At 42.6% G+C, this 72,089-nt stretch overlaps 1 protein-coding gene across 4 annotated transcripts; it reads left to right on the forward strand.

The window, feature by feature from the left end:
• The first annotated feature begins 2,533 nt into the window (after positions 1-2,533).
• On the forward strand, positions 2,534-40,539 carry ppargc1a (peroxisome proliferator-activated receptor gamma, coactivator 1 alpha). Of its 4 annotated transcripts, none has more exons than XM_061710664.1 (13): positions 2,534-2,751; positions 5,395-5,574; positions 17,877-18,071; positions 19,695-19,820; positions 21,120-22,488; positions 23,399-23,444; positions 23,647-23,720; positions 27,749-28,982; positions 31,068-31,160; positions 32,126-32,246; positions 34,043-34,164; positions 34,505-34,656; positions 38,686-40,539. In XM_061710664.1, the coding sequence occupies exons 1-13, from the start codon at positions 2,704-2,706 to the stop codon at positions 38,787-38,789; spliced, it is 3,864 nt and encodes a 1,287-aa protein (XP_061566648.1). In that variant the 5' UTR covers positions 2,534-2,703; the 3' UTR covers positions 38,790-40,539. The 4 variants fall into 4 exon arrangements, with proteins under 4 accessions (XP_061566648.1, XP_061566650.1, XP_061566649.1 ...); XM_061710666.1 differs by having other exon boundaries at positions 21,120-21,495; XM_061710665.1 differs by having other exon boundaries at positions 17,880-18,071.
• Positions 40,540-72,089: the final 31,550 nt, after the last annotated feature.

Raw genomic sequence — 72,089 nt, forward strand, 5'->3', positions numbered from 1 at the left:
TGCTTTAAACATTAAGATCCTTGTAACACCCTGTAGCTCAGCACGTGAAACCCAACAGTTGTCAAATTTATAGCTTTATTTTGGACTCGGACGACCGCTCACGAGTAGTAAAATGTCACTTTTGATTTGCATATTCGCTAATAGCTCATTCTGAATCGTATTTACAGGGTTATGCTCAGCAGTTTTCCACATCCGAGGCCTGAGAGGGGGACTGAAAAAGTTGGGTCCATCCTCCAGTATAACAACGTGCTGTGCATGAAATGGGTGCGAACAAATTTTCACACTCCATCCCATAGATTCAGTCCCCTTGAGAGGTGATGTCTATACGAGTGGCTAAATGAAATCCCTGTGTGAAAGCAAGACCCCGGGCCATTTTTGGGAGCAGGATGATGGAACATGCGGTGATGTTGGCCCTGTAGCTCGCAGTGCTTTGGCCTCACTATGCTCTGATGTTGGAAGTGCTAAATATTCCCTATTTCTCACTCTGCACAGCCAGTCATTATCAGCTCTTTGCATCTGAAACAAAGCCGTGGCATTTCAAAGATACCTGTTCTTGAGTGGGATAGAAGAAACCCATTTTTCGACTACACCTCTTTAAACATAAATATCCAGCCTCCAGCAGGAAAGTGTTTTGCAGGAAAAAAAAAAAAAAGATGAAATACCATTCAAGGAAGGGAATCATAGCATTATATCTATATTTAGCTTCTGTTGTCTTAATTGGCATGAAAAGTACAATCAGATAAGCTGTCTGGCTGTGGCTCCACTGCATCTCCAGGAGAGAGATATTTCATTTCCATCATATGCACCCTGCCAAGATTTCCACGTCATTATGGGGAGATGAAGTCTCTATCTGCACTTACAGCTCTATACACACGGAGCCTCTAGACTTTTCCATCAAAGTATAAGTTCAACCTGCTGTTGTTGTGTGTTTCATCTCTGCCACAGCCACTAAACCAGCTACCGCCGAGCCCCATGCGGCGTCCGTGTTGCCCCTATATTGCTATCTGTGCGGTGCTGGTCCATCTGGGCTGTGTGAGGTCACTGCACACGCCACCTGCTCCGATCAGGTTTTGCCTTGGCGTCTCTGCCGCATCTTTGGGGCGTGCGGGGGGAGGCAGATGTATAGATTTAGCTGCACAAAAGCTCTGTGATATCCGTAAATATAACACACACACACACATTCACATGATGTCTAACGGTACGCCGTGAACGCACACTGAATAATTTACATTTCCAGTCCCAGAACCTTTTTATGGGTTTCCATGCAATTTTGTGTTTAATGAGACTTACTGTATGTGGTTCACTAATTTAGTGAGACAATTGCTCTTTGCATGCTCAGGTGGACTTAATAGGCTTACAAGACTAAAAATTGGATTAGGGTTAGTTTATTCCGTGGAGTGAATCTCTCATTACACAAATGCATTGTCAGAATTTAACTTGATTTGTTTTCATGAAAACAATGTTCACACAGCAAAAAGGACTGTCATTATTTTTTAACAAGCAGTATTTGTTCTTGCAGAGACGCTAACATTTAGCAATGAAAAGACAAATTGCTCCTGCAGTATACATTACCTGCCAGTGCCCCCAACAGAAAAACCACTGTGTTTGAAATGTCCACAAAGCTCCTGTTTTCATTTTCCTGAGGTAGTGTTGCCTATACACATCCTGTTGACACTGTATACATGGTTGATTCTGCCACCTGCCCTTTTTATTGTCTCTGAATAGACAAAGAAATGCTCCTCTGAAGGACTGAATTACCTTGTTTAATTTCCAAACACAGCAAACGAGCATTTTTAGGTCGCAGCCGTGGCTGAGGGGGTGAAACAAGAATGACTCAGGCGGTAGAAAATATCTCTTAGTGAAGATAAATTATGTTAACCGGAAATGTTGATGTGTCATAGAGCAGAGAATTCATTGAATTACAGACCTGAAACTGAGGTGATAAAGTGCATAACGTGCAAATTCATCAATAGTCCTGAAAGACAACAAGTTTGTCTCATTTTTGTCTAATTTGGGTTGACTCTAATTATTCCAACCAATCCTTTTAACAGAAATGGCTTTGTAAACTTTTTTCAGTCACTCTTTTGGGATCTGGAAAAGATTAAAAGCTTCAGTTCAACAAAATCATACAAAGCTCCATTAACTGCTACAGTACAAAAAAAAAACGCTGGGATGCAGTTTGGCAATTTGCGAGCATTTAACATTTGCCAAGGAAGCAAAATCATGATTTCCTCAGAGATTTATCTGGCATATAAGGTAGAAGTACTTAGGAATGAATGAAAGTTGACTCTGTACATGTTTTTTTTTCTATGTGAAAATCCACCAATCCGTGTGTGGAATGTTTTCTCTATGTATTAATGTGCATTATGTATACATGCGTTGACGATAAAGCGGTTTAAGTTGGACATTTTTTGCAGTGCACGGACTAGTGTGCGCAGGCAGACCCCGCCTGCCGGCCGCGTCACCGGGAGCAGCGTGGACGGAGTCACTCCCCTGCCTACTTTTAATAGCTTTGTCATGTGATGGAAAGCAGTTGTAAGACAGGTGCCCTCGGTTCATTCTCGGCGAGGGGCAGCAGTTGCCTGTGTGCGAGCGAGTGGGAAGCGTGTGTGGATATCTTTTCTACTTGATTTGTTTCCCCCCCTCCCCCCTTTTTTTTCTTTTTTTTTTTTTTTCTTTTTCGGACCGTCATTCAGTGGCTGGATGGCGTGGGACAGGTGTAACCAGGACTCGGTGTGGAGAGAATTAGAGGTGAGCGCATCTGAAAAAAAAAAAAAAAAATCCACTTCTTTCGTCTCTCTAGCCCCTCTGGAGTTTGTCTTTTTTTTCTTTCGCTTTTTTCCCTTTTTTTTTGGTGGTTCTTTTTGTGTGGACCGACGGACGGACAAGTGTGGGCTCTCTCCTCCTGCTGCTTCCACCGGTGCGTGTGCCGGGCAGTGCGCGCCTGGACGCGGCCGTGGATGCGAGGGATGTACACCCCGGAGATGTGTGCCAAGCGGAGGGAATGTGCGGACTATTGCTGCTCACATCACTTGTTAAAGGTGTAGTTGTTGTAATCCCCGTGCACGGGGCTCGGGAGCACCGTTTCCCTCGTAGGAGCTGCTCAGTCGGAGAGTTTTTTTTTTTGCTCGCAACCTGACGGGAATCTTCCCAGCGCGCTCCGGGTGCAGAGAGCCGAAATGACTGAAATGTCTGTAAGCCAGGTATCTCGCTGACGCTAATAACTCCTCTGCTGTGTCGTGTCGGGGTAGAGCATGATATTTTCAAAGGCAGGTGCAAATATTTCCACACATAGGCACCGCTATCTGGCATTGCGCAGGAGCATCCTAATCTTATCGACTGTGTGCCAACATCCCGGCCGGAGGCGCGCATGCAGGCTGGAGCGCGACGTCCAGCCAGTCGATCACTGGTGTTTGTTTGTGCGATTTTAATTTGACTCTTTTTTTATATATAAATATAATATATAAGTTCGCTTTGTCCAAGCATTTGCTCACTTTCGCTCTTTTCTTCTGTCTTATCTTCGCCATCCCGGTTGAAGTGCAGCCGCTGATAAGCGGAATGAGAGGGTGCATGTTGTCCGCCCAGCCTGTTAGAAGCGCAGCTCCACCTGGGGAGACGTCTGCATCCAGACACACTGATGCTCCCGACAGCTTTTACTCTCATGTGACTGCAGTCTGGCTGCACATTTGTGTTTATGTCTGCTATTTCATCAACTTCCATGTATTTATTCAAAAGTGCGTCTGTTTCTTTTAGTGATGTCGGGATTTTCTCGCCTTTCTGCTGTCCCCCCTTTTCCACTTTAATCCACGTGTGCTTTAAGAAGGGTTCCCTGTTTGAACAATATTAGGTGTTCAGGTTGAAAACAGGTCACGTATGGGGAGTCTCGAAGCTTATTTTCGATCAATTCTCTGAATCCTTTGCATGTTTACATTAAAAGCTGCTCTATTAACAAGAGAGCCACGACGAGGGCAGCAGTACTCCCTCTAATAATCATTCTAGCAGGTGCGTTTGTGTGCATAAATCTCTGGAGCTGTGGTGCATCCTGATTGTCTTACTGGCGGCGCTATTTCATTAGTTTTTCTAATTTCCAAGAAAATCATGTAGTAAATGAGCAAAGGACTTCCAGCCTCCGCATATCTGAACAGCTTTGTTACCATTTTGATACGTCGTGCCTTGTCTGCCTGGATCATGTCAAAGGGAAGCCTCACATGCAAGGAATCTGTCCCCTTCCCTGTTGCGCTTGCAACATAAAGGATTTGTCTCATCACAGTCCAAGTCATAGTCTATTCGTACTGGCAAATTTCTAACAAATGAACTGTGACACCTGCGTCTGGGGACTTTTTTTCCTTCTTGGCACAGCATCCTTCTCTCAGCTTTGCCACGAGACAAATCCGACTCTCAGCCCTCCTCAATCTGTGGACCAAATACCCCTCAGTTTCGCCCGAGGATATCAATCTTGCATCTTTCTTAAGGCCTCCCTGTGGCATTCTTACAAGGCCTGGAGCGTTGTCAACTACATTATGAGTGTGTAGCATCACAGAGCTCCTATAAAACTATTTTTCCATGATGTGCGTGCGGGCGTACATGTTTGGACTTTAGGGGTGTTTTTGCCTTTTAATGATGACTGATTATTAGAGCTTAAAGCTCTTGAAATCCACCTTTTTCTTTCTTTCGTGCATCTGTGTGAGGTTGCCCACAGAAGATGACCATACCTCATGCATGCATCTGCAAAAGCATTGAACCATGTGAACCTGTTGCCTCATGTTTCCCCTCATCAAGGCACCTCTCCAGATCCAGTCCACAACTCTACTTTGCAGCTAGGTCAGAGCTGATGATTTGTGTGTGTGTGTGTGTGCGGAGGAAGCAGGAGCAGCTGCTACAAACGGTACACATCGCTGGATTACAAAAATGTGGCTGGTGAATAACAAAATGTCAGCAGGCGGCATTTAGTATCCAGAAGGCCAGCACCGATCACAGTGTACACAGTGTAGCCTACTGGAGGTCGAGCAGAAGCTAAGTGGTTACAGATTGTACCTTTGCATGTTCTTCTGCAAAACCAGCTGACCTGCGGCCTTTCAAATAGTTGCATTGTTAATAATCAATGAGGTAATAGTTAGGTGAGTCAAAGATTAGTTGTAGCTTCTAGGACTTGTGTCGCATGAAGGCGGTTGAGATATTTCAGTGAAAGGATCAAATCGGCACATTTAGAAGTACATTTTGTATGTAATGCAAACGTCCGATTTTCCTGTTGCAGGTTAAGAAGACTTTTCACTCCTGTCACGATTCCCAATCAATGAATATGTTTCCCCTGCCGGCTCAAGTAACCGGCCGTTTGATCTGCATTATGAACTATGTTTGTGTCTGACCTGCGCTTGTTGTTTTATTTTTCTCCAGTGTGCTGCCTTGGTTGGTGAAGACCAGCCCCTCTGCCCAGACCTCCCCGAACTTGACCTCTCAGAGCTGGACGTCAGTGACTTAGATGCAGACGGATTCCTGGGGGGCCTCAAATGGTATAGTGACCAATCAGAGATCATTTCCACTCAGTATGGGAATGAAGCTTCAAATCTTTTTGAGGTAAGTGTAACTCGCGCAAATGTTTCGCATCGGTTTAAAAATATACTTTCTTCGGTTTATTTATAACCCGACAAGTTGCTGTTTGGTGTTGTGGAACATAGTTGCACCCATGGCGATATCAGCACTCCAAGGAATCAGGAGTGAGCTGGAATGAGAATACCCCCCCCCCCCAGCAAACACGACACGTTCTTGAATGAGACCCAAACAAATTGTACAACTGTTACCAGTTTACAAACACAATTTTACATTGCTCCGAAGTACAAAAGAGGAGATAAGGTGAAGCCCGATAAGCTCTGGAGGACCTTTGTCCCCTTGTTGGGCTGCTGGCTGTGACGGTAGGCAACCTTATCAAAGCTGAGCATTTACTTCAGCTTAAAGTCAGTAATGCGGCACAGATCTGAGGGAACTCTGGACATGGCAGCCGTGTTGCAAAATTCTTCTCAAAGGTCAGAGTGTAAAACTTTAATCTTTGCTCCCCTTTTCGGTTTCCCCCTTCTACCCCTCTCTGTCCGTCTGTCTCCATCTTTCTGCTCTCACCTGGTGGCAACCAAAGTCCAGAGAGGGTGATGATCTAACCGGGGCCATAACGCCATTGGTGGCTCAGTCCCCCAGTTCGTTATGAGCCTTTATCAGTGCCAGAGATAGACGAGAAAGACGGAGATCGAATGCTTTAGCGCAGTCTGAGGAGGCAGAGCATGTACTTGCCTCTGGCCCTGTCATGGGCTGAGATTTCCAGGGTCTGTGTTGTGTGTGTGTTTGTCCTCAGTGAACTCGCAACAGTTGATAACAACCCAAATTCTTTCCACGTTTGGACTCCTCCTTACACCCCCTTTTTTCAGCATCTCTTCCTATCACCACACATTCTACCTATTGTGGACCACCTCAAATACACACACACATGCAGAACAAGGGGGGCCTTAAGTACTCGCTGGTGTGACCATGGCTCCTCTGTCGTCTGAGAGTGATATGGCTTTCAGCCACCGAGTGGCTCTGGGGACGGATAAAAATACCGCGGAGAATGTATGCATGTACTTGTATGTGTCTGTCATTTTAAAACACAGTGGAGGTTCTCACCCACTGAGGATCCTGACGGGTGAACTCGCTTTGAGCACGGCGCTGTGTGTGACTCGCGCGATGTGATGAAGCCCGTATATCTACAGTATGTGGCTGCGCGTGCACGTGCTTCTGCACACCAGGGCACGTGTTGGCCTCCACACAAATGCTGTATATTGCAGTAAGCGGCTGATGTTTTCACACGCTCAACAAGCCAGAAGCTATTGTGTCATGTTGAGAGCATGGAGAGACTTTTAATTAAGCTGTGAAAACTGCTATATATATTATCCAGACCAATATTTTGTTTAGTTTTTTTTTTTTCATTCCCTCCCAACTTTGGAAAGTTACTAGTCACCATTTGAAGTTCTCAGTTCATCATACAGCCGAACCCGGCTAATCCTACTTAATCTGACAGAGGAAAGTTTGCTGCTTGGCAAGAATCAGAGGTCTCGGGCTGCAGCTGTACTTCATGCATCCCCCAGACTGGCCTCCGAACAGAAAGGCATCCGCTCGAAAGTTGATGATTAGAGAAAGCGTTAATAACTTGCCAGATTTGGAGCCTGCAAGTGTATTCTCTGTTTTTCTTGCATTTTTTCCTTCCTGTCTAGAATTCTACCTGTATTTAGCAGTTTCAGCAGGTAGCAGATTATCACGGCTGTTTTGAGTCACATGTTTAACAGCTGGATGCAGCTGTCACGCTTGAGGCCCCTCTTTTGAATGTCCCCCATCGTACCATTTACTGTGCGGACGTTTGAACCCTCATTCGCCGGTTCAGTAAGTCAACTGCTGAAATGCTTTACAGCTCTGACAGAAAGACACCTGCTGTTTCCTTTGTACTTGGCATTTTATTTGGGGTTACAGTTTTGTGTGACACGTTAGCAAATTAATGACTTGGTCATAAGGCACAGGGAGGCCTGAAAATATTAACTTCCCACCTCTTTACTGACTGTTAGCCTGACATGGGAAGCCGTCAACACTTTGTGTAAGCATCGTGCGTTCGTATGAATGGATGTCACCTTATGTTGCTATTTGTGTACCTGTGTGTTCTCTTCCATATGCAGCATACGAGCTTAAATCAAAAGCTTACCCCTGGCTGGCCTTTAGCTCCATTCCTGTCTCTGTCCCATCTGTCCCTGACACAAAATGGGAATAAGGGGACACCACACCAAAGCTCCGTCTTTGCCGTCTTTTAGCAAACACACTCACACATAGAAGCTATTGCCGTCGGCCCAGCGTGTTTGACACCTCTTCAAAACAGGCCGACTGTGAAAGTCCGCAGTCTATTTTGGGCTGCAGTTGTTAAGGGGAAGTTAGTCCGTCGAGTTCCCTGTGTACTGCCAAAGATAACAGCATAGAGGTGTGATCCAATGTCTTTTTAACTGCAGGTCTCCTCTCACATTTCACGTGGAGTTTCAACCGTTTGAGTGATGGAAATGCGTCTCCTTGGTTTTGGCTTTTTCGGATTCCTCCGTGGACGCCCCGATGGCGGTCATGCGGGGACGTGTCACGGCCACATTGCACATACACAGATGAAGGCATTTACAGCTGCTGTTGGCTGTGAGTCAGCATACGTGATTTTTGAAAGAAAATTGGCACTCGCTTTGCCTTTCGGCATGTTAATGTTGCTTTGCCTCGTCCTTTTGTGAGACGCACTGAGGATAGATGGACAGGATGAAGACACAGACAATGAGCAGGTAGAGGAGAGTGAAAGAAAGGGGAGGCACAGCGGAGAGAAAAGGCCAGCGAATGACAAGACAGACAAACAGACTGACAGGAATGGGGGACAGATGGGTAGTGAAACAGACCATCACATAGACAAGGACAAGCTTGGACTGGAGCCAGCCCAAACCAAAGCCCATGGATTGGAAGTAAAAGGTTGTAGGCTTAGTAGGTAGTAAAATAAGATGTTGACGCTTAAAGCATTATTCTCATATTGGACATGCCGTGAGTGCATGCATGTGAGTGCACATATGTGTCTTCATTTACAAAAACCCAACAGGATGTCGAATGTGTTGGCATCAACCTTCAAAAGGCATTACTATGCTTTGTCTTGCTTGTTTTGTGCCTTATTGGACAGATGCTCGGGCGCTTATTCTTAAGCAAAGGCAGATTGGATTGATTGGATTGCGTTTTGCTGGCTTTGATGAAATATGCCGGTGAAAAATGTTTTCCTTAAGCATTCTGCCTTTCCGCGCAAACACATGTAAGCATAGATTAGCTCGCACACTTGTTGGCAATATGCTGTAGTTCCTGTGAGCTGAGACAGGAGCGAGTGGAAAGTCACACACCCTTCGAGAGGGATCGTCATGCACACACTCACACACGCACACGCAAAACAGCCTAAACCCTTATTGTCCCTGCTCCCACTCCCTGCTGAATGTCGCTTGCGTTCATTTTGCAAATTTATGCTGACATTTGAGAGTACACCACCCGCACCAGTTCACTGCTCCAGCAAAGGGTGTATGAATTATCATGCTCTGCTGTATAATATGATTTTCACAAGTGAGTCTTATTAGAAGACACAATGCTTTCCTCATTTCAAGTTCCCCTTCAGTTTTACTGTGCTGATACATTGTTTGCACTATCTGATTTTTAAAAAAAAAAGAAGAAAAAAAAATCTCCATTACTGTCAAAGCACACTATCAGACAGCAGCGCTGTTTCAAGATCCACAAATGAGAGGGCATGTAGACAAATAGGCGCAGATGTATGGTAGAGAGATGCAGACATAGGCTGTCCAAGCTTGTGTCATCTTGGAGCGTCTGTCAGATCCACTCCACAACAAGAGCTCTCAACCTGCTGTGGGCACTCTTCTATTTCCCTCTCTCTCTCTCTCTCTCCTTCTCTCTGTCTTCCCACTCCCAAGGCAAAGCATGTGTTGTTGGCTGATGGGGAAGTTGGAGCAGCAGCAGCTAAACAAATATATTCTGGCCCACAACAGTCGCTTCTGGAACGAACAGCTGGAAGGGAAAAAGGGATGTTGGGGGGGAAGAAGAAAAAAAAAAAGGATAGTAAGCAGAGGGGTGGATGTGGCCAGAAAAGAAAAAAAAAGAAGTTCCTCTGGGGAATTTTTGGAAAAAGAGCAAGGGAACATCTTTTGGTGTGGTGGTGGCTGCCTGGCTGCCCGTGTAGCTCACTTGCACACATGGTCGAACCCTAGTCCCACCGGACCACTGCTGCTGATTGAGGTATGGATTGGTGTTGCTGCCCCAGCTGATCCCATGCCCCCAGTGGATACCCATCTCTCTTGTCACCCCGGAGTGCAAACACATGATTCCCTGAAAGCTTTGATGCTCCTTTCCCAATGCATGGTGGGATAAAAAAAAAATGAAAAAAAAAAATGCACAAAGCGCAGGTTAATACAACTGAAAGATAAAATGCACTGATAAAAGACTGACAGAGGGAGATCTACAAAGAATAGAGTGCAAGCAATATCTAGTTGTTGGAAAAGGGTATGAATCTCAGAGCAGTAAAATTATACAGAGAGAGAGGGTGTAGAGAGGCTTTTAGTCAGAGAGTGCCATGATTCATAGCGAGGCACAGTCGGTCTTGGACGACAGGCTGGTTCGCTTCTCCAGCGAAAGCCGATCAATCCCAGGTGTGTGTGGATTCCATGCCAGTAGAGGGAGTTGCCTTGGCCAGTCCTCCTGCTCTGGGAACCTGCCATCTCCTGTCAGTGTCTGCAAGTTTTTCCTACGGCTTCCAGAGAAGTTTTATTGATTCTTAATGATAATTAATAATTCATTGCAACATTGAGGTCTATTACCCAAACCTGCCAAATTAGAAAACAAAGGAGAGCAGAAGCACTGGAAGAACTTTAAGTGGAAGTTAATCCCAGACCGTTTGGGTCAAGGGTGGCTGCTGTGATCATCACTTGACTGGTGGAGTTGGGCTTTTTTTTTTACCCCGACTATAATGATGCTTTTCGTACAGAAAGTTGTGCATCCGGTCATGTCTTGTCTGAATTCCCCCTTATGCTGGAAGAACGAGTTCCCCTGGTTTTTGAGTCAGTTTTGAGCCTTGTCATCGCAATTCTAACTAAGCTTTATATTGAGCGCCGCATGCCTATGGCTCCGGCTTATCCGCCCCCTCTCCTGAAGCACAGGCCTCAAATAGTTCAAGAGGCTCTCTTAGGCTCTGCTGCAGCATGAGTGACTTCATGCATGGATGAGTCACTTACTGCCCAATCATGAGCTTTCTGAGTTTAAAGTGAAAGCTTTAACAGACATTTTGTTGCTGTAAATAGAAAACATTTCCTTTCCATAAAAAAAAACAACAACAACACACACACACTTATGTATGAAAATGAGTTGAGGAAAAGTCAGCATTAAAGGAATGCCAGTGTGACAGATGTAAGTGGGACCGGGCTGGGTCTCGTAAATCCATAATGTGAAATAATCCTGATACTGAAAGTGTTCATTGCAGGAGAATCGTGGCACGTGTGTGTTGTGAAGCCGTGAAGTGAACTTTCTGCGATAAATCTGCCGCCTCCGACATGATAGCGCTGTTGAACTCAGGAAGTCAAGAGCTCTAAAATTGTCTGGTTGTTGATCAGCTCTTTCCCGAGGACCATTCTCAGGCGATGCTCGGGCTAGCCAAACCTCTTTTCATGTTGAAGGAGGCTTTGTTGTATTATAAGTTGAGGCTCAGAATGGAAGGGATTATCAGTGTTTGATGCTTGTCATCAAGTGGTCAGCTGCAATTGATCATTTTGCGTTTGGCAGGCATTTCCCTGTGCAGCAGAGAGCGCAGGTGTGCCGGGTAGGCCTGGCTATATGGAAGCTGGAAAAGGCGATGCCTTTCCACACTAAAGGCAACATATCAGTATTCCACGGAGAATAGATCTAAGATTACAATGAAATTCAGTTCAACATTCAATGTTGCTGCTACAAAGAAAGACTCTGCAAGCTTTCATGTCCCGCCTCATCCTTTCCCATAGTAGCCCTGCCTCATGTCGATGAGCCGGGATTGCATCGACTTATGTGTACAGTTCCTTTGATGTGTTTTTCATTTTCTTACTTGTAAAGATATGTGCTCCCCCATGTCGTTACCACTCTCAAAACAAGCTTGTGAAGTCCTCTGTGTTCAGCCAAAGCTACCTCGTGAGCATCCCATAAACATATGGCACTTGGAAGTTTTTTGCACGGAAAATGAGGGGGGCTTCAGATAAAATGCTCACTGTGTCACGACACGAATAAGAAGCGTGCACACCGTGGCAGCTGTCCTCTCGCTGGTTCCAGAGGCAAACAAGGCCCCCACACACAGAGAAGTAATGGGTTTTATTAGTAATCAGCAAATTGCCTCTATTGCAATGGGTAAGTGGTGAAGCTTGTGAGGCTGCGATAAGATCGTTTTCCTTCAGTTGTTTCTCTGTCGCACCATGCGTGGCATTGAGTGCAAATTGAATAGGCTTACCTTTTTGTTTGTTTGTTTCGCTGCGGAATGAAATTGACTGTATTTCCCCTTAAAATAAATAAATAAATTTAAAAAAATCTGCCCTTCCAATTACAGCACATTTGTGTTCTCGGTTCCCCCGCTATGTGTGCGAACCGCAGCATGTTTAATAAGACAGTGATATAGAAAGACACCTTTGTGTGTCTATTGTTTGAAACACTGTACACCCCAATATCTTGTCCACTCTATCCTGCCTGCTCTTGCTTTGGCGTCGTTCCGACAAAGACATTACTTTGACAAATGAACCGCCACAAACCGTCAATGGGCTTGGCAGGGCCCGAAAGGTCAGCAGCCGCTCTGTACAGGTGTCCTTGCGTGTACGTGTGTGTGTGCGGAGGCCGCGTCGCTAGCAGATAATAACAAGAAATCCTGGTCCATTCTGCTCTCGTCACATACCTATGTAAATGTCAGAACCAGAGTGACCGGCCCTTTTTCTGTGTGTAATTGTTTTATGGATAGCTGCACTTGACTGCTGATGACAGACTTTCATTCTAGCTGCGAAGTGTGGCAGCGAGATGGACAGCGGAAAATGTCTTTTTGCTTCCCCCACCCCCCCCTTTTTTTTCTGTCTCTCTCTCTGCACTCAATCTGTCACCTTCTCTGTGTTCCTTCAACACATTATCAGCAGTGTAACAGTGGGTTCAAAGGCCCCTTGCTTAGAAGTGCACATTCAGAGCTGCCGACTTAAGCAAATAGCTATTTGCATGCCATTAGGAGAAAAAAAAGCAAAGGGAAGCACCATTCTTCATCCCTGCGCTGCATCTAGCTGAATTTTCCTTATTTGAGCCTCCCAACCCTTTTTTTTTTTTTTTTACCCCCTCCTACTCCTGCTGCGACCGTCAGAGCAATCACAGCAATCAGTGTTTCCTCGCGCCAAGCCGATTGGGAAGTGGCTGCCAAAACAAAAGAGTGAGTGTCCAGTCATCATTGTGGCGTGTGATTCGGTGGTGTTAGCAAATGGCTGCTTGGACAGTCTGTTAAACGGCTGCAAGTGCAGAGCAACTGCAGCTTTGGGGCAGGTCTGTGGATGGGGAGACACCAGAGCCATCTGTGATGTTTTGAAAAGTCCACATGCATGTTGAGCTTTGTTCTGACAGAAGTTTCGCTTAATATTTATATGGCTTCCCAAGCCATTTGCAAGTTTGCATTTCGTTGCAGTTTCTTGCTTATGTGGAAAGGCACATGAGTTCAGCCCCAAAGTTGGACAGGGGGGCTTTCTGACGGCCTCAGCAGATGAGTGACAGAGGTCAGACGGTTGGTTTAAGGAGCAGGGTTACTGGTTAAAGGATTTTTTTTTCTCCCAGACAAAAGTAGAAAGTCAACATCTCTTGAGTGGGTGTCTCAATTGGATCTGGCCTGTGTCAGCAAGTGTAAGAACGGTTCTCTTTCTCTCTTTGGCTCACTCTTACATCATTTTCCTCTCACTTTTCCCCTGTTAACTCATCTGATAGTGTTGTAACAGTCTCAAATGGTTCCCGAGAGATCTCTGCACCCACGCGTCTCCTAGTTGTTCATTGATGGGCCGAACCGCTTCCTCTCCGATTTTCTAACGGACGCAGACTTGGAGCCGGACTGTAAAGAGGCAACTTCAACGGCAGCGCTTCTTCGTTTACTCATATTTCTGCATGAACCGATGTACAAAATACTGATTTCCTGCCTGATGATGGAATTATCCAGACACGTTGGCATTGCATATAAACAGGACGTGGAAGCCTGCAATCAGCTGCCTGCTGTGTACACTTCAAGCCATAATATCAAACTAGATGCTAAGCCCAGAATATGAAAATTGAAGTGTGAATCTGAACTGCAGACGATCGATGCGAGACAGCCAGCCCCCTCCGTCGATAAGGGTGTACACCAATGGCTACCAGCGCTGTGATTGTTGTGTCAAGAATATGTAAATGCCGACCACAGGATCATTTCCTGGGGAAATAATTTCAGAATAACGAGATGCTCTATTGACTCGGTAGTCATATGGAAAATGACAAGAGCCCTCAGTTCACTGCTCCACCGTGTGGGCCATTCACAGTCCTGACCACAATGGAGGTTTAACATTTAGCGCCGTGATTTGGAACAGAATGTGCGCCGCCTTACACACAGAGGAACTTAACAGCGTTATGTATGGTTTCGAGGCTCTGTATAGGCCATAATCACCCTTTCTCCATCTCAGTAAGCTCATGCTAAATGACCAGACGTCTCTGGTGGCTGCCATGATTTGTCTCTCCGTCGTGCCCCACGTCGTACCTCACCCTCGCCGCCTCTGTCTCCTCCCTCCTTCCCTTCCACCATATGCTGTGCCTGTGTGACCGGCCGACGTGTCAGGCCTGACTAACGCCTTAACGGCAAGGTTGACTTTGATTTATTTCCTCTGAAATCTGGGGGCTGAGGGTAATAACACAGAATGACATTATTTGTTTATCAAATCCAAGGCTGCTTTTCTTGGCAGAGTCGAGATGTGATGACTTGATACCACCACCCCCTTTGCGATGCACGGATACCACCCCCTCTCCATCACCGCTTCTGATTGCACTATTATTAGAAGGTCTGGCAAGTTGCTTAACCTCATTCAGGGGAATGCCTTTGTAATGGAGAAGAGCAAGGAGCAGTGGAAATGAAATGACAATTAAGATCAAGCGAGGCAAAGTCATTTTGAGGGTGCAGATTTAACCCCAGCACACAAATGTGTGGCCAAATGAGCAGAAAAGACACACTGAGAACAAACAGCGCTTTAAATACCAGATGACCCATTTAATGAGAGCCGCTGTATTTTCCCACATCCCGCCTGTCCGTGGCATGTTCTGCCTCTCCCTTAATAACAACAACGAGGCTTTTAAGTCAGTTAAAACGTCATCTTTTATTATCGTTTCGCAAAACATTTGTTACGTTTCAGCATGTTAATAAGGAAATAATAGAGCTGTGTTACATTTGATCTCCAAGAAATTGGCTCAGGAGCTTGGAATCCTCAAGATTCCAATTAGTAGATCTAATTTGACTGTTTGCCTCAGTGTTCAGAAGTGGGTGTTTGTTTAAAGCATCACCTTCGCCTTCTGTTATCAGCTCAGAGAATGGTATCTCTTTGCACACAATGCAGTGCTGGAGAACCCAATAAAATAGTAAAAAGGCAAGGACATTCTCAAAGACTGGCTGATAACAAAAGAGCCTAAGCTAATAATGAACGACTGGGGTTGGCTTTCCTTTCTCGGATGCGGTGAAGCCTGGGTGAAGGAGACGGGGAGGGAACCTCTGCCAGCTCTTGCCAGCGTGTTTTATGGCTAATTGAGGCATTTGGAGGAAAACTGCTGCAAAAAAAGCACCCTTTAGGATCGGAGCTGGGTTAATATATAGTGATCCCACAATTAGCACAGGATTGTTAAGATCTCTTTAATTCTGTGAGGTCCATTAAGTGGGATGGTCAAGAAAGTGCTTCCATAGAGACTTTTTTTTTTCTCCTCTACTCTCTTTGTTCTTCTCGTCTTCTTTTGCTCTCGGCAGCTGCTGTAGTAATCAATATGAGCGGACATGGCTGTCAGCAGGTTACCAGTTTATTCAGGCACCCGCGTGCCGTAGAGGTTCTGTTTACAAACCAACAAGCAGCAAGTGAGGTTAGGTTCGGGGAGTTGATTGACTTTGGTGCAGAAACTCTGGGCGACGCGGCCCTTAAGCTGGCTTGGAAAAGCTCGCCCTCCGGGGACAGAGGTATTAGATCATTTTTCTCTCCTGGGTGGAAATTATCACCAAGGTTTGCTCTTCACCTCCATTTCTCAAATCCCCACTTGGCCTATGAGCACCTTCACCGGAGCCGCAGTAGTGATTGCTGCCTGACCGTGAGGATTGAACATTTTACAGAGTATCCTTTGAGTTATCCTTTGAGGAGATATTATTATTTGGTGAAGACTTTTGAACCAAAACAGAAATCACCACATTTAAGCTTGCCACACTCCCAAACTGTTCCAGTCTAAACTTTCTTTCCTTTTTTTTTTTTAAATAGCTGCCATCAAAGAGTGGCATCAATTCCAATTTGCACCAAATGTAGATTTATAGGTTTAAGGAGGATGGGAGAGGTTGATAAAGCCGTGACTAAGAGCAGCATTGATTGGATGGTTGATGAGCATGAACCTAAACAGATGGCTGGCTCATTAAAGACTCATTTGTGATCATCTAAAATGATCCTAAATTTAAATTTCTCACGCTAGGTTGCGTATTTGGGCTAAGCCAAAGCTTCAGCTTTTATCAGTAATAAATACCAACCTGCTTAGTGCTCAGGTAATGATTTGGGGGGCTTAGAAAGTGGTGAGTGTTTCAACAGCACGAGGTTCCAGCACAGTGGATTTTGAAGCTCCTTGCAAGTAATTAAACAGCACGCCACCTCTTACAGAGCAATTTCCTGCAAGGCATTCAGTTGCCAATACAGCACCCGGTCTGCATTGTCTTATCTAAGTGAAATATGTCCTTTTTTAATCATTTTTAATAATGACCGACTGTTTATGTTGTTAGGAGAAAATCTACTTAATGAGCATTAGATGAACACTTTCCGCACTTGCTAACTAATCTGCGTGGTCTGTAAATGAAGACGGGGACAGGGAAGAATTAAAATGGCTGCTGTGTCATTGGTGAATCCAACATTTCTCAGAAAGTGCCATCCATGGTTGGTGAGCAGTTGTGCAAAACCAGCAGGGAAGACAGACACAAGAAGGTGTGCCTGAGGGATTCAGAGTCTTCTGTGCTTGTGGCGTCTGTATCCGAGAAGTTGGTCCATGCCCCGTCACTGAGCGATGATAATCCTACCGTGTGCATAAAGGGATTTGTTCTTGTTGGACTGGCCACCGAACATCTCACGGTGAAAACACTGTTTATCTTTCCGCTCCCTTCAAGTCCCTCAGGCTTTTTATGGCCCCGAACTTGTGCTTTGTTTTGAGTTGTCGATGCAAAAAGGCACACGTTCAAACACGGAAACGGCCACCTGTCATGGATGAGCCTCCCATCTCACTTTTCATACATTCTCTTTTCTTGTTCTGTTTTTTTTTTTTTCCCTTTCTGCACACATGCACAGCTTTTATCTTCCGTAAAACTTCCCATCTCGCATCTCTCCCTCGATAGCCGCCTCTGTATATTCATTGCTTTTTGTCTCTCACACAGTTATAATCTCATCCGTAAAATAGCCTGCTGCAGCGAGCAACGCAGCTGAGTGGCAACGCCGGGCTTTATCATCAAATGTTCATGGCAACTTCCTGCCCCGGATATCAGCTGTCAGGCCAACATTTTAGATATATCACATTTATCCAGCATTAGTGGGTCATGATTCTCCTTATCTGAGAATTACTCGCAAACATCTTGTTGACAATCCAATTGCCTCACAATTCTGTGGATGAAAAGTGAGGAGAGAAAACTTCTGCATGTTTTTTTTTTTTTTTTTTTTCCTGTATCCTGAAGCTCCTCCATAGCACAGCCCACCCCAACTCGTTCAGTCTTCCTTGCTACTTGTCATTCCTGGTAATGGGTTTCTTGTTGGCAATATTATTTTGGTCCAGTAAGCTGTATGCTTAAAATATGAGTGACAGGCTTGACTCATGCACATGAGGAGAATTTTCTTTCTCTGAAGCCTGTCAGACGAGAGTGGACTCCGTGCTGCACAAGAAAATTGAGCAAAACCCTTCCTGCTATATTAACAGTGGACTTCTGCATGCAGCCAAACACCCGCTTTACCTCTCTGAAAGAAAGATATATGCAACCTCTCTTAACTAAAATGCCCTATTTTTGCCATCTTTCTCTCTTTTTGTCCCTTTTCCCCCCTCCTAAGAAGATAGATGAAGAAAATGAGGCCAACTTGCTGGCAGTGCTTACAGAGACCCTGGACAGCATCCCGGTGGATGAGGACGGATTGCCTTCGTTTGAGGCCCTGGCAGACGGGGACGTGACCAATGCCAGTGACCGGAGCTGTCCCTCCTCTCCTGACGGCTCACCGCGCACCCCAGAGCCCGAAGAGCCGTCACTGGTAACACCAAACCCTTTCCGTTAAATAATATAGTCACCCAGTCCCTGGGTTTTCAGAAGTGGTCATTTGCCTGTTAGACTTCTGTGATTGGCCAGGCCCGACATCATGTTACATACAGGCATCAGGCACAAGCAGAGACACTGAGCTGAGTAAAGGGGACATAAGGGCGTATTTGCTTCTCAATACTGAAGTAGGGCTGTTCGATTAATCGATTTTAAATCGTAATCGCGATTATGTAATTGGAACGATGTTAAAATGTGAAAATCGTAAAATCGATTTTTAAATTTTATTTATTTATTTTTTTTTTAAAACCTTGTCTGCACACATATTAATGATTGATACCATATTAATGATTGATGGAAATACCTCTCAATACCTGCGACAAGTGCCCTATTGGAGAGGCTCTTTAGTGTAGGAGGGGGCGTTGTAACATGCCACCGGGCATCCCTCAAGCCAGAGCGGTAGACTGGCTCGTGTTCCTTGCAAAAAACTTGCAAATGTGAATAGCAAATGTAATGACTGACATTACACACCTCTACCTCCTTCATGGGTTGCATTATTATTTAGCATGAAAAGACCCAGTTTAGTTTAATTAGAAAATGTCTTGTTTTATTTAATTGGAAATATAACTTACTGTATGTTTGCAAGTGCTGATTTGCTGATTTTTTTTTTCAGAGATAAAACTTTATATTTTATTATATTTAAAAAAAAAAAAATTCAACTTATTTTACAGAGTTTTGCACTTTATTCATTCATTTTTGGTTTAATAAGAGCAAAGTTTGCACTTAAAGCCCAATGGGGCAAATGTTCAATAAAAAAACAGCATATTTGAAATCATTTCTTTGCCTTTTGTCAATTCACAAAATAATCGTAATCGAAAATCGTATTTTGAGAGAAAAAAATCGAGATTTTATTTTTGGGCAAAATCGAACAGCCCTATACTGAACACATGAAGTCCTAATGTGGCCTCAGTTCAATGATGTGAACAAGGCCGTGGGGGCAGCTGTGATTGACATATTGCCACAGACCTGCAAAGAACCCACTACCTAATGAAAGTAAGGAATAACAGAAATGCCTCTTAAATTATATCCTCTCAGTTGGTCTCAACTAATCCCCATGTGCCCAAGTAATCTTTTCTCTTTTTTTTGGGCGGGTGGTTGGGGTGATTAAAGCCAGCCCTCTCATTGTGAAGTCAGCATATACTTTTGCAGTTATTTGTACTCATGACCAGACCATCTGGACATTCCTCCAGCTCTAGGGCTTTCACCTAAAATGTTATGTTTTTTTATGTTATAGTCCATTTTATTTCATGCTGGTCCCTTCCAAATGACCTTTAGCGAAAGGCTTCAGTTTATTTATGCAATCACATTACCAGAGGATGGTTATGTGTACCCAAAAACACCTGTGCAATAAAAAGAAGAAAAAAACTTTTCTTTCCACTTTGTATACTATAAACTGCTAAGACTTTGTCTTTTCTTTTCAATGTGCGATCAAGTTTACTTTTACCTTTTGCCTAGTCTGCCTATTGCACATTTATAAATCACAGATTGTATAATAGAAAAGATTTGCCTAACGGTCCCCCCTCCCGTCAACGTTTCTGTTTCTGTTCGGGTCCATTTGCAGCTGAAGAAGCTCCTTCTGGCGCCCGCAAACTCCCAGCTCAGCTATAATCAATACACAGGTGGCAAGGCACAGAACCATGCAGCCAGCAGCAACCACCGGATCAGACCACCACCTGCCATCGTCAAGGTAGGCACACACACACACACACATTGCAGACACAAAACACACCAATTGCCTCGCTATTTAATTCAGTCCTGTGCACAAAAATACGTCTTTCAATTTGTTTGTCTCTCTGAATCGCCTCATGTTGCGTCTTGTTTCTTTCTCTCCCTCCTTCTGAGTTGCATCTCTCTCTCTCTCTCTTTTTTTTCTTTTTTGGTGGCCGCCTTTCAACAATGTAAGACTACAGCTTTAGCAGTCTACTGTCCCAGGGGTCGTCTTGTAATGAAAACAGGCTGATTGCTGTTGGGCTTTCTTGGCGAGGCATCAGCACCATTGTCTCATTAGCTCCAACACTTATCCGACTTGGTGTGGTGCCTGTTGGGGGTGGGGGGGAGGTGGTGGTGGGGGCACTCTTGCAACAAGATTGATGCCTTGAGACAAGAAGATCAAAATATCTGTCTTGACATTCCCATTAAATGCCCCAAAAAGAGTAATTTTCCCTCTCTCAACAGGGGTGGGGTTGATTAAGATGTTATTTCGATCAGTGAGAGTATCAAAAGTTTTAGAATGTGAAAGGTAAATAAAATATTCTGATTCACTTTACGTCAGTTTTCCTTTCATACCAGAATGCAGCAGCGCGTATTTTCACTGCCATATACAATGTATAGCATTTGTTTGCTCTTGCTGGGCAATAACATCTGTAATTTCCGTTTTTTATGCCTTTTTTTTTATTATTTATTTATTTACAAATAATAAAAAAAAACACAAATACAGATAATAATCGAGGTTTGTAAAATGGGACTCCCCAGAAGCTACTGTAGCTTATGAATAAGGGGCCTTACCAAGTGCTCAAATCTGCTCCGTGTGAAAAGCATCAGGATGTGCTCATAATGTGTGGTAAACACAACACAGACATATTTGTACTATGTTTGCACATACAGTGCGCCAACGTTCCTCACTAAGTCTATTTTCATACCGTGCCTTTGAGTCATCCGTTTCTGGAGCAGAGTGAATAAGGACTCCCAGAGGACGCGGTGTGCGTACAGAGTGGCGCGGTGCTGCTCGGGGAGCCACGCAATTAAGATGATGGGCGGACGGCACTCCCACCATTGCCTCCTAGACACTTGGACACAAACTTATCTGTGGCTGTTTGAGTCACTCTCTGAGCCCCGCTGTGGAGACATCTCCTTTGATTTCCGTTTCATGTTTAGTGATTAATGTTTTATCACATTTGGACCTGCTATACCGTAGTGAGAGTGAATAAAACGTTTAATTCAGTCATACTTAGCAACTGTCTCTCTCTCTGTCTTACTTTTTGTGCAGTCGGAGAGCCCCTGGAATGGCAAAGCAAGAGGGGGCTCCAGCCAACAGAACCGCCCGGTGAGGCGGCCATGCACTGAGCTGCTGAAGTACCTGACGGCCACCGATGACATCCTGCTCCACACCAAAGCCAGTGAACCCAAGGGTGCCTGGGGGGGTGCCAGTAGCAGGGACAAGAGTGGCCTGGGTCTGGGTGCCTCTTCCTCCTCCTCCTCGCCGTCCTCGTCATCCACCTCCTCGTTCTCCTCCCTGTCATCCAGCTCTTCTTCCTCTTCCTCCACAACCTCCAAAAAGAAGTCAGCTGTGCCATCTCAACAACAGCAGCAGCAGCAACAGCCGCAGCCGCCGCCGCCGCCGCCGCAGCAGCATCACCAGCGAGGTGAGAGCCGGGCTGCAGGCGAGTGTAGTATGCCTGGTGTTGGGGCTGGGAAGTGGCAGCGTTGCGCTCACGATCACGGGGTTGAGGATTCGGAGAGTGCCTCTATCCCTGTTGGCCACAGAACCTACACCTGCGGCCATGCCCGCCCCAAACTGGAGCATGGGCCGCCCAGTGAAGAAGGAAGGCCGCCGGGCGATGTGGGCCGGCTGGCTGCCGCTAGGTTTATTAGGTATATGCATTCTTATTCCCTCCCTCCCCGAGAGGGGAGTCATAGCTGTGAGCATTGCCGAGAGGCTGCGGGCGCTACTCAGGCTAGCGAGGGCGTTGGCAGGCGAGGCCAGAGTTACTTCAGCAGTGCCAGCCGCGCACCACACAGGCACATCACAGTAACGATAAAGAAAAGAGACGAGAGAGAGAGGCCGGGGCACCCTTTACTTAGCCAGCTGCTCACCTCCAAACAGAGGCCCGCTCAATTCCGGGCCCACGTACCCCAACCCACCGCTACCCGTTTACCCAGCTCTAAGAGCAAATCAGCAGCTAGGCGTCGTGAGAGCGCAGCCCAGGTTTCCTCAAAGGTGGAAGATAAGACTGTCAGAGAGGCCACTGAGCACAAAAAGCGGGGAGTGAGTCTGGCTGAAGACTCGCACGCAGGGCTCCTTCTGTCCCCCCTCAGCCTAGACCTAGAGAGCTGGGTCAGCCACCTAGATCCCGGGCTAGACATGGGTTTGGGACTGGAGCTGGGGTGGCCAAGCCAGGGCGGCTATGGGGAGGATGTTGACCATGTTGTCGATGATGATGGTGTTGTTGATGATGATGATAATGACCATGTCAAGGGCAGCCCTGCAGCGGTGCTCAAACAGGGCCCGCCGAGCCCGCTCATCCCAGATACTAGCTTTGCAGAGCCCACCCCTCCCTGCATCATAGAAGGGCCAGGGCACCCACACAGGCAGGCACTCAGCGAGCACCCCGATGACCAGGGCCACCCGTTGTTAGGTAATCATGACTGCATCCCCCCAATGGCCTTATCTCTGCTCTTTCTTCTCCTTCTGCTCTAACCACTTCCGAGTTTGATTTCTTAACTAACCCGTATCCTAATTTGAATCTAACTGTCCTCTTGAGGACATAAACACCAATGACTGCAAACAGCCTGCTCGCCAATGCTTTTTGCTAGTCCCAGAAGCTTTTTTTTGTTTTTCCAAATTCAACGAGAATGAAACTTTAAAAAAATAAATAAATAAAGGAGGGTGTGGGGGGTGAAAGGGCAGCGCCTTGTCTTGCTACTTTGGACGTTGATTCTGGAACCTTTGGCTGATTGAGCTGATTGTGCTGACCGTGTACAGTTAGACTCAGAGCCCGGGTGCTACCATCGTGCTACTAAAGCCACATTCTCTTAGCCCAAGCACAAGTTGGCCAGAGCCTCGGGCAACTGCACAAGCTTCCTTGACTCTCCTTTCTTCCTTCTTTTTTTCCCCCCCCTCCCTCTTCTGCTGTTGGTGCATGCAATTATAACGTTGTGTAGCAGGGGTCTCACCCTCTGTCATATGTGGTGTTTGTGGCGTTGTCTCTTTGTGTTTTTAATTCATGATGATCTTTTTGTTGTCTTGGGCGTGTTTTATCTGTGTCAATACACTTCTGAAACCATCACTTCATCCTGCCTCACAGACTTAACAATATATCCTAAGAGAGTAAATTGTAAAAAAATGGGGTCAATTAAAAAAATCTGTACTTTGTATAATAGTGTCCTTAGAAACACTTTCTAACCAAGGATGTTTTTTTTTTGTAGTAATACTTGCATTTTTTGAGCCAATTTGAGATTAAATGTTGCAGAATGTGGACCTTTTCTCTTCTGCCGTGATTGTCATACCTAGATCAATAATTACCCATGCTCCTTTGTGTTCTGCAGCCAAACCAACCACCTTGCCACTTCCTTTGACCCCAGAGTCTCCAAAGTAAGTGTGAGAAGTTTTTCCACATTATTCTAGGCAAAAGAGCAAACACAAACTACTGCAAAAAGACAAAGCCAAAGAAAACTATATAGACTAGAATCCAAGTGGAGGCATTTGTGTGACTCATTTCCATTTCTAAGATCACGAAAACATACGGAACATTTCACATGAGAATTCAAACCCTGTCATTTTTTTTGTCTTCCAGTGACCACAAGGGATCACCGTTTGAGAACAAAACCATTGAACGCACATTAAGTGTGGAGATTGCTGGAACCCCAGGTGAGCACACTATTCCTGACTTATATGTGTTACCAGTTATGGATTAGATTAGGACTAGAAGATCACTTTTATCTGCCTGAGTATTGATTAGCCTTCCCAGTTTCTCTGGGTTTATTAGTTAACCCCCCCCCCCATTACTCCCTGATCTTTTTACTGAAGAGGTAATATGCCCCAGATCCTAATGCTCTCTGATTGACATCTTACTTAGCCTATACATCATGGGGAAATTGAAATGACAGTGATACTACTCTAATTGGTTTGGCTTTATAATTTAATCTTTCCTGTATGATCTCCGTCTACCTGGAAATGCTAGTCATGCAGACAGTTGATCAGTTGACCGGGGAGCATTTTCCAACATCAGGGACTCTTTCCCAAATGGTACAATGATAGCGATATCTCTGCATAATCACTGACATCATACTTTTGTTATAATGACTATGAAGAAAGCATGTCCTGCAAGAGCTTTAAGACAAAAGTGAAGACATTTCCCAAGCTAAAGCTTAAATATTGGGACTCTCTGCTTCCTCTGATTCTTTGCAAGTTGGGTTAGTAGATAGTAATTACCACACATTTACTTGAAAATAATCATCTGAGCTCAATAAAAACGAAATGAGTGCCCTTTAGCCCGTAATACTGGCCCTTTTGGGTTATTAATTTACCAGCAAGGGAAATGACCCTTGTATTAAGTTAATTTCTGTCCTTTGCACCTTTTACTTGTGCGAGGAACAAACCCCAACAGGTATACAGGTATCCCTGCTTTGGTTAGAGTGCCCTTTAACCCTTTCAGCAAGCTTTTGAGGTCAAATGGGATGTTGAGGCCTAAACGGAGAAAGGGAGCAGTATTCCTCAAACTCTGGCGCAATCAAGCACGGTTAATATTTCCTCCCGTTCCACCGCGCGTGGGCAAAACTGTTGACCTGTAGGCAAATCTGCGTGTTTGTTCTTTTCCATCTCGTCCATTTTTACGAGCGCCCTCAAATAAAGCCCTTCACCAGACTTCTCTGCGCCGGGGCAAATTTACGATTGAATATTAGCAGGAGTCATTAGTCAGAATGCTCTGCGTTGCTGAGCACCAGTCATGGTTAGAGATTAGCTTTTAAGAATCACATGAGTATGAGACAGCTGGATACAGATAAAATGAAATAAATGTGAGTAGAGATAATGGTGGCATTACAGATAACCAGATGAATGTTAGTGGATTGGGTAGTTCCACCTTTATGGCCACCTTTATTGCAATTTATGGCGGGACACGCACAATGCTGGAATTTTCTTTGAACCGCTGCCAGTAATATTATTTTATGCCTTTATGATGAATTGTAGTAGAAGTTTGATTTATTTGTGAGCACCTGTACATTTTGTGCCCAGACAAGGTATAGCTACTACTGGGAAAAAAAAAGCATGTTTGTTGCCAATACTGTGGTTCGACCCTTCTTAAAGAGGTACAGCAAAGGCTACAAGAGGCAGTGAAGCCCCCTTGGGATGCGACTGTTGAGGCCTAATCTCTGCCAAGCTAATAGATTTACCCTGTGCTGCTGTGTTGTCTTTAATTACTGTATCTCATGACACTGAGGTGGTCTGTGTGTTGCTATTTGCATAGCTTACTGCCGGATAAACTCTTTAAGCCTTGAGTTGTTATTCACTCCATGGTTTCCTCACGATTTATAGCCGAACGAAGAAAAAAAAAAAAAAAGGAAAGTAAAACCCCACTCGTTCTTCTTGTTTTGCTCACTTCTTCCATTGTTTCCTCGTGAGTGTTACTATGATTGCTGTTTTGTGCCTGCGGATCACAAACACCAATCACCTTCAGTGGCAAGTTTAACTGAGAGGCACATATTTATCTAACTCTGATTTATTTCACCCTCATTGCTAATGGCTCCTAGTTTATGATCCCATACACAAATTGTTTTGGACAGATGGCGCTTCATTGGTGAAACAGAAGTTTTTCAGACATTGTCTAACATCCGCTGTCCCTGTCTCCTTTTTTTTTTAATTGCCATTATGCCGTATACAGTCCCACTGTCAGCTGTGGGGTAAAGAAGAGAGGGAATGAAGGAAAGGAGGGATGAAGGGGGTGGGAGCTTGCAGCCCCTACTTACACATGTATTATAGATAATAAGTACGATGATAAAGCATTGGCTCACACATCCCAAACACAGCCAGTGATTTCAGAAACTTACACATTTATGTGCTGGGCTGTTGCAACGTCTTTGGCAAGCTGTCTCTGTGGTGCGCACTCCAACACTGGATTTGATACTAATAGCTGTCATTTGGTGCAATTCACTGGCAAGGGGAAGAATGATGTGCGTTATAAGAATGGCAGAGAAGAAGAGAAGCGCGTAGGTGTTTAAAAGTGCCGGAGTTTGACTCCAGTGAGAGACTGTTAGTGACAAGTGTGCCTCTGTGTGTGGGCACATTTGTTCTGTGTAAGTCAGAAATGGGGAAAGAAGAAGCGTGGCAGAAAAAGGGGGGAAATGGAGATTGATCCGGTGGAGATGGCAGACAAAGGAGAGAAGGGGGTGAAGCTCGGGACTCAGCTCAAGAAAGGAGGAGACTTAGGGAGAGGAGGTTAGGGAGAATGAGAGTAATGGTGGCGGCTGTTCATGTGAGTGCATTAACAATGCTATAAAGTGGGCTCATCTCAGGACTTCCCATATAACTGCCATCTGTCTGGTTATAAATCTGTAGGAAGCTGGGGAGGAGATGGAGGGATGGGGGCACGAGTAGTGGGGATGCCATCTGAGAAGAATGTCAGCCTAATCACCAGTCGTGACATAACAGGCACCTTACTACGGCAATGTCACCAGGCAAGCCTCAATGTATCTGTAGTAGATCTAAAGACCGTCTGCAACAGCGTTAGAGTAAATACAGGATAGGGCTGGGCGATATGGACCAAAAGTCATATCTCGATATTTTCTAGCTAAATGGCGATACTCGATATATATCTCGATATTTTTTCTGTGCCATAATTGGGGTTTCCCCCAAAGCATTATAGCATAGCATCTCTGTTAGCTTCATTTTTTTCTGAGGCAAACCCTTAAAAAAACAGTCAGTTTTAATACAAAGCCTTGTGCCAAATGTCACACAGGTACCTTTATTAACAGAGGTCTGCACAATATCAAAATGTATAAAACAAATGAAATAAAAATAAACTGCCTGCAAATATAGAATAAAAATGCTTCTTGAATAAAATATAACAAATATCCCTTTCCTGCATAACAATTAAATTAAAATACACTGTGCAATTAATACAATGTAGACAGTAACAGGCAGACTTTTCCACTGAGGTTGACAGTTGTGCAAATAACAAAACATTTGTGCAAATCTTAAATAAAACATTCAAGTCAATTTGTCACAAAATAAGCTATATCAAAATCATTAAAAAAAAAAAAAAATTAAATCGATATAAACGATATTGTCTCGTACCATATCGTGTTTGAAAATATATCGATATATAAATCTCGATATATCGCCCAGCCCTAATACAGGATCATCTGGAGACAAGGACATCATGTCGGTGATTGTTGTGTTCGGCTGGTCAATAAAGCCTCAAAAACAAGTCCGTCCCAGAAAAGCATTTGTATGGTCCGGGCAGAGATACGATACTTTTACTTAATTTTTCTTTTCTTTTTTTCCCCCCATTAGATGCATTATCGTTGTCCCCTTGCAAGCCTGTGTGCAGTTTTTTTTTTTTTTTTTTTCCTTTTCAAAATGGGCATTTTCAAGGTCAGAAAGAAGGAGAAGTCGCCTGTATTACAGCACAGTTATATTAAGTTACACCGAGCATTACATTAATCTGTCAACATTGCAATAAAATAAGATTAAGCCCGGTGAAAGTGAATATTTTAATCAGGCATGTATCTGTGTCCACTATCTATAAACTGACCTGGGAGTTTATTGATGAGTGAGGGGAGAAAGGAGAGGGGATGGGAGGGGGTGGGGGGGGGGTTTACATGTGGAGGGACGCATTATGATTCTATTTCCATTTTATTGCTCACACCCAACCTCTGTGTCTCCCTCCCCCCGTGCAGGTCTGACACCACCTACCACGCCCCCACACAAAGCCAGTCAAGAGAATCCTTTCAAAGCATCTCTCAAAACCAAGTTGTCCTCATGTTCCTCCTCGGCCTTGACATGCAAAAGAGCCAGGCTGAGTGAGTCAGGCGCCGGAACTGTGGCCCTGGCCCCAGGCGCCTCACCCGGGGGCCCCGCCAGGAAGGGGCCCGAACAGACTGAGCTTTATGCGCAGCTGAGCAAGGCGTCCACCGCCCTCCCTTCCTCCGTCACTCAATATGCAGTAGGAGGTGGCCTTGAGGAGCATCGCAGCACTGGCAAGAACAAGAAGGCCACTTCCTGTGGCAACAGTGACCACGACTATTGCCAGGCATCGGCGAATGCAAAGACGGATGGGGGCACAGCAACTGTTACCATGACTACAGCTGTGGACATGACATTTACCCCAGGTGTCGCTGCTGCTGCTCCCGTGCCCAGTTCTGGCAAAGTGGAGAACGAGCATGTCGAATATAAGGACTCTGCCATGCCATCATCCTTTTCATCATCATCTCCTCCTCCATCATCAACTTCACCTGGCCCTTTGGCTAAGGAGCAGAATTTAGTCTCTGTGGACAGAGAAACGGGCCGCGACAGGGGCTTAAGGGAGAAAACCCTTACGCAAAGCATTCAGATCCCCACAGAAGGGGCCATTACTGTAAGGGACCAACTACAACTTTCTGCCAGCAGCCGGAAGCCCCTGTGCGACCAGGAAATCCGAGCAGAGCTCAACAAGCACTTTGGTCCCCCTCTGAAAGCCCTCTACAGCCAGGGTGGCCAGGACAGAGAGCCCAGCAGCAAACTGAACACGGCTACAGCCCCCAAGTCCTTTGGGGAGGGAGAAAATGACTATTATTCCCAGAGGCTGCCTGGCTCCAGTTACCTACAAGCAGGGTTTCTGCCCTTCCACGACGAGCTGGAGCTGGGCGAGGGCCGTGAAAGTCGCTTCGTCTATCCTTGGGACGGCACCCCCCTGGACCTACTCTTTGACTGCTCTCCGCACTCGCCCTCCAGTTCCCCACCATCCAGCTGCTCCCCTTCACGAGGGTCCGTCTCCCCGCCTTCCTCCCTCCTCCTGTCACCCAGCAGGCCTTTCTGTTGGGCCAGCAGTGGATCCCGCTCCCGCTCTCGCTCCCACTCTGGCTCCCGCAGCTCCTCGTCACGATGTCGCAGGCGCTCTCTCTCCAGTTCACCCGACAGACGCCTCTCCTCCTGGTAAATTGTCCCTCTGTTCTTATCCTTGCTACTCTGTCTTTTAAGGGAACCAAACCTGAAAGCGTCCTTTTTTTTGTTCAACCAATGCTTGTTGAGCATTAGAAACTACTGTTTTGAAGTCAAATGTATTGGCATGAGTCTAGTTTTTGCACATTTTTATGAAGTTGATGTAGGGCTGGGCGATATGGACCAAAAGTCATATCTCAATATTTTCTAGCTGAATGGCGATACTCGATATATATCTCGATATTTTTTCCGTGCCATAATTGGGGTTTCCCCCAAAGCATTATAGCATAGCATCTCTGTTAGCTTCATTTTTTCTGAGGCAAACCCTTAAAAAACAGTCAGTTTTAATACAAAGCCTCGTGCCAAATGTCACACAGGTACCTTTATTAACAGAGGTCTGCACAATATCAAAATGTATAAAACAAATGAAATAAAAATAAACTGCCTGCATATATAGAATAAAAATGCTTCTTGAATAAAATAAAACAAATATCCCTTTCCTGCATAACAATTAAATTAAAATACACTGTACAATTAATACAATGTAGACAGTAACAGGCAGACTTTTCCACTGAGGTTGATAGTTGTGCAAATAACAAAGCATTTGTGCAAATCTCAAATAAAACATTCAAGTCAATTTGTCACAAAATAAGCTATATCAAAAATTTTTTTTTTTTTTTTTTTTTTTTTTTAAATCGATATAAACGATATTGTCTCGTACCATATCGCGTTTGAAAATATATCGATATATATTAAAATCTCGATATATCGCCCAGCCCTAAGTTGATGGTACTCCTATGCTGAGAAATGAAGCTGCTAAAGCAGCCATCACCGAGATCTGAACAGACAATGGGGATAAAAATTGCCTCAAAAGGTAAAATGTACCTAAACCAACACATAAAAAAAGGGGAGAAACAAAACATTAAAGGTGCCAGAGGCCCTGGACTTCAGAGCAGCATGAATTTTCATCTCTAGGCGGGAAGTTTTATTTGAGTGTCTCTCCAACGCTGCCTCTTCACTCATGCCTGTATTTTTGTTTGATGCCGAGGCTATTGTTTTAAGCGGCAGCTGTTGTTTTTGCTGTGTGACAAACCCTCTTCTTTTACATCCCCAGAGATAAAAGCCAAATCCAGGCAGTGGGAATGTAGTCTCAAAACCCCTCTCAAAAAAAGAACCCTGTCATCGTTGCCCTATGTGGAAACTACATCTCCCATGGTTCCCTTTGATCAGAGCCAAGGGAGATTTTTTTTTTTTGGTCAATGAACAGAGGCAGACACTAGTTACTGAGAGTAATGTGAATGAATTCACTTTGTCAGTAGAAGTTCATTGAGCGCCTCACAGTGTAGCACGCCGCTGCAGTGATTCACTGTGTTTGCATGATTATTGAAAGGTCAGTTCACTCCACAGATCCAATAGAATCCCCTTATTCTGTTCGGGCCTCTTTTTATTCCCCTTAACTTTACATCAACTTGCTCACAAATTATACAGTTGTGGTCTCAGGGTATTCAATCAAAATCTGACACTGACAAGCTTTCTGACAATAATAGATATGGTTTGGAGTTTTTCCAGTAAGAGAAGGGAGTCATGCAAGAAAAGAAAAAAGGAATTTCAGCTGAATAATTTGAAGAAGGGTTGGTTCCCTGTTTTTAGTTTCACAGCGTTCAGTCCTCGATCTCTCTAAACTAGCATTCCTTTGCTTCACTGAGCTTCCCAAACTTCCCTCTCTCCATTATTCAGCTCTTCCTTCTTCAGCAGCACTTCAATAATTAAGCATTAGAAGCTGAGGAAAAGTGCAGAACTACAAGCTCTATAGTCAGGCCACCGGGGCTTAAACCACTGACCACTTTTTTTATTCAACTTAAATAGCAGCCGTATGTATTTGGCACCTGAGGTTAAAAAAAACAAAAGTTAAGCGATAAGTTATGCCCATTTACTGTTATCGTACCTGAGGACAAACTTGGGGGAAGACACGATGCTAAAAGTTCAAAGAGTTAGTTGCATCCCTCTAAAATCAATATGTACAACACTCCAGTGTGTTCATAAAGCATTTCATTTATTTTTTGTTTGTCTTTCCCTCAGGTCTCGTCACAGCACAGATTTGAATGTTTTTCGCTCCAGAACCCACAAGAGCCCCCACCCTCAGTCTCGATCTCCTCTCAGCCGCAGGCCAAGGTGATTGTTTTAAATTAATTATTTAACCTCCTGTTTATTATGCGTTGTTAACCTTTGTTTTGTGGCATGCTCCAGGTAAGGACAAATGCTTGTTCTATCTACGCACCTGACAAAATGTTCAAGATTTATTATGTTGTAAATAAAGGGATAAGTAAGTGAAATGAGACTAAATAAGGACAGTGGAGGGAAGTTTTCTCCTGTCAGCAGGCGGAAAGTATTTGATTTCTCTGTCGTTGCCTTTTCACCGACAGACTGCTGCAGTGTCCTATCCACACAGGGACTTTGAAAAACATACAGGGGAACTGTGTTTAACTGATCCTGATCCTTTATGTTGCAAGTGACAGGATTTAAAAAAAAGCATAACGCTGCATATTTGTACTAAACTTCCAAATTGATGCTCCCAGCTTGATAATGACACATATTCAACTTGGTGCATCTGTAGTTTTCCATGAGCCACTGCAGAGGGACTATTTCATATGCAGAGAGGTACTGGCACAGACTGACAGCATCTCATTGCTCCGAGCTGATTTGGCACCCACGTGCCTAATGACACCCGACAAGCCCGAGAGTCTCTCATCAGTGGAAAACTTAACGGACACGTCTTGTACTAGTCTGGGGTGGGGGGAAAAGTAGCACTTTCCTTCTTGATGAAGCCCTAACTAAGCAGAAAGTAATGACATGTGAAGTTGTGCTGACAGTTGCAGCTGCCTGGCTCCCCGGCCGCGCTGCTTGCCGGCACTCCCGCGGGCTCGTCCTGCAGGCTTTGTAATCATAGCAATGGCGAATAGACATCTTATTAACACGTCCATCTTCTTCGCTTTACAACCAACTTCTCATTCATCCCCGGACCGGTCCCGTGGTGGATACTGGCAATTGTTCTTCATAAACTTCAACGGGATTGGTGCATTCCAGGGAAGGGGGGGAGGACGTTGATTGATGTCATATATTTATCTTCTCCTCCACAGGTATGACAGCTACGAGGAGTACCAGCACGAGAGGCTGAAGAGGGAGGAGTACCGGCTGGATTATGAGAAGCGGGAGTTTGAAAGAGCCGTTCAGAGAGAAAAGCAAAAGCAAAAAGCAATAGTGAGTCGATGACGCCACTGCAGTCGCTGTTATTTTTTTTTTTTTTCTCTCTTTGATGCTTGACTTGACTTTCCGCACCATCCCTGAAAAAAAGAGCACATGTAATCAGTGCTGGGGCACAACCCACAGACACCTCCCACAGACACACACATTTAGGATGAGGAGCCTGCAGCCTGTGCAACATGCCAGAGTGTCTCTCTGCTGAAACGAATACATACAAAGTGAGTTCCTGAATGATTCAGGCTACAGGCCCTTCCTCTTTATCTCTGCGTTGTGTATTTTTAACATCTCTGTCGTCTGGAAACACTGTCGACTCTTATTAATCACACCACAGGGGTAAAATGTTAAAAAAAAAAAAGTGGGAAATTCTAACTGGCAGAAGAAGAGGAGAGGACGAAAAAGGAAACGGGCATTGATTCGGCTGAGATCCTTCCCCTTTTCTTCTGTATCTATTTCAACATTTGGGCCCGATTCAGTGAATATCACATTTCTCCCTCATCTCCACTCTCTTTGTCTCAGAGCGAAATGACTCACATTTCCAGTGGGGCAACGCGGCTACCGCACGTTTTGATACGCTCACATTAGATGACGCAAACGCGGCTCGACGCGCACACATTTTCTAGAGACGATGGGTCTAAAATTACGAGCAGTCGAGCTCAAGCTGTCAAACAAGGTTTGGGAGGCCGGGGATGTGCAAGTGTCTCTCTGCGTCTGGCTCACTCGCTTGTTTTCTGCACCGTTCTCGCTCTCGTTCACACGTACACAAGCAGCCCTCGGGGTGCCATCAAGAAAAGCCCACCTATTTATCATTTGTCAGCAACAAAATCCCTAATTCAGCAAATGCTTTATTTTAGACTCATAGTGCGTAAGCATGAAAGAGAGTGGAAAAAGCACAGCTGTAATCAGTGGTTAATTTGTATTGGTCTCTGGTGCAGTATAAGCCGCGTGGGCAAAGGTGAACTTTGAGTTTAGCACAAGGCAACTGATTTACATATATGTGCTCGCTTTTTTTTTTTTTTTTTTTTTTTTCAGAACAGCTTTGAAAATTGCAGAAGAACATCAGTGGATAGCAATAAATAAATAATACCAGTGATAGACTATAGCCCCAGGACTCAACTGTATTATATGATTAGCAGATGCAATTAAACTACTCAAAAGCTATAATTGCTGCCTGGTGCAGTTTATTTCTAAATTATTCCAACATGACCCGCGCATCCTCCGAGGTCCACAGAAGTCTGTGTTTCTCTGCCTCGTGGCTCTGAGCTGCTGCTTATAGTTCTGCCTGTCTCTTGATTACAAATCTTCTTTCAATACTAACAAACCAGTCATTTAGCAAACAAAAAGAAAAATCTCTCTTCTGGGAATCCAACGCTTGAAGAAAAAGGAGTAAGGCTTATGTAGAACTGAGACAACTCAAAAGCTTTTATTTTTTAGGCTTCACAAAAAGAAAAAAGGCAGCCCCAAACTTCCCACACGGCATCATTTGATAAAAATCGCTCTGCCTCTCGTTGACGAGTCGAGGAAAGAAGAAGGAATTGTAGTGTCAAGGTAGATTGAAAGAGCTTTCAAAAGCAACTCGGGCAGATAAGAGGAAGTAAGTTGAACCAATCACAGAGGAACCAAATAAAGACAGGCACGGAGGAGGGGCAACAACACGGGGCCCCCGGAGTCAGCAGCAGTATTTGCAGGAGCGATCAATTCATTAAAGCCCGGTGAAGTCAGAAAGGGGGAAAAGGAAAAGCAGCCTCCCCGTTTTAACCTGGCCGCCCGGTTCTGTGTGTCCTCTCTACGAGCAGGAGGAGAGACGGGTGGTGTACGTGGGGCGACTGAGGTCAGACTGCACTCGGACGGAGTTGAAGCGCCGCTTCGAAATCTTTGGAGAAATTGAAGAATGTGCAGTAAACTTGAGGGATGATGGGTAAGATCATCGGATTTTCTCTGCATGTGGGTTTTACGTCTCTATCGGGGTGTGACATTATTGTTGAGATAACCTGTGACATTTATTTTTTATAACTCCTTTTTGGACAAAAAGATATAGATTCTGCTGTAACTGCTGGTAATTTCTGCTAGTGACAAAGAAAGCTTTTGCACTCTCTCCCTTACTACTTCTCCGCCCACGGAGCCCCAAAGATACACCTTCATTGATTCTCTTTTGCATATAAATAGCGCCATCGTTGTCTAAGTCGAGGCGCTCTGTTGAGTCATTGTTACCCCACAGCAACACTCTCTCTGACGTGTCATTTTCTATTCCTGACCAGGGACAATTTTGGCTTCATCACGTACCGCTACACTTGTGACGCCTTCGCTGCCCTTGAGAACGGACACACCTTACGCAGGTTAAACGAGCCTCAGTTCGAGCTGTGCTACGGAGGACAAAAGCAGTTCTGCAAATCGCATTACACAGACCTGGGTAAGTGCAGCTTTGCTGTTCTCCCCATCAGCCCCCTGCAGGCGGCCACGCTGTATATTTGTGTTCCTTGACGACTGTTGGCAGAAAGAAAGAAAAAAAAAAAGTGGCGGGGGGTAAATAAGACAACAAAAAAGCCTTGAGTGATGTTTCCAGATCAAAATATAGCCATCTCTGTGCTGATAACGGTTCGTACGGCTCCGGGATGTCTTCACAAGGCATTTGTGGCTCAGGACTGTAAAGCGGGGCCAGAGGTTGGTCTGTGAACATGCTGAGAATAGAGCTCCATTCCCTCCCTGCTCGTATCTGCGCTATCTCCACACAAAAAACAGGCAAACTCCATCACTGGCGTGGTTTTGAGATGTATGTTTCTGCTTTACTGATGTGAAAAGAGAGTCATGAGGCAGCAGGGTACCTGTGTGTGTATACGGTAGTTTGTTTTTCATGTGCTGATAGGTAGTGGGCACACGTATGTGGGGGTCCCACAAATAGGCCTTTTTAGATGTGAGGTGTTTAAAATCAGAGGCCTCCTACATCTGTTGCTTTTGCATCACTGTTCATCGTGGCTTAAAGTCCTAATGGAGTCTTAGTTTCCGTGTAACCTTTCATCGTAATGCCATAAGAACGTATGTTAGCGAGCCAAGAGTGCAGTGGATGTGTGAAGACGGCGTAGGCGTATGGACGCTTTAGAAATAACACTTTTCTATCTATTTAACCTTATTTAGCATTAAGCAAATTGTAGTTGCACCACTATAAAAGCATCCTTCTGGTTCAAATGTGACAATAAAAACAAGGTGATACATGTAATTATCATTGGTAAAATCCTGGAGGAGAAACATTTGAGCAGCAGTTTTAAAAATAATAATCAATTTTATTTATAAAGCGCTTTTAAAAGATCTCAAAGACGCTTTTGTTTCTTATTTTCTCCAATAACTCAATTTGTCGGGTTAAAAGCGACAGAGATATGTTTTTCTGTTTTCAGTCTGATGACATGACAGACCCGGTCAGCTGGTACCAGATTAATGAAAACCAGCATGTTTCTGAAAGATACATGTATCCAGAAGTAGGAGGAATAATGACTAGTGAGATAACGTGGGGGAAATAAAAATAAAAGGACGAGGTACTTCCTCCAGGAAGTCACTACCTGCTGGATGCTGCTGCCTACAAACCTCCTGCTTTTAGCAGGAGAGCAGAGGTTGTGGCATGATCCATCCAAGCCACTCCCAAGGCTAAACATGCTTCCCCTCTATATTGGTCAGATACCTTACACGGAAATCTAACTGGAATGGATACAGCAGAAAGCTGAATGATGCATTTGATAAATAATGCAAGCAATCTGCGAAATCAGGGCTTTTACTTCAGGCAAGATGCTCTGCTTTTATCATACGGAGAAAGGCGTGTCTCGGTGCTTTCTTTTCATCGCTTCGTTGCACTAAGACTTGACCCATGCTTTTAGTTGTTGTGCAGCCACAAAAGATCATCTCTTTCAGCTGATGATGACATGGAAGACGAGATATTGAGTCGTGCATTTTTTCCCACTAAGCTGTGAGGTCAAGAATCACAAACTGCAGCTTACAGAGGGTCAATGGGCTACTTAAAGGAAAAGGAGCACTTTTGTCCCAAAAACATAAAAAATGAAGCTGCCCCTGCACATTTTCAAACCTCATGCGTAAAGCCATTAGCCTTTTAAAAGGGTACATGACAGAGAAACAGTTGCAAATCCTAAAGCCTTGAGGATAGACATTATACTGAGATTGACTAATCAGTCTACTGAAATAGAAAGGCCTCTCTCAACTGCCTCTTTGTCAGGAACGGGCTATTTTGGTCGCCCCTTTATTGATAGCATAGGATAAAGAGATTGAGAGGAGCATTTTCTAATAGCGTGGTATCCAAACCTCTTCTCATCCTTTTTTTTTTTTTTTCTTTCCAGGACACTGTCCATTAGTTTTTAGTAGAGCACCTGGGTATTTTTCATCCCTCAAGGTGTGCGGCGAGACACGATCCAGCCCTCAGCCATTGCATTAGATCACAACTGGCGTCTCCTGGCTGCCATGGTCATTCCCATTTCTCAAAGGTCGTGGAGTGTGCTGCTGGGCCCAGTAGGGGCCCCATTTGTGAAGCTGTCTGTTGGCGCAGATAAGACACTCTTCATGTATTATCAGGTTGATCAAGAAAAAAAACAGGACACATGAGAGATGGATAGACTCTAGGATGCAGTTTAATATCGGCCTGCCTCTTTACTCTCACGCTGCATCTGAAATTCCATACTCACAACTCCCCATACTCTGTTTTTTTTCTAGCTACGTCATACCTGTGAGTGAGTAGACGGTGCTATGCGTCTTTCCAGATGCTTCAAGATAGCTTGTATTACATGCCACGCGTTACCAGCGGGAAGCATGCCTGTCGGTTTACACATCAAGACATGACAGGAATTCATCTGCTCCTCCCCAGGTCCTAAAAATAAGTAGACACAAACTCAGATGAACTAACACCACCATGATTTTATTAGTGGTATAAAAACTAAACCAAAAATGCACAAGCAGAATGCAGTGGAGTTGCTTTCATGGGTGGGATCATTGTACCATTGCATGATCCAGTTTATCTCATGATCCAGTTATCTCAAACTCTCGCTCAGATGTCTGCTCATTTGACTCCTGCGTATTGTTGTATATATGGGGGAATTGATTGTTGATTTAAATGGCTGCAAGGTGCCCAAAGTCCTGTGGCTGCAATAGAAACGTAAATCTTCATCCCTCCACCGCTGGGCCTGACAGTTAGATGAGCCGTTTATGCTTATATGCCGTTTTGTTTAGTTTAGTTTTTTTAATCAAACATAGTGCATTATGGCCAAACATCTCTACTTTGGTTTTGTTGATCCAAAAGTCAGTTCCAGAAATGAGTTTTGTTATTGTTTTTTTGGTATGAAACTGTGCAAACATCAGCTGTGCTTTTCACTAGGAACCTGGTAACTTTGACATGATTTAACTATACTATAAAAACTCATTTCTAAGAAAGTGAGATGTCCTTGTTTCAGGAAAATGTGAATACTATTTGTGACTGTTTTGGTGGTTTGAAGAGTTCCAGTAAGGATAATTGGGGAGTGGTAGTGTAAGGCCCAGGCTCAAGCTGAGCAAGGCCTTAACCTTAATTGCTGGTGTGTTTGTTCTCTCAGATGTATGTCGCTTTGGATAAAAGCGTCTGCTAAAATAACAGTTATAATAACGTAATAATAATAATTGTAGTTAAATAAGACAATTTTGACTGGATTTATTGAATATTAGGCTTATTTCTACAGGGACTTTTTTGCAGTGTAAGCTAACTGAGCTCTGTAGAGACTTAGATGAAGTCCTTTGCTGTTCTGCCATTTGTCTGAACGTTGCACAGTCTGACCATGGGGTGGATTTCCTGGGATCAAATCCTTTTAAGAATGCATTACAGGAAAGTGAAGTATTAGACTTTGACTGGGACATTGTTCTGGGAATCCCGAGCACACTGCTCCCCAACCAAAGAGTTCCACATATTTTTAACATGTGGAATATACAATTTCAGTGGAAACACTTCTTCATGTAAATTTTGTGCTACAGTATGTTTCTGCTTCAGCATGCAGTTATTTATTGACACATCTTTTTCTTATTCAGCGGTTATTGATTGACATGACATGATCTTGCACATAACCATTCACCCTTAAAGCCTGACAGGGTATACATCAGGTCGTGCATTAATCTGTAACCTGCGCAGAGTTTTCCGTTAACTAGTTATGATTTTGTGGAAACTCGGTACCCTCACGCTTAATGCACTGCCAAAGGACAAATAAGAATATACCACTCTGAGAACTCACGTGTAACTGCACCGAGCTATTAGAGCAGCACTCGGGCTGCAGATCACGGAGCAATAACCAAGGCAGAATATTCTGCGTGCTCCGACCATAAAGTCCTCTGAGAATACCAAGGTGAACCTTGTGTTTTATGTGCTTTTTTCAAAAGAAACACCGTCCTGCTCAACATTAATCACAATCCTACTTGTCCCCTCCAGACTCCCATTCGGACGACTTTGATCCAGCCTCCACGAAAAGCAAGTATGACTCTCTGGATTTTGATAGTTTGCTGAGAGAGGCCCAGTGCAGCCTGAGAAGGTAACCAGTTCAGTGGCCCGCTGTCTGTCACAAAGAGGGACTCCGTATACCTCACTGTTGTTTCTCGCTCCTTTCAAGACGAGACTACCAGAAGTTCTACACTCTGTCATAGAGTATGTAAGAATAAGTCTATAGACCTATATCATTATAAATTAATATATTAAAAATAAAGTTTACATGAACATAGCTGCTGAAGAGCTGCGAAGAGACATTGCATTCTGGGATCCCTCAGAATCTGGTGCACATCTTCGTTGCACTCTACTGCTGTGCAACCATCAGTGAAAGAAGAAGGAGAAGAAGAAGAAACTTTTATGATTTTGTGTTTCTCCAAGCACTACAATACCCATGATTCTTTTGGGAGCGGAAAAAAAGAGAGAGAAAAAAAAAGAAAAAAAAACAGCTTGTTCAGCCAGATTTGTTTTCCTTTGCTGTTGATTTCCTTTTCCTTTGAAATCTGGTGTTTGGATCTGGTGTTGTTACAATTAAAGAGTGTAGGGAATTGTATCTTGGAGGTTAAATTCTCGAGGTAACATTGCTGTCTACATTTTGAGGAGAAATGTAGCTGTGTATTTACAAATACTATAAAAAGGAATATTTTTTATTTTATGTACATATCAAAGTTCTTTATTTGTTACAGCTATGCACTGTAAAACACAGCCTTTTTTAAAACGAAGAGAAAAATTTCTTAATTCAGAATGTCAATCTGTAGTAATTACAATACTGTAAAACATATTGTACACCTACATGATGTTTAGAGGACATGATATGATTGTAGAAAAGAAAAAAAAAAGACATGTCTGACTGCTCATTTTGCTGGAGCATGTGAACAAATGTCCTTTTTTTAAGTTATGTTGTTCGGGGAAAAGAGAAGTCAACCATTTTAAAGTTTCTTAATCAGTGTTTTTCCTTATACAGCCAGTGTAAAATGCATTTTTAACATGTTTTTCATGATTGTAAAAAAGGGTTACCCCACTTTTCCCATTTTGCAATGAATAAGTAATGCATGTATATATGTATGTATGTATATATATATAAATATATATTTATATATATATATATATGTATATATACATATATACATGCACCTAGATTGATTTCACATTGCTTTTTATGTTGATTACTGTCAGTGAGAGAGAAAACCGCATTCAATCAGTCCAAACATATTTATCTATTTATTGTAATATTTTTAATATTCGAATCAGAAATATTTATGGACTCCATTATCCATGGCGTACCTCATGAAATGTATGATATTTATGTTATGTCTTTTGATTTGTGTTATTTATCTTGCAATCACTAGACAGGGTGTACAATAAAAGGTTTTTGGTGGGGATAGTGCTAACCTTCTATGCCTTCCGAAACAATCCCAACATTCAGCTACTCCGTCCGGCTGTCAGACCCTCATCCCTTCGATACTTTGTCTCCGCCGTCCGTCAGTTGTTTTTTTTTTTTTGTTGTTTTTGTTCCATCTGAACGCAGAACATGAAGCAATAAAATGATTTCGCAGGAGTTTCAGTTGCACCACTGTATAGACACGTTGTCCTCACTCCACTCATGCTTGATTATGTGAATGCCAAACAAAAGTTTACAATTTCCTTTTTCCTGAATTTTTTAAAGATCTTGTATTTGATGTACAAAACAAATACCATTAATATTATTCAGAAAAATTACAAGATGATTAATGATAATGACAATATTAATATAAATGGAAGAAAAACTATATAATAAGCAATAAATTATTTTTCAGAGTTGTATTTTAGCTCCTACTGTTGTGTGATTTTTGGACTTGACCCATTACCCAGTCGCTGCTAGTTCGGATTCTTCCATTCCGGTATCCTGGCAATTGATCACCATACGACCTGTGCGGTAAACACTTGAATGTCCCCCACTTCCCGCCCCCGCTCTTCCCTTTAAGATGTAGCTGAGTCTGTGTAAATGTTGTGCGCGCATTACTTTGTGGCATCTGTGCAAACGTGACTGGCTCTTTAGTCCATCCTGTTTGTCCAAATGTGTCGAGTTGAAACTGTCTGTTGTGTAGTGCATGGCTTTTACAGGATGGCAGTCAGCGCACCCTAAACCACTTTGGATATCTGCCTCTCAGCCGTCTTAACTGGCAGGTTTTAAATGACAGTCTATTAGCTTAAGGAAAACTACTGAACAATGTATCGCACGCTGCACCCACCCACCCACACACACACACACACACATACACACACACCCAGTCCAGATATCACAGCGCCGTCAACGTGACATAAAAGGTAACCTTGCGGTTTCTGGTTCAATTAATATCCCGTTTCTAGCTCGAGCCAAGTAATGAGAGAACCGGCCTCCATCACAGGAAGGAGAAAATCTTTTGTATAAAAGCTTTGCTGATCACAGACTTTCTTTCATGGAATATGACTGTGGAGACAAGAAAAACCTCATTTTTATGATGCAAGGAGGCACGAATTGGCTGAGGGGGAGGATTAAAAGAAAAAAAACTTTTACCTGTGTATTAAGACATTTTTTTTCCTTTCTTTTTTAATTTTCCTTTTTCTTTTTTCCTTTTCTGCTGTCTGTATAGCGTTTGGGTAATGGTGTCGTGTCCCATTTGATAGATGTGGCTTTAATCATTGTAATAAAAAAAAAAAATTGCTTTGTAAATTGCCTAGAGTAGCAATATATTATAACACCTCCTGGTTCAAATTTCAACTGTGGCAGACTTTTTAATAATATGACCCATTGAGTACTTTGCCACTGCTTAAACGTTTGTTGGGTAATCATGTTTCCTTTTGGAAGGACAAATTGTATATTGGCAAATGTGTGTGTGTGTGTGTGTTTGTGTGTGTGTGATTTTAGGCAGGTATGTGTGCGTTTCTGAATGTGTGTGTGTGTGTGTGTGCGTGTGTGTGTGTGTGTGTTGGGGGAGGTGGGTGGGGCTGGGGGAGGGGCTGGGAAGGGTGGCTGTCGCTCTGGGTTGTTACCTGTTTGTGTCCTTTCCACGTTGCCTTCTGCCAAGTCCTTACCAATGCCTTTGTGGTTCTACCTATTGTACTACTTTCTTGTGAATTTTATTTTTTATGTGCAATTGTCATCAGCCTCACCATGCCAATAAAGGGAAATGTGTTTGAAAAAAACCAAGTGCCGCCTGTTGTTCAGTTCTGTACGCTGAAGTGATTAATGTCCCTTCATCAAGCTGGGATGCACCTCCTTCACTCAGATCGCTGCTTTTCCTTGATTACTATCGAGAAGACATCCTCCGAGTGCTTTAATGTGAGACGGAAAAGTTATGAAAACAATTAAAACAGGTGGGGGGGAAAAAAAGGGAATCTACAGCAAATTTACAATCCCGCCGTTCCTCGGCTCACTATACATTCTGACTGAATCCTGACTGACGAGGAGAAATGACACGTACGCACCAGCGCATCCGCCTCTCTGAAGTTTTTCCGGCTTAATTCACGGCTGCTTCCCTTTTTGAAATTCCCATCACCTGGGAGGAAACACTGCCGTCTCTGTCTGCGTCCAACAACCTGACTCCACATCGTGATCGTGCAAGTTAATTAAAAAAAGTTGGGGGGAACAATTTCATTAACAAGATGGAGAGCTATAGCGACTTGATGGTGCACTTGATATTCAGTGGGGCTTCATTACGACTGTAACGGCCCCCGCACGTCCCCGGGAACAGACACACAGACTAGCTGGGAGCTGGGATCACACCAGGAGCCTCCGCCGCGTCCCTTTTCTACAGGTGCAAAGAGAAATATGGGAAGAATGTGCATTAAACTTTAAGGTTGGGGGTCTGATTGTGTTTTTTATTAAGGCTGCTGCTTAGCCCCGGAGAAGAGAGGCGGGCTTTCATTTCAGCTTGGCCGCCGTATTGCAGCGGGAGGTCTCCCTCTGCTTGCCCTTTTTACAGAATGAAACTGTCCCTGGAAATCTCTCTGCTCCCCGTCTGCCTTTTCTTCCCCACCTCTCTCTTTTTCCATCATGATAGGATGGCAGTTTTTTTTTTCTTTTTTTTTTTATCTGCTATGTGTCTTTTTTATATATATTATTAACTAGTAGATAAGCTGCTATCTCTTCTCCAGTTGGATAGTAAGTGGTAGCCTTGGAGATAACACGGTTTGATGTGGCTGAGCTCTTTGAGGGACAAACACTGAAATATTGCTGCTGGGCGGTGAGGTATTTTATTTGGCATCTAAGCTGCAGCTGGATTCCTAAATGCTGTTGAAATCCTTTAAAAAAAAAAAAAAGGGACTGACTGTCCATGTGACAAAGAAAGCGCCCGTTGGTTTGTGTCCAACTTGGTGGCAGAGCGGTAGACAGCAACTTTAAAAGAAAAAGCCAGCCAACAGTTCTGGCAGCTTTTTTTTTTCCTCTTCCCTTTTCCCCTCATGTTCTTCCCTCTTTCAGAATCACATAAGCAAGACAGTAATAAGATTAAACTACCTGAGACTAGTTAATTAAAGCCTGTGGGGTGTAAAATGAGAAATACTACTGGTAATTTACTATATTAAAAAAAGAAAAAATTCAATTTTTAATTCGCAGCCTTCCACGAGGTGTATTTAGAGTGCACATCTCTCCTCGCTATGAAAAGACAACAACAACTGACATTGAATCAACATACAGTATATCACAGCCTCTATCTCAGTAATTAAAGTTATCTGACACTGATTGCATCTGTCTAAAAAGGTTGGCAGAGGGAATCGGTGTCAGATTATAGCGCGCCGAAGACGTAGAATTAGGAAGCTGTTGGCAATGACGAAGAAACATCAAAGAGCTGATGCCAGCATGTGACGCTGTGGCTCTGAATTCCTGCCTTTAGTCATCCTTCAAGGTTCCTTGTGTCTTTCTCATGCTGTTCAAGTCCCTCATGGAACCATTTATCTATAGAGGATTCGATATAAGCGTGCTGTGGATTATGAACCAGTTGCCAGGAAGGAGTCTGCCCCGGCGGAGCAGCCAGGCGAAGGGAAATCAGCGCGATTTCCACCAGAACTGGACGAAAAAAGCTACATGATGGCCTGACACTAATAGCTGCAGGCAGGAGGCTGTTTTTTCTCCAATCAGACTGCATGTACCTATTAGGGATGATTTGTTAAGTCACATGGCCTGTGGTGTTCTCCCGCAGAAACCATGTGAAACAACCGGCTCCAGTTTGATCGTAAGAAAAACAAACATTTCCTACGGCGGTTTCCGGACCCATCATCTCAAATGAAGCTGCACGTTTTTTGCTGCTTTCATTTCCGAAACTGGTCTTTGATGAATTTGAGCAGAATGAACCACAACATGTTACTTGGCTTTCAATTACTGAATCTCCTTTTTTGTTAGCACCATTTTTCCCTCCGCAAGACTTCTATCATATGCCACCTTATGGGAGAAGATAATGACAGTGCTATTAAAATTGCAATCTCCCTATCCAGCATTCTAGTTTCAGCAGTTTTTGCTGTTAAAGAGTAATGAGGAACAGAAGGACAGTATTCTTCTCCCCCCCCCCCCCAAACTATCAACTTTGGGGGACTGAATGTATTCTTCGCTAGATAATTAATGGCTACAGACAAATGGTGGTTGATTGAGCGACTCATCCCTCTATTTTCAATCACCATCTGCTGTGTGTTGCTGGCAAAAAACAATGTTAATTACCTCGAGTGTGCCCAAGACGTGGCGTATTAATTAGAAAAACAAAAAAAAAAGGAAACCTATAAGATTTCATTGTTTTCCTGTCTGTAATGATGTGTGGGCATTCATAGATTTTGTTGATGGATTAGTACAGGAATCAGATCCAGATGGCAATCATTTGTTAATTTGGCCTTTTTGTCATTTACCGGCAGATCGGTGTTGTCTTGACGCAGTCGCGTTTACCTGCCTCCTGTGCCTCCAGGCCGTGGTAGGCCTTTAAGAGTGCTGGGGCTGGCAACTCTCCGCCACACAGACGGGACATCAGCAGAAAGATGAATCTCCACTGTGACCGCGGGGACAGCCAGCTGACAGAGAGCGTTAGGGCTCCGGATGCAGACGGACGCACTTTTTCAGAGGGTGCATCACCTGACCAAAAAAGGGAAGACGGAGGGAGAAGAGAGACGAAGCGGGGCTTACTCAATGTGACAAGGCTGCAGTGGCGGTCTTTGGGCCAAAGCTGCGATGGCACGCCGCAGATCCTCCGTCCAACACGCTCCACACTCCAAGAGCGTGCAGGTGGTGCAACGGTGAGTCCTGACAGGCCTGGCGTCGCAGCTCCATCACTAACGAGTCGGTGTGGAGAGTAGTATGTAAATGTGGAGACAATGTGAGCGGCACATCATCGGTAATTATTTAGCAATCATAGAATAGCATCAAAAACAATTAGCATAATTTCCATGACTTCAGTACTTAATGGCTTCATTCAAAACACAGACAAATCAAATATGATTGTTTCCTTCACAGAAATAGGTCATTTCCAGTCTGCAGCAGACTGGATTTACAACGTTAAGTAGCTCAAAGAAAAAACAGAATGCTATCCCGGTCATGATATTTAGGATAGACGCTGTTAATAGCTATTGGAAGGTCCATAAAATCAAATTCAGTGCTTTTTATGCAATTTCTCTTGTCACCTATATGGCAATATATGGCCTAATTATGACGACAACCAAAACAAACATAAAAACATGACAAATTACTTATTTAAAATGCTAATTTTAAACCTAATGTGTCATTTATGTGTCTATCCAAATGACAGCAAATACAAACAAATATATTTGGTCTGTATGTGAGCAATTGAGTCGAGCTCAACAAAGCCATTTAATTGGTTTGTGAATGTTTGTGTCCCTGCGTAAAAGAATGAAGGGAATCCATTTATTAACTGACGTATGTCCCACTATACTGTGATCGGTGGAAATATATTCCCTTTCCTCACTCCTCAAAGACTTAACAAGTCATGGTTAACTTGACTCTTTTCTTGGTTCTTGAAAACGTTTCCCTTTCCATCCAGGAAAGCTTCTCAGGAACTGAGGATTTGAGGATTACCACTACCTGGATGACTGGGAATCTGCATAAGCATCTCTTTCACATTCCCTTTTTTCCCCTATTATATATCAAAAAAAAAAAATCCATATTAAAGGGTGAATTAGACAGTTTGACATCTATTTTTCTTTACGAATTAGACGTATACTATAAGCAACCTGTCCAAGGTGTATCCCAACTACCACCCAATGAAAGGGCCAGATTTTAGGAAATTTAGTTCACACAACATCCCTCAGAATATCATTTTTCATGCATTTCAAAAGGTTTTGAGAAACTAAGGTTTGGGGATCCGACCAGTTAGGGCCACAGTGGGTTGTTCAGGAGAGGTACGTCATCCTTTGTTCCTGCTATTACTGGAAACACATGTGGATGCAAACAGCTCCCACCAGGCATGAGGTGAAGAGTCAAGTGATTATTCACCCAGGGTGTAAAGGCTGTCACTTTATTAGGATCCTTTCTGAAAGATATTCAAAATACTTTTTGACTTCCAGTGACTGTAAGACCCAAACACCGAATGTTCTGATGTGGTAACTTATGGAAAGTCTTCATAGGGGGTGAGGTAGGAGGTGGGGAGACCAGTTCAGGACTGTTAACTCTTTCACTTCGTCGATGACGGTATGCTTGTCACTCTGTTTTGTTATTTTTAGAGACTAAAAATATCAGCCTATGATGACAAGCAGCTCTGACAAATTGGGAGTATGTGACGGAGAGGGTCAGAGTGAAAATAGCTAGTTAAACCCAAGGAGTTTAACTCTCCTCACCTACAAGGGTGATAATAGATAATAACACAAGTTCTTGACTCTTGAGATTAATTGTGCCACCACAAATGCAGGTCCACTTCTTTACTTGAGAGCCTGCGCCGGAGAAAATGTACATCCAGCGATCTAGTTTTTAATTGTGGTATTTAAACAGTCTCATGTTAGTCGCATTATGGGGCTCATAAAGGCTCCATTCAAGCATTCTTGACAAGATGACATAGGAAGAGCTGAGTGCTCTCTCCCTCACTCGTCTTCTCTTCAAACTGTCCTTCACCTTTTCTCGTTTGCGCCGCTTGAATTTGTTCTCAACCTTCAATGTTATTATTTTCAGTCATTTTCCTTTTCTGCACAGCGACAGAATTGTACTCAGATACCCAAAAAGGTGGGAAAATATACATTTTTCATGTAGAAAAAGGGGATAGAGCAGTCATTTGTCGTGATTTCGTCCAAAAAAAGGGCATCAGTCTGTCTTCTGCACTGAAAATAACAACTATAATCACTTGTGAAAACGGAGAGCAATTAGACACATAATAAGGAAAACTATTTCTAATGTTTGGAACCTCCTGCTAGTTAGTGGATCATTTCACAAATGTGTTTATTTAAATAATTTGAGAGGAGGTGTTTAGAGAAAACGGAGGGTAATTGGAGCTAAGGTTCCGAGCTTGACGTACAGCCTAAAAAACAACCTTATTGATCATTACTCCACTGATTCCCTCCTCTGGTACATAAATAGCTCCAAATCAAGGCCTTGTCCTGTCAAATTAATTACTTATCACCACGGAAGATCCTTTGAATCCTGATTTGGTCGGCACCATTTACCAGTGAAATGCCAGTGTTGTCCTAAAGCGACGCTGGAGAAATATGGTGTAATTGAACTTCGCTGTCTTTGGAGTGTCAAAAAATCTTTAGTCCGAATCATCCTGACTGAAGTGCGTTAAAATGCACGGGCTTTCAAGCTATAATTACTGGACAAAAATACCCCATGCCTTAATCCACATGGTAATAACACAATTAAAGTGCTGTTTCGTAGACTTGGTAATCTTCTATGACAAGGCTTACAATTCAATTAACCCCATTTAACACTTTGTTTCAACTTCCTGTGAGGCTAATTTGCTTTAAACTTACTTCAGTTGCAACAATTATGCCTTTAAAAATGTCAGATTTCTGAATTATCAGTTGTTTGTCGGTAAAGCACTGATTTTTCAGGGGATAGGATCTGTTCTTATCCAGCGTGATGCCTTGAAGGGAGATTCTTATATCTGGTTCCGAACAAAATGATAGCTTTGTCTTTTATTGTGAGGTTGGGATGGCTACGACGACTGGGGACTGGGGGCTTGAGGTCCGGAGAGGAGTCAAGATATGGAACAGTATACAAGTAGAACTCAAGCAATGCTCAAGTGTGAACCAGTTCAAAAAAAGATATAAAGAATGCCTTATTATGAGATATAGACAGGAACAGTTACATTAAAGAAATAGCGTGTTAGATAATTGAATTTGTATGATGTATGTATGTTGACCAGTATATGATATAATGATAAAAAGGAAGGTTCTATTTAAATGCATAATGTATAAAGTATAATGTATTGCTGCATGGTGTATATCGAGTATTATAATGTATGGAGAATATGAATATGTGTATGTATGTATGTATGTATATATGTAGATGTATGTGTATATGTATGTATGTATATATGTATACGGCTTAATTTAGGGTGGCGAATTATGTTTTGTGTAGTGGATAACCGGGGCAGGGCTAAATACGTTTTTTAACTTCTCCCTGCTCCATTTCGAGCATGCAGAGAAAGAGAAGAAAAAAAAAACATGCCAGTGAGGCATGTTTTTGTTTGATTGTTATGATTTGTATTATACTGTATTTGTACAGTATTTCATGATTATTATTTAACTATTGTTCTTTGGTTTAAATATATTTATATATATATATATTTTTTTTAGCATGTTCGAAATAAAGTTTAAGGAAGAGTTGCCGTCTCCTGAGCTTTGCTCACCATGTGTTAAAGTGTCCTTGGGCGGCAGATCGAACCCCCAGGCTGCCCTTGTGTGCTTTTATAACTGCATAGAGCACATCACATGACACGTGAAGTGCTGTTTGTGGGGACCAAAGTAGGCTTTAAAAGTCCTATACAAAGCAATTAAAATATATATATAATGGTTTTATCACCTATAAAGTACATCTGGAACCATTAGTTGTTTTTTCTCATTTGATTCTCTCCTCTAAAAGCCTAGATCCATCTATGACACAGTTTCTCATATGTTCATTGTACAATCCGAGCTACCCTGACACCTCCCAAAGCCAGTCATGGATATAACACATTTAATCACTCCTTCCAAGTTCTCTCCTAAGCTCACGCTGCCTGTGACATATTGAGCCGGCAAACTTTCCATGTTCTCTCCGAGAAGGTCATTGGGCCAAGCCCAATCTAGCCTCTGAAACTGTGCCAAGATTTCCACTGCTGTCATTCAGATTAGTATTAGACGTGAGCGCCTTCCCTAAGCAAATCAGACAGTGTGAAGGACAGATCCATTCCTCCATTAAGGCACGCCTGCTTCTTGTTAAAAGAGAGGCAGGGCAAGAAGTTGTAGGACAAACTGAAGTTTATGGAAAGTCCTGTTCGTGGTTGCTTTTAACTGTGAGGAGCTGTTGCACCCTGTTAGACGAGAAGCTATTATATAACTCTGACTGGAACAGTAGCAGAGCTTTTAAACTAGGCTAATCCTAATAGTTCTCTCTATATATATCCTTTTATTGATAACCAGTGTCCTGATGTGTGCCTTCAGGACAATTCATAAGGAACCACAGTTGCCTTTCCCCCCACAAAGGTTATGCATAGGAAACATGTTCTCTTCTTTTCTGGTCCACCACACAGCAGTCAGGCACACATTGTATTACAGCCTGACACACGAGACAGGGACAAACGGATCCAACGCGACTCCTAAAGGACAAAGGGGAGCGGCGAGGTCGGCACGTAATGTACCAAATGTGAATAGATGCCATCTCAACGGAAAAAAAACACACCGTAATGTAGAGTTTGGTTGCAAACAGGAGTAAATTCGGTGGCTGAGTTTATAACGGTTCACTTGGAAGGACACACTGGCACCTGGAACCAATCAAGGCTGATTAGGACATGGACGCGCGCCCACCGCTCACGACGCAGCTGATGGAGCATGCGCTGCAGCTCTGGGGAACAAGGTGACGGCAATCATCACGTGTGGCCCCCACACTCGGAACTGATGATTTTTCTTTTCATCATTTTATATTTCACTTTGAAAAAAATAAAAGCAGTCTTGAAATACAGAACATTACGACGGAGTATTAGGGCCAAACTAAGACAAAAAAAATTGGAAATTACAAGAATAAAGTCATAATAATATGAGAATAAAGTTGTAAAATTACGAGAATAAAGTCGTAATGTTGCGAGAATAAAGTCGTAATAGAATAAAGTCGTAATATTATGAGAATAAAGTCGTAATATTACGAGAATAAAGTCGTAAAATTACGAGCATAAAGTCGTAAAATGACGAGAATAAAGTCGTAAAATTACGAGCATAAAGTCGTAAAATGACGAGAATAAAGTCGTAATGTTGCGAGAATAAAGTCGTAATATTATGAGAATATAATTTATGAGAACTCTAACAGGAAGAGCTTCTTCTCCCTGTGTTAAAATGAGGAATATTGAGCATCTTGTGAAGTTATATTTATATATTTATAATATATTACGACTTTATTCTCGTAATATTATGACTTTATTCTTGTAATTTTACGACTTTATTCTCGTAATATTATGACTTTATTCTCGTAATTTTACGACTTTATTCTCATTACATTATGACTTTATTCTCGTAATTTTACGACTTTATTCTCGTAATATTATGACTTTATTCTCGTAATTTTACGACTTTATTCTCATAATATTATGACTTTATTCTCGTAATTTTACGACTTTATTCTCGTAATTTTACGACTTTATTCTCGTAATATTATGACTTTATTCTCGTAATTTTACGACTTTATTCTCATAATATTATGACTTTATTCTCGTAATTTTACGACTTTATTCTCGTAATATTACGACTTTATTCTCGTAATTTTACGACTTTATTCTCGTAATTTTACGACTTTATTCTCATTACATTATGACTTTATTCTCGTAATTTCCTTTTTTTGTTTTTTTGTTTGGCCCTAATACTCCGTCGTAGAACATTATTCAAATCATCCATGGAGAGCGGAGCACGAAGCCTCAAACATAATCAAGGTCCTTAAATGAACAAACATCCAGGAGCTTTTTTTTCAAACAGAAATGAATGTTCTTTTCCAGGTAAATTGTCGAAACGTCTTGACATGCTGACTGGACGGCTCCCCCTGTGCGATTAAATCAACACCTTCACCGACTGCTGTCCCTGAACGTGAGGAGATGTGTCGCGCTTCTGCTCACTCCCAACGTCAGCATTCTGGCCACGGGCTACAGCCCCATCACTGTCATGGCAACCGAGATTTCTGGGAATTTCAAAGTTGTTTTGTATCAATCGTTGAAGATAAATCTCCACGGATTTGCTTGAAGTTGTATTTAGCGAACTGTGACAACTGCGGCAGAAAGATTCGGAAGCAGACTCAAAGGAAAACACATTAATAGGCATCGTCTTATCGGGCGCTCCAAGGCAAACGTGTTAATAAGTGGGCGTTTTGAATGTTCACATTACATATCAAATTCTGGAAGTTTCAATTCAAAGAGTAACGTGTGTTTGAGCGCATGTGCTTGTAATGTAGATCCCACAGACAACGTCTCAATGAAGCTTTCAAGTCGCTCCTCATATCTGTTGGTAGGTATCCCAGAATCTTCTAACCATCCGTGTGTCTCCAGGCAACCTTTGGCATACAGTATCAAAAGAGCTTTCAGTGATGAAACGTTCACATTGAAAGGTTTAGAAAAAAATCTAAATGGTTGAAACCTGCTCGTGCACTTGCTGGTGATAAATCAGAAAACACTGGAGTTACCAAAGATTAGTTTTTCTCCTGTAAAATCCTAGTTGAATTACTTACAAGCTTGTACTCGGGTTCCCACCCTCAGATCACATGAGCTCTGGTAATCAACAGGTTAAAGAGAAAAAAAAGGATAACGTGAAGGAGTGAAGGAAAATGACATAAGAATCAGCAGGCAACTTTCATCTCGAGATAAAGATGAATTAATTTAATTTAATTTAAAATCAGTCTGCAGGCCACAACACAGCCAAGATCCGTGTGTCTGCCCACCAGAGTGGGAGTCTTTCACTTTGTATATGCCGATATTAATAGACAGGGTTGCATTATTTATCCCCCCCCCCCCCCACCAGGTTCATTCACTAGATTAGTCACACACTTACAAGTGCAGGTGAGGAGGGACTAGTTGGCTGCTTCGTGTGGTGGGGGGGTGTTCTGTATAAGCCATTAGGGGTACCATCTGTGGTCCTCCATATACAATATATTCAAGTTCAGCTGGGACTTACGGGAGGCTTCAGCAGTCCGAATTAGTCAAACCAAGACAGGGCGGCTGTTCAAAAGGCTGACTTTCCTGCTTTGGCTCTTCCTGGATCATTTTTCTTACCGAGCTGCAGGGAACAAACTGAAATCCTAAGAGAGCATTTTATACCTTCATGACTCCACAGTTTTCACTTTGTGAAGTCCCACTGCTGAACAGTTTACCGTATTTGTTTTGACGTATGCAAACAAATACATATACACAGATACATGCGTACACCGATAGAAGACTGACAGACATCTGAATCGTCTTGAGACTGTGAAAGTGGGCGGAAGTGTTAGTTTTCAAGCACCTTGATGCATGAAGTCAAAACAACAATTAAGTGAAAGAATTCAAAGCATCTTTGAATCAGAAAAACATTATAAAGATAATTACATATGATAGGATTTTTACAAACACACACACACACACACACACTCCCATACCCACACACATACATACACATAGCCACATAGCCACATACACACACACTCACTCAAGCACACATACACATACATATATATATATATATATATATATATATATATATATATATATATGTATATGTATGTATGTATTCATACATGTACACATACGCACACATAGCTACACATACTCACACCTAGCAAAACATACATATACACGTGTACATACACACATACAGCCACTTAAGTCATATTCATATACACACACACATAGCCACACACACACATACACAGCCAGACAAACATATACATACACACACACAAAAATACATACACACACAAATAGCCACACAGACATGTACACACACACTCAGTCATATACATACACGCATACACACACATAGATATATACACTGGGTTGTTCACCTGCACGCTTGCTCTGTAGTTTTTGGGATTAGTTAGCGGTAGCTTAGCTCAGACCGTGTTCGGATCTCGAGATTTGGGTCGATCGCTGTTTGTGTTTTGGTCGGCTCCGTGTCGGTTTTGTGTTTTGTTTGTGGTTTTTGTTGCAGATTTCCAGTGCTTGACGTGTGCCTCCGTGTGTTCCTGCTTCCTGGATTGGCAGTGGATGTCACCCCCCCAAAAAAAACGATAAAAAATCCCTGGGTTTGTATGTGTATATGTATGTATGTGTATGCGTATGTATGCATATATATATATATACAGTATGTATATATACTAAATACAGTAATAATGCACATATATATGCCTCAGGTTTTTACCGGCATGGTATCAACTATTAATATGTGTGCAGACGAGGTTAAAAAAATAAATAAAATTAAAAAAAGATAATTACTCATGTCTGGAAATAACAGCTCTGGGTACTTTGTGGGATCATCCCACCACTTTGATGAAGGCAGTATGAAAGTTTTACTCCATATTGCTGATCATCATTGTTCAGTAACAATATTGGATAATTGTTTGTCTGACAGGTTGTATGATTCGAGCACCTGATGGCCACAGAATCCAGCAGTTTTAATCATATACTCCTTTTTTTCTGTATATGCCCAGACTAACAGGTGTGGATGTGGGAAGTATGGGGGAAAAAGCCAACTGAGTCAGACGACATCTGCAGCCAAGACACCCAAGCTCCTGGCGCTGTCATCAAATTACTTGTGACTATAGTTGCCAGCATGGTTGTCTTGGAGGGATAGATTGTGAAATAAGTTGCTTTTTTGCATGATGTCTGCGCTTTTTACATTTTTTTCCTTGTTAGCACGAGACAGCATAAAACTGTGAGATTTGACAACTGTAGTCACTGTACCGACAATGTTTGCACTAAAATTCACACACACACACACACACACACACACACACACACACACACACACACACACACACACACACACACACACACACACACACACACACACACACACACACACACCAGCTGCAACGGAGCAGCCATGAACACGACAGTTTATGAAAGGCTGTTTCAGACTGCGTGACTTTCAGACTCTGCAGATCACAGCCCGTTCAGATAACGCTACTCACTGTTTTCTAATCGGGTGTCTTGAGGTCATTTTGCTGTTCGCATTACATGACTGATATAGGGTCACACAATACACAATCTGACAGCAACTTGGTGACTCGACTGGTCTGTAAAACTGGCCTTGGTCAGCAAAACACACAGGCGGCAACACACAGGGATGGATTAGCACATGCAGGTAGTGGAGATTCTGAGTCGGAGGTGAGTCAAAATGTTTATTTGAAGAAGCAGCAGCTTGCTTATGGCACATTGTTTGTGTCACCTTTTGCTTTACAGATTTCTCCTTTGGGATTCCCTTCCCCAAGGTACCCTCACTTGATACCTCGCTCTCTCACTGGCAGTAACTGGAATAGGGATTCCCCGACTACTTCAGATATCTGGCTTTACATCTGCTGACCATCAATGGCACAGGGATGGTTTGGCAAGCGTCTTCAGCTGGTCTTTGAGTGGTTCAAACAGAAGGATCAAGTGCTCACCCCCCTTGTACCGACGTCAACAGGCTCTGCAGCTAGCACACTCGGCATAAAATCATACAAACTTAAAGAAAAGAAAAAAAAAGACAAAAAACAACTTATCACACACATTCTACCACTGGATCTTTTGCAGATCCGGAAGTATGCTGGGCATAGTTCATCAAATGGTTTGATGTAAGAGTTGTAAAAAAGCAAATGCATTCACTCTGTTGCTGTCCCGGAAAAACCAACAGCATCCACTGAGCCATGGTTGGCTAACGTTCCCTCACAACCGGAAGAAAAAAAACACATTTTTATTGGGTAAAATGTGGAAGCAACAGCAAAATGCTCAGTAAGAAGTAAAGGAGATCCACTGGAACTGAAAACACATCTGATCTGAAGCTCTTATGGACAAACAGTGTCTGGAGTTTATGGCCATGAAGCTAATTCTTCCCTCCATTACATCACTGAAAGCCCACGTTAGATAAAAACTTTCCACAAAGAAGCAATCTCAGCATCTCTTTTTGAGCGTCCAGAGAAATCATAAAGCAGACAATAGATGATTATGGTGTGACAGCCCTCTGGTGCTTCCTGAGGCTGGTTCTTATGCAAGATGGCTGCCAGGAAGTGCAGTAAGTGGCTACTAGATTTCACCTGGGGTGGTTGACGCTGCTGGTTATTTACGTTTCTGCTGTCAGTAACCCAACTCTTATTTTTTCTTTCTTTCAGCTATGGTTTGATATTGAGTTGTGTTTTTTTGTTTTTTTAATGGGTTTAACGTTAAGTAAAGTTAAGTTAAGTGACTTCCTCCTTTTGTCGTGCCTTTGAGCCAGCCTGTGACAACGGCCACTTTAAACAAACTCCACAAGTTCTGAGTAAAATAAACACAGCTGAAGGGACGTCTCTTGAAATATTTAGTCAGTTCTGTAATTTTTTTTTGTGCCTTTGTGCAGTGCAGCTAAAATTCAGTTCCCCATCTCTTACCCTACTGGACTGTGTGATATCAGGATAATAGTCAGACACAGAGTGATATAATCAAAGTGGGTTTCTCCTGAGGAATTAATCATGAGCAATTTGACTGTATCAAAAATTGTACTAATGGGGGTACAGTTCAGTTTGTGACATGCTGTCTTTTTCTTTTTATTGCATCTATGCTGATGGGGAAAAAAAAAAAGTTTCATTGCTTTTCATACAGTGTGGTGCCAGAACAAGTCCGGCGGCTGGAGTTAGAAGTCTTATTTGCCGGCCTGATTATACGCGTACTCTTTAAAGCCAAGATTTCACGGTACAAAGTGCTTTATGGCACATGTAAGCCTTCTTCTCAATAAAAAAAAATAAAATAAAATAAAATTCCCAGCGCGAACATCCCAGTGGAGGCACAGCACATTGTGTGACAGCAGAGAGGAACAAAGTGGAGGGGCTATTTTTACCTGAAGCCCAGGAGTGGGCTCTACACTGAGGCTGAAACGGGAGGAGAGTGGAATTTAGGCAGCGCTTGGGAATGTGAATTGGGTAACGTTAATCATCTGGACAGTAGAGACATTAACTGTGCATGAAGCCTGGTCTCTGGACTGTTCAAATACTGACAGGGCATATGCGGATATGCGAGAATTGGAGGCAAAGAGAGGAAGGGCATGGTACAATTCTGCATGAGTCAGGGAGTAAGAGAGGACATGCTGTAGTGTGTGTGTGCGTGTGTGTGTGTGTGTGTGTAATGGCAGTATGTGTGTACGGAGGTGATATACAGTGGCCTGACTTACTCTTGTAGGTGAAGTGCACTTTGCTCAAAGCTACACAGCCCCGGAGGAATTGACTGTGTTTTCCAACTCACTTTTCGGGTTGGGAAAACACACTGATGAAAAAGGATGAGGCTACAGCGGCACACTCAGTCTTTCCAGGAGCCCCCACCGCCCCCCCCCCCACCCCCCGTCACACACTGACATCATTACAGTTTCAGCCTCGCTGCCCTGTAACAAAACTCTGCATATTTACAATGTGTATGTGTATTCGCTATTGTCTTGTTAGGCTTTTACAATGCCTGCTGAGCGCCGCCGCATGCCGAATAAAAACTCACGCTTTAATATGCCAGAACGTAGCGCAACCTGATATAGGGGGTGCTGTTATGGCTTATTTTGCTGCGGGGGTGTCTCAGGCACATGGAAGTGGACAGTTAACCACAAAGAGAGCAACGGGGCTCACCTTTTGTTATTATTTTCAGGAGCGCCACTTTGTGTTGACCTACTTCGGGAGCAGGGATTGTTGAGGCACTAATGCAAATTAGATCTGTTGCTTCATGCCTGCCTGTTGGATTCCCAGGCACATGATGCAACAAGCAAAAATGAGACATGTCATATAGTTACTGCCATTTTTGTTTTACTTTTTTCATCTATTCTGCAACAAGCTTATGTGGACTTTTAATGACTATATATTTTCTCAAGTGGTTGTTAACCATTGTTGTTCTTGAATCAGTGGTTTTAAATCAGTTTGAATACATGACAGTTCCTTGCTTGGTTTGCTTACAAAATGTAACATGCACCTGTTCAGCATTGCAAATGAGTTATCGTAGCTTAGAGTAAGCAAAACACTCCACTTGCTTGACAGGTAGGTGTCAAAAATCCCCGTCACTCTGTCAGCGGCGCGGCAAAGCCCGCCGCCAAAAACCTCTGTGTTTTTTGTCAAAGGGCATTGTCGTTATGTACGCAGTTGGTCTGCGGCAGCGAAAGATGAGAGTTTAATTCTGTGGCACTGGGAAAACTGACAAACACCTGTCAATATGATCTGCTAATACTTTGAAGGTTATTTTAATGCTGCAGTGACACTTGAATTCTTTTGATACTGAGTTCTGCGCCGTGGGCTCATGTTTTTGCTCATCTGCACACTGATATATATATATTTTTTTCCAATTCTGTCCAAATCCTCTGAAACTAAAAACAAAACAACAACAAACAGCTGGAAAGAGTGCTGACTCAGGAATGGGCAGCCATTTGTCAGAACTATATTAAATATTACTGCAGCTCATTAGGTAAAATGTTATCAATCCCTGTCACTGTGAGTGTGTGTATATATACAGGGCCGCCGCAAGGGGTGTGCGAACCGTGCGACCACACGGGGCCTCGCGCCCCAAGGGGTCTCGCGCTGTGGGCCTTTTTTTTTTTTTTTTTAATAATTTTTTTAATTTTTTTTTTTTTTTCGTTTTTTTTCTTTCGTTTTTTCCCTTATAAATATCAACAGTCACGTTCCATTACAGACCTAAATTTGTACTAATCTGTGCATATCAATAAATATATGTGCAATGATGCGCGTGTCTGTTGTTCAATACAACTGTGTCAGACCAAGCGCAGACACAAGGTGCTCTGATCCAGACGGGTGGAGTTGGAACAAACTGTCACACAATGTCGAGAGAACGAGAAAGATTCAGGAAATTTCCATCAGGGGACGAAAAAAGAAAAAAAAATAAAGAAAATGGAAGAGTTTAATGCCTCTCTGAATGAGGCAGGGGAAGGTATCCAGTATTTTGCTAATTGGAGAGTTAAAATTGCGCATATAGACACCCGATCCGACCCGAAAAACCCAAAAAATTTCGAGGGCCCCCCCCTAGCCATTTCGCACAGGGCCTCGCAAATCTCCCAGACGGCTCTGTATATATATATATATATATATATATATATATATATATTTATTTATTTTTTGAGCTTTTAAGTGCGTGCCATTTTATCTGTACATCATTACAGAATCTCTGGCTTTAAAACCTTTTCTACCAGCGACTTGTACATACAACAGCCTGCTTTTGAATTATTGTCAAGGTTCAAGTGCTTTTGCATGTCAGCGCTGTTGCTGTCTCCGATTACACATTGCAGATGTAGATGCGTGATTTGCAAGTGGTTGTTGTTGTTTTTGGTTAGGAAGGACGGTTGGAACCCGTACCTGTTCCCCATTCCTGCAGGCGATGGAGGACTCTAAATGTCGGGTGCTTTCCGGAGCCACATGTGAAATGCGATTTGGAGGAGGATATCATTTGATGGGGCCCAGTTCTGCAGTTATGACATCCCGCAAGCACTTCCCTGCGACTTCCTCCGCATCTCTACATCTGTCTATCCTTCACACATTCTCTCACACCTTCTTCTTTTGCTTACTTCTCACCTCCCGGTTGCTCTTTTATTGGGTTGCTTAAAAGCCACATGTTGCTATGCTATGTGTAGCTGAACAAGAAACAGCATGAGAAAGGAGGGGGAGGCAGTAAAAAGGGGGAAGGAGCAACCAGATGGCATGTTGCTCTCCAGCTCAGCTCCATGTTTTTCATTTTTATGCCACATATTAATCTTTCAAATTCTTACAGTTTTCACCTCACTTGATTTTTCTCTGGATCTCGCCCACGTTTTAAACTCCCAACACACCCACATACACAATTTTCCTCCCCTCTGCCTGTCAAGTATCTAAAGCAAGTGACCTAGTTCTAATACGAGCCAACAGTTTAGAAAGAAGCAACTGGAGATGACTTTAAACGCGCCGTACGGCACGCAGGAGATAAGAGGTGTGATCTCAGGGGCCCGACAATGTTTTCAAACCTAGATTATGTCGCATCACAATCAGGCCCCTGTAATTGTCTGCACTCCAGCTACAGTGGATTTCTTTCACACTGAACCTTTTCGCAGGGTTGAGAAATGAATGAATAATTCTCTTCTCACAACTGAAAAATGTTTCTGATGCACTTTTAAAAGAAAAAAAAAATCACTAGAATTTCAGAGCTGAGTGTCAATTTTCCCAGTCCTTCCTCTCCCCTTGACTGTAATCAACGACGGCTGCTATTTTTGAAGATTGTACAGACATCGGCGTTAAGAGAGGAATAAAAATTGCCACCACGCTGAGTTTATGCCTGAAAACAACATCCACGCGGAAAGCTGACACTGCAATTTGCACGTACACAAAGAGGCAACTCCTAGCCTTCTTCAGATACATTTCCACAACAGACCTATTTTGCAAATCAATCATGCGGCACAAAACAGGGGCAAAGAGACTTATATTTTCTAACTGCCCAGACTTGGAAAGCAGTGTATACAAAAAAAAAAAAGCTGCAATGTGGCAGGGTGTTTATGGAGAATATGAATGAAGGTAGCATGCAGTTTTTATGCCTTCTAATAAGCCCCCAAGGCTGGGGAACATTACGACTCTACTGTTTTACAACCACTGATGGCCCGCTCAGAGATCTACACCGTGCATCTCCTGGGTGTGTGTGCTTGTGAGTGGCTTGGTTGGGGAGGGTGACAAACCCATAGCTGTCTACTAAAAAGATCCTCATGAATGTATCTGGCTATGAATCAGTCTGCTAGACTTGCTCTCCCACGATACCCTTCACAAATGATATGCTTAATAAATACAGAAATGTGTGTGTGCGCAGGCCTACATGCTTTTTTTGGAGGTTCATCATCACAAATGGACTGGGAGCAGACAGGCAGCTCTGATAGCGTGATTAACTCATTACGGCTTGCTAAAGTTTTGTGCGCATTAAGAAGATGTCCGGTGGTCGGTGTGTACAGTACGTGAGATCCAACGTCACCAAAATAACATCATGTAAGAGTAGCTCACGGCATTTTATTTTAGGCTGGGTAGGTGTCTCTGCACAAATGCGTATGCCCAGATTGGTGAGGGTGCACTCCATCAGCAAGCCAACGAGGGAGAACTGATGGTGGTGGGTTTTTTTCTTTTTGAACACAGAAGTGAAATCAGCTTTTGCATCCATGACCAGCTGCCACTGAGGGGCTAATTTTTGTGTCTTGTTGCATCTTTGCAGATACCGTTTGTATTTAAAAAAAAAAAAACAATTTTATCTTTTAGAAACCTTCTTTTAGATGTAACTCAGACGAGTATTATTTTAGTATTCACAACATTTTATACTCAACATTGCCTCCTCTGATGTTTTTGACATCTCTTATTTTGAATGTAAACAGTCTTCAAACAAACCAAAAAAAAGACAATTATGCAACCATTGCTCATTAAGATCGTATTCTTTAAAAGTGTAAGAATATACAGTGAGTCTCTTAGGATCTGTTACTGTTATAATTTGAGAGGAGCAGGACCCAAGTGCAGGAGACTGAGGCAGCAGGAGTTCCAAACAACAAGCGCTGCTTAGGCAAGAATCCAAGAAGGACTACAAACAAAAAGCTAAACTTGCCGGAACCAGGAACAAACCATAATCAGAAAAGCAAACAGCACGGAGCAGCAGGAAAACAGGACAAGACGGGGGCTGACGAGACACGGGTGCAGCCAATCAGGGCCAGACTTTATCTAATGATGGACAAACCAGGTCAGGTCACGTGACCCATTGGTTTCAGAAACCCATTTTTCTTCGTACTCGGCGAAGCCATATTGCTCAGCAAGCCGATGGGAACCCGCCCATCACATGTTGTTCAAAATATCTGCAGATGTGCCATGAGACGTTCCCAGCAGGATGTACGCTTTAATTTGTTTAGTCAACGCAAAGTCAAAAATGGCTGTTGCAACCCGAGGCTGGGTTTGTAAAAGCAGCAGTTTTTTAGTTGTTTTTTTTAAACCAGGTTGTAAATCTGTTTTTCTGCTCCAAAGTCAGACATTTAAACATGTGAAGATTGACTTGTTTTTCAAAAATATAACAGGAAACAAGTCCAACACAAGATCAAAACTAAGAACCAAGCATAATACAAGTACACAAACTCAAAACGTAACCACAATAACCCTACACAACAACTGTTACGTTAGTTTCATAGGGCATTATGAAAGCTGATTCCCTTTTATTGTTCTTAATAAACAAATCAATGACATTTGGACAAATAAATGACTTGTGGTCATAAAGGTGTGATCAATAATATTATAAACAGTTTCAAAGACTGGACAAAACATTACTAAACCATGTTTCTATGTTATATCGTACTTTGGGATTTTTTTTTTAATTTTATTTTAGGGTTTCTCATGTTTATTTTTCTTCAGAGTACACACTTTGATATTTTTAAAGCCTACTGAATTTGATCAACTTTGATTAAAAGTGCAGATCTTGCCTGCAGGGAGGTTTGCTGTGCTAACACACATCTGTCCGGACAGCTCCTAAATTGGACACCAACAATTATCCGCTATCATTATACACTACACATGCTGGACTATCAGTTAGACTTGTGCAATTAGGATGACTGAAGTATAGCCTCTCTGATAGCTTTGAGGGTGAATCCATTATTTAGGCATTTTAATATGGAGTAGTGCTAATTTGCAATAGTTTAACTGGAGAGGAAACAATAGTAGCTTGTGAAGTAATTATCAACACTTGACACAAAGAGTCCACCTGCAAGACTGAACGGTACAAACGCTTTGCAGCCAAAATTCAGATCAGGGAACTGTAAATATCTGAGAATGAAATTGCCTGTAAATAATTATATAAATTGATGTGTGGTAACAAGAATTTTCTAACATCAGCCGAGGATTATCAAAGAGCAAAGCTGTAGGAAAGATCTCGAAAAAGGCCCATCCTGTAAAAGAGGAGGGATGGAGTGGAGTTAAATTTCATATTCCACCCCTAAAAACTGGCTGCTGTGAAAAGAGGTAGGCACGCCAGAGAGAGGAGCTGTTATGCTACATTTCTGATATTTTGATCAAAGCCTGTCAGACGTTTCATGGAGCTCTCAGTCATTTGTGTCTACTTGTGAATAAAGGGCACAATATGTGGGCCTTTGAGAACACAAGAGCAACTATTAATCTCCTGACCATTGTTCTGCCTGGTGACATTTTTCCGCTGTAAATTTTCAATGATGCACGAAGGCGTCAGTCGCATTTTTCTGTTGCTGCTTCCCAGAAAATACCAGCCGAAATAATCAATGGCTTTCTAAAAATATTTAGACTCCAGAGGGATCGATGAGAGAGATCATTCCCATTCGACTCTAATATGTTTACACAAATAGACCATTGATGGTATTGAGTGCTTGTGAGGCTCTACGTTATGTTGCCTTGCTGTCGAGGTGATTCTATTGTCAGACTATGCATATACCCCCATTACTATATCTGGCTCCTCTTCCCGGCTTTTTACATCTCATAATGCAAGGTTGAGCTTGTCTCAGAGCATATAAAACCTCAGGCTTAGAATAATGCCTGTGAAAGGCAGCGCGTGCCCCGTCAGAGACGCTTTTCTTTGCAATGTGATTATGCTCGGAGATTTTTCCTGTCCTGCAGCTTTCAACAGAGGACATATTTTTCTCTCTATTGTCTCATGCCAAACTTACTATCCTAGCTTTAAATCTTATGCTTTGGGAATTTCTTTCTTTTGAAGCCACTTAATTGATGCTGCATCCATGGGAATCCGAACCAAACTGCAGCAGCAACGTTAAACTGCGGCGTGTTCATCACAGTGCACACCAACTACTGCTCCTTGGAGAACGTAAAATATTAAGTCCTCATCTTTCTGCAACTATTTTGGTGTCTTTCGCTGCCTTTCAAAGACGAATAAAGTCAGTACTTTTGTGGACACATCCACCATCACATCAGCATCCTCTGAGGACTCGTTCCATCGATGGTGTATTAAATAGCCGTAAAAAGCAGTATGGCTCTGTGAATGTGCCAAAACAGGCTGACACACATTCTCAAGCTAAGATAAATATAATTGGTAAATTTTATTCCAGCTTAGTGTGGCCGTAACCCTGGTCCCATGATAGGAGTGGAAGCCAATCACATGCTTGACACCGCATCAGTGCGGAAGCTTTAGCTGTCATCTTGTCACTGCAGTGGATGGTTAAATGACATGCTCCCTGCCATGTTTTGTCATCGATGAATTTAAGCACTGGAATGCATTTTAGCTGGTTATATTGGAGTGTAATGCCTTCATGAATTAGTGTGTGTATGTGTGTGTTACACCTTACAGACAACATAGATGCATGCATTCAAGTCAAATGCTTTTAGAAATGAATCTTATATTTGAAATCAAATGAACAATAAAATCTCCATCCATACATCTATTTTTTGCCGCTTATTGAAAGTTGAGTCTCGCTAACAGCAAGCTGAGCAATGATGCCCAGACCACCGTCTTCCCAGCAACGTTCCCGAGCTGCTGGGGGATCCTCAGGCATTCCCAGAGCCAGCAACATATACAACGTCCCCAGTATATTCTGAGTTGAATGTGCCTAGGAAACTTCAGTGGGAGGTGCCCAAGAGCCTTCCTCTTCAGATGCCTCTGAACAATCACACTTACCAATGCATCTGACAGCATATGATGCACATAAACATCATATTTCCATTTCTCCCATTCTGAGTGTGGTCAGTGAAATGAAATACACAATGATCTTTTTTAATGTATACTAGGCAGAGTTAGATGCCATTTATTTTATCATCATGCTGACCAGTGTAAAAATGTACCATTGGATCAGGCTTTACCAGAAACCACAACTCCCACTCTTGAAACCTGACCCACAGTTTTACTAGGATATACCCAATGGTAAAGTTCCACATGTGAATCACTCAGTACTAGGGCTGTTCGATTAATCGATTTTAAATCGTAATCGCGATTATGTAATTAGAACGATGTTAAAATGTGAAAATCGTAAAATCGATTTTTCATTTTTTTTTTTTTTTTTTTTACCTTGTCTGCACACATATTAACGATTGATACCATATTAATGATTGATGAAAATACCTCTCAATACCTGGCAAAAGTGGCCCATGGGAGAGGCTCTTTAGTGTAGGAGGGGGCGTTGTAACATGCCACCGGGCATCCCTCAAGCCAGATGCGGTAGACCGGCTCGTGTTCCTTGCAAAAAACTTGCAAATGTGAATAGCAAATGTAATGACTGACATTACACACCTCTACCTCCTTCATGGGTTGCATTATTATTTAGCATGCAAAGACCCAGTTTAGTTTAATTAGAAAATGTCTTGTTTTATTTAATTGGAAATATAACTAACTGTATGTTTGCAAGTGCTGATTTGCTGATTTTTTTTTTCAGAGATAAAACTTTATATTTTATTATATTTTTTAAAACTTTTTTTCAACTTATTTTACAGAGTTTTGCACTTTATTCATTCATTTTTGGTTTAATAAGAGCAAAGTTTACACTTAAAGCCCAATGGGGCAAATGTTCAATAAAAAAACAGCATATTTGAAATCATTTCTTTGCCTTTTGTCAATTCACAAAATAATCGTAATTGTAATCGGATTTTGAGAGAAAAAAATCGAGATTTAATTTTTGGGCAAAATCGAACAGCCCTACTCAGTACGTTTACATCCCTTTTAGAGAAAGTCAGATTATTGCCTTAGTCCGACCAATATCTACGTTTTAAAAGCCATGTATGCACCTTAGTCGGGCCGTAGTTAAACCGAACTGAAGTTCCTAAAATCGAGCTATTCGAAGCCAAATAATGCAGTTCTAAATCAAGCTTTTTCGGCATGTATACGCAAACTACGGTTAGCCGAGCTGTTGACTAGCCTGGGGCTCCCCCTTCCAGAAGTGACAAGACCGCAGAAGTGTGAATAACAGTCACGGCATGACAACAACACAGCAGCAGTAGAAAAGGACAAGGAACAACTAAGCTGTGGAGTGGATAAGTGGGAAGAGGTAGGAAGTTTTTAGTAATTGTTCTAACTAACTGGAAGAATGTCAACGTGAAAAGGAAATGTCGAGCCACCTGACATCACGGAGTGAATGCAACTCATTCAATAATTTGATTCTTTTCCTGTGCATATGTACTCAGATTTCTCTGAAACTTAGCTCGATTAATGCCAATAGCTCGATTTAGATATGCATGTAACCGTACTGACTACTATTGATAGAACTGATCTAAAATGGATCCCATTTGCTCTATCAAAAGAGCGCCAATCAGTCAGGGCTTAAATATGGGAACCCGTTGGCGTAAATTGCTCTGGTGCACACTTTAAATGATCAGACTGAGATCTGCGCGTGATTGCAGCAATGCCCTTAGATCAGGTCTCCGATCACACACAGGAAAACTCCTGTAGATGTTCCAGAACACAGGACCACATCTGCTGTTCAATCTACCCAAAGAGGCACATTCACTATTCATTGAACTCCACTGGCCACCACGCTACCTAAACTCAGTCACACAGAGCCATTCTCCTTCCCCGACCATTCCTCTAAGGAGCACTGGAACATCTGCCATTACCATCCTGACACTCACGGCTCTTTGAGTCCAGTTTCAGATTTAATTTGTGATAGCACAACAGTGGATCGAGCTACAAAATGCTATCAGAGCAGGGGCATCCCTCTCTATCTCTTCAAAACTGGAAAAGAAGACTACACACAAGGGTGTTATTTTGTACACTGACTTTCATGCTAAAATCCACAAATCTACATGCTGATGCAGGACAAGATTGAGGAGATGGACAAAGTAACGCTGTAATGCTGTGATGTTGAAGCAAGGAAGAGTATTAATAGTGAGTCGTTTTTTAAAAACAGAATGAATTCAGAATTATGACAGAACTACATATGGAACATAGGACCATAAAACTTCACAGCCTCCTTCATTTAGGTCAGGACTCCATTGATCTGCATCACCCTTACATCTACACTGCATTCCATAACTCCTGCCCCGTTTTAACTGGATTTGTCCCGTAGTACATTGCAGTGCTCCTCAAATGTGCTCTCATCAGCAGGTTGGGAACTTAAACATCATGTCTGTTGACAGGGGATATATGGAGGGTATTACAGCGCTGAATTAACCAGCTTCACAACATTGCTTATGACTGTGCTCGCTATGAGGGGGAATTGCTCATAAGCCAGTCGCCAGTTGGGCCAAAGAAACCTTTTTATTCCATGGTGCCCTCCTGACCCCCTTCTTCCTCCCTTTCTGTCTCCTAAAGGCAATGCTGCAGTTGCTAAGCAACGGTGAAGGGAGGGGCAGCAGCCATTATCAAGGCCAGTTGTGCAGTGCCAAGTTATTATAGGAGCTATAATGATATGCAGATACTTGGAGCATAAATTTCTGTGTGCATTATTCCTAGACTGCAACTCGTAGACTCAGTAAATTCCCCCTTAATATTTTTCTAATACATTGTTAGGACATAACATTAGTCAACCATTTACTTGGTGGAGGGTTATCCCAAAGTGCATGTAGTTGTGAATAAAGCATTAAATAAAGATTTTGTTTTGGCACACCCCATTGCTCCATTTGCTTCCCCCATTAAATTCACTTAAATTCACCCATGCAGGACAAGATCTCTAATTGCCATATTTAATGTGTTAATGATTTAATTATTCTTTTAATTAATTTGCTACGACTAAATGATTGACTTAATTCAAGGGCTCTTGGCTTTCCCTTGAAGAGGATGGATACATGGCACTCTGGAAGATGAGGTACCAATGCTTCTCACAAATCACGTCTCAGGGAGAGAAACCAGAACTGAGAGCATGATGCTGCAAAAAGCATGCAAATATTTTCCCATAAATAAACAAATAATGAGCCGCGTCTTTCTTTACAAAATTAAGCCCTTCACAGTAGGTGTGAAGAAACTGTCCTGTTTATTTACGTGACTGAAAAAGAAGCTACACTTCTCCTGAGTGAGAAATGACAATGGCCCCTAATCTGAAGTAAACAGGCTCATGAGGCTTCCTGCATGGGCGTTGAAGCTTTTCAAGCCCATCAACCACCCAGGACTCAGCATCAAAGGGATCACCGTTTTTTTAATGAAATGCTCTTTCATTGTCTAATGTAGCTCATTCATTTAATTTTGATTTGATGGCTAAAGAGAAGAAACTGAGCTGGAACACTTAAACTGTATGCATTCCAACTGTCTCTCCTTTTTTTCCCCTTTTTCAAACAAATGTACCTTTGCAGACTGTGTGAAAATGTGGTGTGAATGCTTTTGGGTGGCTACAAATTGCTTCAAAGTTTTACTGATAGCGAAGTAAAAACCTCAAATGATGGATAAAGAGGCAGCTATTTAGTATGCGGTGGATAAACTTTAGAGGTTGAAGGGAGGCTTTTATCTTTCTCCCTGCAGCCAAGACCCTACATTTTCTTTACATGTGCAGGGTTCCAACTTGTTCTCACTCCTAAGTCTCTACAAACTGACATTTGGTCAGGGGCCTACTGTGTCAGTTTACAAAGCACAGGGTTCCCCCAAAGTATCCTTTTGAACATGCGGGGCCCTCCAAGCTACAGAGAGGGACTTATACAGATGCAATGCACTAATCTAAAGGAGTCATGGACTCTGACCTCAGTTTCAATAATCATATTAGGACAAATGTGAAGTCAGCCTATTGTCAATTAAAGAACATATTAAAGGACAAGGATTAAAGGGCCGATGTTTAAGCAAGATTTAGAAAAACTTGTCCATGCATTCATCTTCTGTAGACTGGACTGCTGCAAAGCTGTCCTTACAGGTCTCCCTGAAACGTCCATCAGACTGCTGCAGATAGTTCAGAACGTTGCTGCTCGGGGCCTCACTAAGACCAAGAAAGCTGATCAAATAACTGCAGTTCTCAGATCTTTACACTGGTTCTCTGTCTGTCAAATAATTGATTCCAAAATATGGCTGTTGGTTTGGGGCCAAAAACCAGAGGTGTCAAGTAACAAAGTACAAATACTTTGTTACCTTACTTAAGTAGAAATTTTGGTTATCTATACTTCACTGGAGTAATTATTTTTCAGACGACTTTTTACTTTTACTCCTTACATTTTCACGCAATTATCTGTACTTTTTACTCCTTACATTTTAAAAACAGCCTTGTTACTCTATTTCATTTCAGCCTTAAAAAAAAACTATCCAGTTAAATTGCTCCATCCGGATAGAGTGAATTTGGTTGTGGTTGTTTCAGATGTTCTTGTCCAGTTTTGTTCTTACATCCGTTCCCTCAGATTCCTGCAACTAAACTTGGATGTACATTCCAATAAAGGTTAGGATAAATGATAACATGCCTCTGAAGTTTGACTTTTTGCACCATTACAATACTTATAGGCAACTAGTCATCATATCTCCTGCTCTCTGAAACACATGTTAATGCTCAATAGTCACATATATGGTTCTTTAATATATTTGCATTATACTAAGATGCATTCATTTTCAATGGCTTTTGTCCTTAATAGCTTTTTTCCCCCTTACATTACTTTTACTTTTATACTTTAAGTAGTTCTGAAACCAGTACTTTTATACTTTTACTTGAGTAAAAAACTTGAGTTGATACTTCAACTTCTACAGGAGTATTTTTAAACTCTAGTATCTATACTTCTACCTGAGTAATGAATGTGAAGACTTTTGACACCTCTGACAAAAACACTTTTCGGCCCTTCTGGTTCCTTACGAACCAGCCAGAGCCCTCAGGTCATCAGGGTCAGGTCTACTTTCTGTTCCCAGTCAGAACTAAATACGGAGAGGCTGCGTTCAGTTTCTATGCTGCTCACATGTGGAACAAACATCCAGAAAACTGCAGGTCTGCTGAAACTCTCAGCTTCTTTAAAATCACAGCTAAAAACGTTTCTACTCGCTGCTGCTTATCAAAACAATTCCCTGCACTGCACGAGAACATCAATTTCACACATTCATCCGTCCCATTCTATTTTAGCTTATACTCCTTAATCATCCGTTTTAAATGTACTTTTAAATATTTATTTTGCATCTTGCAGTATGTTCTGTCTAAAGCACTTCATGCCTTGTACATAAAATGTATTTATACAAATAAACTTGACGTGTCTTGTCTCATGTTCCACAGTGGATTAGCAGTTAGTTTTAAGGTTTAAAATAAGTTTGGAATGAAAAGGAAACAAATTACTTGTTTCGCTTCAGAATTACACAGTTCCTTCTTCAAGTGACATTTTTTGAGGAAAAACATATTAGTGTGTATTCAATCTCTTGCTGAGATTAAGATGTTAAAAATCAATATCGGTCTTTTGTTTTTAAATATTTGAAGCACTTAAGAGTAGTTTCCTACATTGAGCATAAAGATTCACCTGCAAGCTGGCTGCTTTTATGTTGTTTTGGGTTTATCAGACACCCACTCATGATTACACACTTGTTCACAGTCCCAGGGTATTTAGGTCTTTGTAACTATGATGTTTATATAACAAAGTTGATTGGTTCAAACACTCAGAACGAAGTGCTTGAATGTAAAATACATTGCGTTGGAGGACTAATCGCACACAGGGGTGTATCCGCTCAGACTTTCTGGACACTTTGGCTAACTTTATTTGATGAAGAGGAACAGCATCTTACCTTGGTGATTACTGTCATGAGGCGTCCACCGGTGTCCAGGAGAATCTGGGCGACTGCTTGTTGACAGCAGCTGAACTCAAAAGAGTACACATGAAGCCTGGGGATTTTTGAGAAAGGGTATTGTTGTAATATTGATATGTGCAGGAATGAACGTGTGCGTGCTTTGTGTTCATGCATAAACATTTTTGCTCATGTTTGAGTAGGTGAGTTGCGCAGCAAGTGAAAAAAAGCTGACAAGGAGACCCACACAGGCTGTTGAGCCACCGGTGTTTACAGTTAAAATATTTGCCTGTCTCGAGGATCTGAGAAGCAAGAGATAAGGCAGAGACAGGCCCTGTCATGAACAGCTAAGTCCTCTTTATTAAAAGAACATTGATTTCTCTTAGCCTTTGATAATCCCCCCCCACCACCAGCACCAGCACCACCAGAGTCTAATCAAAACACATCAAATGTTTGCTGCCAAGGACTACAATGTTGAAAGAAGTCCTTGCTCTCGGGCTGCTTGTTTTGTGGCACTGCCTTTTTTGAGAAACTGTTTGTGTTATTGCAATAGCCGTAAATGACAGTCAAATCAGCAATCTTGTGCAAACTCACTTTTTTTTTGGAAGGCATTAGCATTTCCCTGGGAAAAAAAAGTAGCTGTCATCATTCATGCACAAGTTAACTTTCTCCAGTGAAGCTTCTTGCCTGAAGATGTACAAGTTTACAAATTGTGTGTGTGTGTCTTTGTGAGCTTGCACACGTCCGCTTGTGTGTGTGTGTATGTGTGTGTACACAGTCACACTTGCTTCCCACCTTGATAGGTTGTATTATTTCCCCGTGTTCCCATGGTGACAGGGTGTTCCACATCAGGAATGCGGGCTGGGTTTGAGCGGTGGACTAAGCAGGCATATGGGCTCGTCTCCCAGTAGCTGGGTTGGGCCCCTCCTGAGCCTGGTGATGAGCAAAATTATTTTTAATGGATCTTCATAAAACCATCTGTATCAGCGCACCTGCACACTGGAAGGCTATCGACAAAATGATTATGACCAGAGGGCCCAGAAATTGCTCTAAAATGTGTAATCATTTTGTTTGTTGTAACCACGGCCTCTTTTTTTCTTCCATGTGTCTGTATTCTTTGGGCCCGGTTCAACACAGCAAGGCTATTTCTCCTTCTCTTGGGCTACTATGATTTCCATTTAGATTTGAGGGACTGTTTCAAACGTACAACATGTCCCTGCTCAGCATTCAAGGATGCTTTTATATTAAATGTCATACGAATGCGCCGTCTAACCTGGCCAGAGGTGCATTGCCTATAGTTGATAAAGGTTAATCTTGGTTGTTAATTCCTGCAAATTTTGGATGCAATCAAGTAGGGGTGCAACAATATATCGTGCCAAGAAATTTCGTGATACAAAAACGTCACAATACGTGTCGTGGAGGTGACAAAGTGTATCGCGATATTGGGTTATTAATATTAATCTATTGTGTTGACTACTAACGCACAATCGACCGCGGCCGCGACCGCATCTCGACCCGCGGACCAAAATCTTACTCCGCTCAGAAGAAACTAGTCCCATTTTGTGGTCCCGTTTTGAACTCTGAACTTTTACTAATGTAAGGCTGGTGTAGAGTTAAGCCTTACCTTATTAAATTAAACCTTTTTCGGGTCGTGAGTAGGATAAACACGGGGACAACTTCTGCTGAGTTCCAGTGTACTTTAATGTCCCTCAACAGTGTAGGATTTTAGAACATCAACACAGCACCTAGTGCCGTACTGTGGCGTATCACTCCGCCCAATCTAAAACAGACTAATCACTACAATAAACTGACTAGTGTCATTATAGTCCCTGATTTACCAGAATATATATATATATATATTCAGAATATAAAGAATAGATTTATAAAATAATGAACCCTGAATTACCAAAATAACCTTCTGCTGAGGCTGCTGCCCCCGCGACCCGGTAACGGAAAAGCGGGAGAAGATGAGTGAGTGAGTGAGTGAACTTCTTAACAAAAATAAATCTCCTCTCACACTTATAAGGTGAGCATGAATCAATCTTTTTTATGATGTAAAATTGTATGTATTTATTTACTTGTATTTATTTATTTAATTTTAGTTGTTAAATTAGAAAGAAAAAAGTCAAATCATACATGAGAGAAACTATTCAGTTTGTGGCAAAATATTTGTACTTGTATGAAACTGAAGATGCATAATGCAAACCTGACATTTACTTTTAGTTCAGTTTGTGGAAAATGGTTGGCCTGGCTTTCTCTTTAAAACTTAAACAGTTATAAAGCATTACAAACTGTAACAATAGGGCAAACACACAGCATTGTTTTGTATTTTGTGTCTTTAAAATAAAAGAACATTTTTTCCAGTCATATGTTCCTCATTCAAGGTTGTTAAAAAAATACTGCTATAGTATCGTATCGTTATCGTGACCTCAATATCGTGTATCGTACCGTATCGTGAGATTA

This window comes from Cololabis saira, chromosome 20 (assembly GCF_033807715.1).
Source record: "Cololabis saira isolate AMF1-May2022 chromosome 20, fColSai1.1, whole genome shotgun sequence".
Taxonomy (NCBI): Eukaryota; Metazoa; Chordata; class Actinopteri; order Beloniformes; family Belonidae; genus Cololabis; species Cololabis saira.

What these genes read in the sequence shown, in the direction of transcription:
- ppargc1a (XM_061710664.1), top strand. Translation starts at nt 2,704, where the DNA reads ATGGCGTGGGACAGGTGTAACCAGGACTCGGTGTGGAGAGAATTAGAG. An exon ending in GACAGACGCCTCTCCTCCTG is followed by an intron (nt 28,983 to 31,067) that starts GTAAATTGTCCC and finishes TCTTTCCCTCAG; the next exon opens with GTCTCGTCACAGCACAGATT. An exon ending in AGCAAAAGCAAAAAGCAATA is followed by an intron (nt 32,247 to 34,042) that starts GTGAGTCGATGA and finishes CTCTACGAGCAG; the next exon opens with GAGGAGAGACGGGTGGTGTA.